At 45.1% G+C, this 57,998-nt stretch overlaps 1 protein-coding gene across 1 annotated transcript; it reads right to left on the bottom strand.

Moving 5' to 3' along the window:
- Window positions 1-10,457: 10,457 nt before the first annotated feature.
- GALNT14 (polypeptide N-acetylgalactosaminyltransferase 14) lies at window positions 10,458-57,020 on the bottom strand. The gene is made up of 14 exons (XM_026086487.1): window positions 56,920-57,020; window positions 56,540-56,638; window positions 44,512-44,579; window positions 41,696-41,761; window positions 39,168-39,289; window positions 33,376-33,463; window positions 32,582-32,666; window positions 31,014-31,117; window positions 25,545-25,671; window positions 22,669-22,761; window positions 21,243-21,326; window positions 19,524-19,668; window positions 11,223-11,342; window positions 10,458-10,616 (listed from the first exon to the last, which is right to left on the bottom strand). The coding sequence occupies exons 1-14, from the start codon at window positions 57,018-57,020 to the stop codon at window positions 10,458-10,460; spliced, it is 1,461 nt and encodes a 486-aa protein (XP_025942272.1).
- Window positions 57,021-57,998: the final 978 nt, after the last annotated feature.

Here is a 57,998-nt window from a genome sequence, read left to right on the forward strand (position 1 = left end):
CTTTTCATGTTGTAGATCCCATTATTAGCTAATTTCATTATTAATTGCTCCTAAGGCTTGGGAGGCCATTTCAAGGCATGTTCATAAGGGATCCATACAGCCAACAGCAAGAGACCCCTACACATTCATACACACCATCCTCCCAGGCTACCTAGTRCCAACTTGTAATCCATTTAGGTTATTGAGTAAGGAGCCTGCAGCCATACTTTGACTCGACCAAAATGAACCGAGTGCTCTTATTTTTTCCTTGATTTGCTGTCGAGCACTGGAGAAAGAAAGAAAAGAAAAAAAACCTATATTATCGTCAAATCTAATTATGGCCTTGATAGCTCCCAAGGATTTGGCTTTATGAAGTGGCTCGTAAGAGTCTTCCTTGTCATTGTGCCCGCTAATACCCTTTGGTCTCCTATGCCAATAAGGGCTTGTCTGAGTCATTCTACATTAGGTGATAATATGCTTACAAGCAGGCTGCAGGATGCACAAGACAGGCAATGGCCCTAGAAAGGGCAGCCTCCAAGGAGTGGCTCACTCATGCAGCTGCCTGAAAAAGCCTAGCTTCTTGTGCCATTGGGGCTGCAGTGAAGGAAAACAGGCTCCCAACGGCCCCACTGAGGTTTGCATCTGTCCCCCGGGAGCAGTTTCTTTCCCAGCTGTCACAGAAGCAGGGGATGACGTACCAAGAAGGGCAAACTCATTGGACAGAAAACAACATACTTCTACCTCCTATTCATGGCTAAAACGGACTAAGGCAGCAATGAGTACAGCCAACAGCCATTCCCTCCTCATGGCCGAGTTGCCATTCCTCCCTGCGTCGCCATTGCTGTTGGCAGCTTGAGCAGAGTCCAAGCGCTGGACAAGATGCAGAGCCGGCAGGGGAGGTGAAGTCCACGCTATTTATCAGAGCTTGAGAGGCTCCAATACCAACAGAGAAGCTGAGGTCACTGGAATTTTCCTATGATACTTAAATTATGGTCAGACAAAGGAGTTTTGATAAACAACACACCTTGAAAGCCATAGAGCAGATCTTGAAGTCTCTAAGCAAGAAAGTTCACCAAACGAGTGAAAGCTGCCTACCAGYAGGCATAGCACCACCAATGACCCTCTGCAAGCTTTTACTGTGGTCCTGAGGTCTCACAGCCACCCTGTGCCTCTGCCTAGGCCCTGGCRCTGCACTGGATGGACTGAGACTGTGCTTTGACACACAAGGTGCAACATTTTTGAAACAGCTTTTAACTCCCCATTGCCTCGTATTAAGTGAATTTAGGGATGACCTTTTAAATCACAGACTAGATAGCTCATGAAGTTTTCATTTCTCCTCTCTGTCCCTTCACAGCCASCCACCCACCCACTATGGCTGCTATTATTATTTGCTGCAAAGTTGAAGTCAGTTTAAGGATACGTTCTTTTTCTTCCTTCAATCCAGTTCTTATTTAATCCTATTGAGGTACCATAAGCTTTTCCTTCCTCTTCTGGATGCATGCACTTTCAGGCACCTTTTGACAACTACCATTAATTATCATGAAATATGAACATGGGCCCATTAATTTCCACAGCTACATACAGGCAAATCAACGCAAGACATGTTCTCCGCCACCAAAGGTAATCAGCTTGGCAGTGAATGTCATCCTGTCCCCTGCAGGGTGACCAGTGCCTACCCCAGGCCAGGTCAGATGGGGTCTTTTTCCTAGTTATCTCAGGGACAGCCTGGGGCATCTATTCAGATGGCATGCATTGCCAGAAGTCCCTCTGCTCCTGTCTAAGTACTCATGAGCCAACCACTTCAGCCCAGCCCTGACACTCTTGCCAAGGGCAAAATGCATGCAGGACCCCACAAAACGTATCTGGTCTTACCACACCTAGGACTGGCAGTGCTGTGCAGAGGGAAGAAAGGGGATGACTCCACACAGGGGTTGTGCTGCAAATGCGCCCATATCTCTGTTACACAAGTAACGTACCAAGCCCTGATACCTCTTAGATACCCTCAAAATTAGATATTGGCAGACTCCAGGAATGCCATCTATGGAAGACCAAGAAGGCTAGGAGGGGGGTGGATGTAGTAATTTTCTTTGCCACCGCTTTTCTCTTTAAAGCATGCTCTCTGTTTTGTCATTCACTATAAGTTAGCTGCCAGAGTACCTAAACAGCCAGCCACCTGCCTTGATTTGAGGGCCAGACTGGAAGGACAGAATAGGCTCTAAGGATAGAAATATAGAGGGACTGCAATAATTGGGGAGAAGACAGATAGAAGAAATTGAATATATTCAGAGAGAAAAGCAGGTGCATGCGTGACCCTCCAGAGCCACCACTTACCATCCAGCAGCCCAGGTGGACCAACTTGTCTCCCCTGAAGGCAAACAGAAGCATTCTAGCATCTTACTAGYGAGTCAAGGCCCTAAAAGTAGACTGAGCTGACTTGCTTGCCCTGGTAACATGCTCTGGGTTACAACATCAGGCCTTAGGAGTCTCTGTAATGTGATTAGGAAATATGATACACCAGGTCTGAATCAGAGTAGATAAGCTCATCTCATTTCAGAGCCAACTCACAGATAGGTAGAGATCAGATCGGCTGTAAGAAATTTATTGTGAAACTTGTTATTCACGCTAGGGTGAAAATGGCTTCAAAGGTGATCCCATGCAGTCTGAGGGATATCTTCTTATATCTAATGTACTTTATACAAACCAAATTGGTTTTTGCTTCAAATATCTCTCTGCAGAGGAAAGTCAATTTCAGGTTGCAATGACTGTGATCTTTCAAGCCAAAGATCTACTGCAAATGTACTAAGTGCTTGGCAATGCAAATGTGCAGAGACAAGACAAGTAATACACACGTTCACATATGTGCCATGTCCAAATCAAGGTTTCACTTCCAATACACTTAATAACCCACTGCAACTCTAACAACAGTTTCACTCACAGAAGCCAAAATGTGTTGTGACCAGATAAACAAAGTTGTTTTAACCCTTACAGCATTCTGGGGCAGCCATTTCAAGCCACTAAATCAGTTACCAGTCAAAATAAAAAAACCCTCAGGATGCAGGGTGCTGACCCAACACAGGCTCTTCCCATGCCATGAAGCAGGCAGTCCCATACTCAGGTGATCTGTAACATACCCACTTACTTCCCAGGCTCACCTGACTTGCTGCAGCAACTTCCTCACAACTTCTTCTGCATCTTGTAAACTCACCCTGCTTGCATTCTGAGAACTCTTGGGTCAGTAAGACTAATTACCAGTGCTTCCTACCAGTGCTAATCAGCCATCAAAACTCCCCTCCATATCAAGTAATACATAACCCTCCCCAGCTACACTTTTCAAAGATTAAGAAGGTGGGAGAGCAACCTCCAGATGAGGCTTCAGAGGGCTTCCTCTTAATCACAGAATCACAGAATCACAGAATCGCTGAGGTTGGAAGGGACCTCTGGAGATCATCTAGTCCAACCCCCCTGCTCAAGCAGGGTCACCTAGAGCACATTGCACAGGATTGCATCCAGGCGSGTTTTGAATATCTCCAGAGAAGGAGACTCCACCACCTCTCGGGGCAACCTGTTCCAGTGCTCTGTCACCCTCACAGTGAAAAAGTTTTTCCTCATGTTAAGATGGAAGTGTCTGTGTTTCAGTTTGTGCCCATTGCCTCACGTCCTGTCGCTGGGCACCACTGAAAAGAGTCTGGTCCCATCCTCTCGACATCCTCCCTTCAGATACTTGTACACGCTGATAAGATCTCCTCTCAGCCTTCTCTTCTCCAAGCTAAACAGGCCCAGCTCTCTCAGCCTTTCCTCATAAGAGAGATGCTCCAGTCCCCTAATCATCTTTGTGGCCCTTCACTGCACTTGCTCCAGTAGTGCCACATCCCTCTTGTACTGGGGAGCCCAGAACTGGACGCAGTACTCCAGATGTGGCCTCACCAGGGCTGAGTAGAGGGGGAGAATCACCTCCCTCACCTGCTGGCAACACTCTTCCTGATGCACCCCAGGATACCATTGGCCTTCTTGGCCACAAGGGCACATTGCTGCYTCATGCTTAACTTGGTGTCCACCAGCACTCCCAGGTCCTTCTCCGCAGAGCTGCTTTCCAGCAGGTCAACCCCCAACCTGTACTGGTGCATGGCGTTATTCCTCCCTAGGTACAGGACCCTGCACTTGCCTTTGTTGAACTTCATGAGGTTCCCCTCTGCCCAGCTCTCCAGCCTGTCCAAGTCTCTTTGAATGGCAGCACAGCCCTCTGGCGTATCAGCCACTCCTCCCAGTTTTGTATCATCAGCAAACTTGCTGAGGGTGCACTCTGTGCCTGCATGCTCTTAATACTGCATGCTCTTCAACTTTGCATGAACCAGTCATGGCTGTGCATCCTCCTTCAGCTGATCAGAGCTGTGTCCTTGTCTTCAACAGCTGTGGACAGCTAAAGTCTAGTAAGGCTTGTAAGAGCTCTCTAAATTGTGCTGGTTTAGCTCAAAAGTCAGAGGTATTACTAATGTTGCTAATTACTAATGTGAGTAATACCCTTGGATCAAGTCATGACTGCACACAATCTTTGGGTCTGGCTCTKCATTTAAAAAAAAATAAAAGAAAAAGAAAACCTCTGAAAGAGGAAATAGGCTAGATGTCCACCTGTGTGATCCAGGAATTGCAGGAAGAAACAGAAGTCAGGAAAACTACTTGAAGTGCTTCTAACACAGATTCATCTAAAAGCATTATGAAGGCAAGAACAGTATTATGATACTAGAATGCTGACCTCAAATAAAATAGGCTTGGACAACTTATACATAGCTAAGAGGAGGAGGGAGAAAGGCCTTAGACATTTCTCCTGCAGAGACATGCAATTAGATTTGTGTATTGTTACATGCCTCCATGGCCAGAGCTAGTTTGGAGCATGTAGTGTGTGTTCAATATCCAATAAAAACACAGCAGCTCTGAAAGACCACAGAAGCACTGCAAAGTCACTTGATCTTTTCAGTAAGAAAATCGAGAATCGAGTGGACTTTGCTCTTGTGCCCAGGAGTGGTGGAGCAGCCCTGGTCACGGGGGTGGATCTGCAGCTCACTCGAACAGAGCACAGCAACTCTAGCCCACAGCCAGGAGGATACGTTGCCTGTTTGCAGAGGGTCCTGCTGCAGCATTAAGGTGCCTCTTATGCTCCGAATGTCCTGGCAGAGGAGTCCCTGCTGTAACAGAGAAAGCTGCTACCTACAGGAAAAGCAACCATCTCCCTCTCACAGAGTGAAAAGAGGAAGAGTTTAAAACTAGGAAGACTTGTCTCAAATTGACCTTTAGATGGGAGCTTGCTTCTTCCCACTTCTCTCAGTTCAAGCAGTGGGAACAGGTTAGCCAGGACACTGATCTGTAATCAGCTTTTAAACCAAGGTTGGAAAGTTTGGGCTGCAGAAACTGCAGGGAATAGTATGTTTAGAATCATTAAATTCGTTCACAGTGAAGATCTCTTTTCTCCTCCTTTATTTTAAAAAGGTCCCTATATCCTTTTCTACTAACTTACAGATTCCAACAGCTTTCAGCGTAGGAACAGTCCTGATCTAGTAATATCCTTTTATTACATGTTTCAGGTTACATACAAGCTGCCAATGCTTTGGGGTTTTTTTCCCCCTTTTTTTTCTCCTTGGTAGGTAGGTAGGTTGGTCAGTCGGTTGGTTGGTTTTACAGCTAGATTTAACCCTGATCAGTAGCAATGTTTTGGCTGGAATCTTCTTTCAGATAAACCACTGGAAACTGAGAGACATCAGTCATTGTGGAGGACAGTTGATAGAGCATTCCTGGAAGGGTGCTTATGCAAAACCCAACTTTGAAACTCAAGTCATGTTTTCTTTTGTACATTACACAGATCCAACCTAGATTTCCTTAGTGCCTGAGTAAGACAAGAGAAAACAAAGCACCCCTACATCACAAAACCAGCATTCTTACCTGCAAATTTACAAGTTGCTCATAATCAACTCTAAGCTAAGATGCAGCTGAACTCGAATCTTAATTAGATTCCATTAGAGAGGAGGTGCAAATATATGTTTGTAACATTTTTTTATTCTTACAGGGTTCTTAGGGACTTCCAGTGAGTAACAGAACAGTGGACATATGGAAGACATCCTTAAATCTAGAATAATTCCACTAGATTTCACCCTTTGAATCTCTGTGTAAGCTAGACACACATACCAGGCTTCCTTAACCTCTTCAGCCATGTAAAGCAACCAGGTAATATTAAAACTAGGGCTGGACCGATCATTCAAAAAGAATTAATTTAGCCAGAAAATTAATGAACTACAGTTTCTTCTGCTGCTTGTGCACTGATCATTAGCAGCTTATGATCTGCTTGATTTTGCTTCCTTTACCACTTCTACAAATAATTCTAGCCCATAGGTTTTCACCAAAACATTTAAGATCTGAAATTTGAGCAGTGCAGGCCCTATTGCACTGTTGTGATCAGTGTCCGAGTAATGAAAAATACAAGCCTGCTACACTACAGCCACTGGTTTGTTTAGGGCAGGTAATAAAGATCTATGTCACTAACTCTGGAGACTGCCTGTCCATCTTTTGGTGTGTGGACTGCTGGTACTACATATAATAAAAACTAATGCTTAGATTTCTCCCTGTTCAAAACATTCAGTTACTTTTAATTCAGCCTCACGGCACCTTTGTGAGAACAGTCTTACTATTGTCATCCTCAGTCTTCACTAAAAGTTGGGGAAACTGAGGCAGGGAAATGAACTAAGCTATCCTAGATCACTTCTACAAGCAGTGGAAGGAATCAGCACTCAGCACTCTGGTGCCTGTCTTGAACCACAGTCTCCCAGTCCTCATCCATCAGCCTCCTTTTTCTTATTGCCTCACTGGATGATCAAAGATCTTTGAACTCACTTTCCTTCTCTTCACTACTGAATTACTGCAACAGTGTATCATAAGCTGACATTCCAAGCATTAATGCTTTGTGCTGTTATGGTACTGCACTGGAACAGACAGAAGATGAACACAAAATATCTGGAAAGTGGATAAGCAACAAGATAGGGACTATAAGACTGCACCTGGCCCAACTAAAACCTTCTATATTTGTTCTCATTAGAACATGGATCTCCTTCAGGTTTTTCTTGTTGGGATGAGTTTTGTTGTTGTTGTTGTTGTTGTCATTTTTGCATAGCCTAGATTGAATCCTTTCAAAGGCAGTAGAGGCTCCAGCCCAGAGTTTCCTGCTCTGGATCTAATTTTTCCATGGGTTTTCAGTAAGGCACAAGAAGCAACTTATCTGAAGGTCATAAAACCCATCAAAAAGCCCAACAACCAGAATTAGAACCATAGTTGCTACTTTATCTTCTATTCCTTCAAGTCAATGCAAAATGTTACCAAAGGCCTAAGTACCAAATGGCATTAGGGATTCAGATGTATAGGCATAGGAGCCCATCTAGATATGCCTATCAAAGGGCACATGGATCAGTTCACAGCATGATTATAAATGTTTAGGGAAGTAACAAATATAAAACAAAAAAAAGTTTATCTTTATCTAGTGTATTTTTAATAAGTAAAATAAATCCAAAGGAGTAACTTGGATTTCAGCAGCAGTCACCTTTCCACTGACACAATGCAAGGTCTTTTTGCAGGGACAGTGAAAGAAGATTCACTAAGTGCCATATTGTTGCATGCCTGCTTATATTAAGCTTCCCAGGAGTCATGCTCACACCCTCAGGCTTCTCTGAAAACCCTGCTAATCCATAGGGCTAATCTCATTTCCTGGACCAGGAAGCATGCTGTAGTCTAAGGGTTATGGCTGATGGATGCATGAGGCACAATCATCAGTTTGCTGAGTGGCTGCTGCTTCCCAGAACTTTTAGGTACTTGGTAGTTTTGGGGCTTGCAAGAGATTTAGCTGAGTGATGGAGCTCCCGTGTAGGGGATGCTGTGCCTGATGTCATGTTCCCCACCTCCTGTCTCCAGCTACCCCAAGGCAGGTTCACAGTGATCACTCTCATGTGCATCTTGGAATAGGAAGGGTTGTATATAGTACTCAGATTCAGTCCTTCACAAAAGGCAAGAGAGCTGAAGAGTTGTACAAACAACTTATTCCTAGAATACATCTATGCAGGTCCCATATATACATGTGCTCAAGTCCACATATGTGCAGTGAGGTAGCTGTTTCTACTAAGGCAAAGAAGAGTATTACCTGTTTAGAGAGCTTTGGCTGTCAGCAGAACAGATGTTTCAGGCCCAGGTAGAAAATAGTAAGCTATATGTGTCTGAGTTCTAGGTCAGAGTGTACCGGCGGATGCTGGACTTCAAACTGAAGCCAAGTTGTTCAGCTAATGGGTGCAAGGCAGCAGCATTTTCTCTCTTTAAGTTTTAAGAATCAGATCAACTCCGCTGTCCCAGGCTGCAAGCATGGCACAGGTGTGACCACGTTAAGCTGCAAGCTCTTGGAAGCTGCTTTCCCTTGTGAGCACTGACTAGGAAATTATTACAACTTGCCTGTCATCTGCAGTGAGAAAAGCAGGTATGACATTTCCTGGTTCAATTAAATATAAGGACCACAAGGCCACTAACCTTCTTTGTGAAATGGTCCATTACATTTTGAATATTTCCCTTTGTTTCCTTTGGAAAGTGGTGACATGAAAACAATGTAATCCACCACCATGAAATGAGAGCTTACTCCAGCCCTTCCGTAATAGAAGTCCTTCAGGTTTGCACCAGGGGAGCTTCGTTAGATTAGTAATCACTACAGCACATGGAAAAGCATTTATATTCTGTGACCTTTTATAGATAGAGTTATACTGGTTTTGCCACTAAAGCCAAGGAGATTTACACATATGGCTTTCTCCTAGCACTGAGGGAGGAGAAACTGAGGCAGTAAAATCCTGAAAGCTAGCACATTATTCAAGAAGGGATGCTGAGAGAGCTTGAAGGCTCAAAGCTTATGGTATTCTCTCTGTAGTTTGCAGCAAAGGGACAAAAAGATGGGATTTCCATTAGAGCCTAGGGCTTTTAGAGGCACAAACTGTATTTGCTTTCAAGTCACATTTAGAGTTTTATGAAAACTCTCCTCAAGAGTTGTTATTACACAAGAGCTGTTTATGCAGCTCTTGGTGATTCACTGCCTGTTATCTGTTGCCATAGTGGGATCTGCTCTGAAGGGTAGGCTGGAAAGGGCCCTTCATTTTTCTCTGTAACTTCCTCTTCTGAGGTCTTCTATCCTTTTCTCCTTTGGCAGGAGAAGTATAACTCCCACGTAGCTTTAGCACCTTGACATGACCTCTGGTTAACGCCATATCTCCAAAACCTGAGGAAATCTGCCTACRCTAAAAGATGTCAGGAGAGGAGTACATTGTGACCCAGGGTTCAGGGCTCAGAGCTATAACAAAGGGAGTCCCAAACCATTTCTTCCTTAATTCACATCTTGGGCTACGAGATACTTGAGAAGCAAAMCCAGGTAATTCCTTTACCTATTCCTTTTCCTTTCCCACAGTCTCTAGTTTTGATTACCTCCTTTGTTCCTTTTGTAGTCAGGAAATTGGGAAACACAAATATGACACAATTACCTTCAATTACCAAAAATATTACTTTTATGGAATAGAGTGAAAAATTGACTTATTCCAGATCTGAAGTAGTGAGAGACATATATTGAGATTATAAGGGAGTTTTTAGTGGCTGAGGCTCACCCATGGCCTTCAGAGACTTGAAATAATCATGTTACTGCTTCTCCTTCCAGCGTCACAGCGGTTTGTATCCTTTAATCTCACACAGTGAATCCTCTGTTTGCTTGGACTTTGGAGATTCAAGAACACCCATGGGTAGTTTGCACAAAACAGGACTCCTCCATTACCTGCTGGTTTGATCCTGGCTGCACTCCTAAATGACAGCACTGCCTCTCTGTATACACAACACATACATGGATCACACACAAACTAAAACGTGCAAAACAGCTCAGCCCATGCTGTCTTCAGAAGACAAATTCAACCGCTACAACGAAAAGTGCAAAGACTACTCAGTGTTTTCCACTTGACCCCAGATTTTGTTTCTTAGCATCCCTTGGCAAGTCCTCTCCTTGTGCACTTGCCTCACCCCTTACAAAGCTACTGAGATGCTTGTTTTGCTGAGTCCAAGTCTCCTCTTGGTCTCCAAGGCTCTTCAAACTGTGTTTCCAGTGAGATTAATAAATACCGTACACACTGAACTTCAGTAGGGCCCATCCCAGGAGCCTCAGTGTCACTTTAAGACATTTCAAGATTGGTTTCTTGCCATCCCTTCTCTTTGAATGTATGACTGCCAACAAGCCAATAATGGCTACATGTCCTGCAGTCAACATTTGTTGTTCAACCTAGAACATCATGTCCTTATTTTTATTTGAATGATTCTTCTCCTGCCCGATAATACCCAAGGACCCCCAATGGTTTTGCATTTGAGCTCCATTTGGTGCATATTGCTTGCATGTAGCAAAGTCTYGGTGCCTGGCCCAGCTAGGTAAGTCCTCAAGCAGGTCAAGACATCACCATGTCCCAGCGCTGACTCATGGCTGTGCTTTCACAAGGGTTGATGACAAACTCTTTGGTACTCTCATTCGTGTCCCCAATCGTCTCAGTGTCCAAACAGAAGCGCGAAGCTATGTGCTCAATGTGCGACCCGACTTTACCCCATCGCTGTGGAGAGACACACACGGGATAAGAAACACGGGTAAACAAGCCTCCTCCTCATCAGGCTTTTAATATACTGTCCCAGTATCAAAAAGAAAGTCATCACTAAGTCTTCCTGGCTTGATTCTGGCAATAACAGAGCACCCCCAGCCCATGCTGAGCAGGTTGCATGCTGAGCATTTCTCCTGTCAGAGGTACACTAGACTCATTAGAACTCAGCCTCTGCCCGGCCTGCAGCCTTCAGATAGATAATATATCACTAACAGCTTTTCCCCAGGTCACTGGTTCAAATGCCAGCTAGATGATTAACTTCTGAGAAACACTAGCATCTGCTGGCTGACTGGCAGCCTGTGTGAACTAAATTGCCAGTTTCTGTGGCTAAGTATCCAGATCACCACCCGCACTAACAGACATCCTCATCAACACACTCATTTGAGAGGCAAAGGGCTGAACAGGCCAGAGTCTGTACTCTCAGACAAACCGTGCTTTCTAGATGAAGTTAGAGTACACTGCTGATTTGATGTTCAGTAATATCTCATTGCTCTTGCTGGAAAGAAAGGGAACTTAAAAAAAATGATCCAAGGAAAATGGGAGATCAATAAAAAGGCTCACCTGCTTGTTGTCACCTTCTTTGCAAGGTGACAGCAGCACCTGGGAACCTGGGAAAAGGGTGTACACAGACAAGCACAGCTGCTGCTGGCGGACTTGATGGTTGTATGTGTATGTCCATTCCTGCAAAGAGGAAGAAAAGGAAGAAAGGAGGTTAGAAATCAGGGTTCATTCTTGGCATTCCTCTACCTGGAAAGCAAACATTTTGGCTTAACTCCTGCCCCCACTGAAACCAAGGCAAACCTCACTGACATCAAAGGGCACAAGGACAAGTCACTAAGATGTTTCAAACCTGCCCAAATCTGCAGCTGTCACTGGAGGACTGTATGAACCACAGGAAAATGTCTGCAAAAGCTTCTGGGAGAAAATGGTTCACAAGGAAAGGATTTAATGGCCAAAAATAGACTGGGGTTGGGAAATGGTAGAGGTGTGGAAAGACAGCAAAAAAGAGGCAGAAGTAATACTAACTGCACAACGTACCATATTCTCTTTCTGAGGAAGAGCAGCAGAAATGCTTTGTGGCTTGCAGCAGGAGAGAGGAGGTGATATGTACCAAGTATCTGCAGTTCCCCGGGATTCTGTTCCCACTTTCACAAAATTCAGGGGTAAAGCTCCCCTCAACATTAAAGAAGCAGGACCAGCCTCCAAATGCCTGCTGTACTGGTTCGGTAGGACCACTTCCTTTGCACCTGTGTTGTCTTGGAGTTTTCTCAGGCTGCTTTTTTGGTTCACCTGCTCTTTATCATCTTAGCCCAAGAAATCTTTGGAGCAGCATGGACACTCTTTGTCTCTGTAAAGCTTACCATACATCAGGGTCTCTCTGGGATTATCCTTTTTTTTGCCCAGGAATGTTTTCCTTGGGAGAAAAAGAGGAGTGGCGGACAATTTGACCAGGATTTTCAAATGTGCTGGATAAAGGATCATGTTTGTACAGATACACCACTTGGCCCAGGAATATTTCACAGAGGTTTCTTCCAATGTTTATTTCAGTTGAACATTGTCCATCATTTATCTGTGTACATATTACCCAAGAACACCTCCTGTGGATCTCAGATTCTCCCGGCAGGGATGTATCAGTGCTATTTTTGTGTGTATCTAAGTAGATAAGAGCTCCTTTGGCTTAAGAGAACTGCAAATCATACTGTTACACAAACTTGGAGAGTAACTTCTTGAACAGTTTTTTTTTTTTTTTTCCTTATAACTTTGTGAAGGCACTAACTTAAAATCAGAAGGAGAAGGGGTTTCCAAGGCCCTCTAGCCTGGGTGCAAAGCAGAATCAACTCCTGCTGTATAAACCACTCTGAGATGGAAGTAAGACAAGCAGCAGTGGGAGCAACTGGAAAACAGCTTGTCGAGCCATGGCAGGGGTGACTGAGCAGGTCTGGAGGCTGAACAGCAGACTGGCGTCACCAGCAGGGGCTGAAATAATCAGGCTAGTCRGAGCAGGCCAGAGAGCCAGGGAGGCAGAGGGTCAGGGCAGTGGGCCACAATTGCCAAGGCAGGTGCCAGGGTATAGGCTGTGAGAAGTGGGAGAGCCACTGGGAACAAAGGTGCAGAGGAAAAAGCAAAACAACCGCGAGCTCAGATATGGAGGAGCCAGAGCTGTGAAGCGACCCCGATGGGAGTGAAGGGAGCAAGGTGTTTGCAAGGGAGGGGAAGGCAGTGCTCAGCATATGGGCTTTCAGGCTGGGTCTGGAAAACCAAAGAGTAGAAAATGCTTCTGGGAGACTGCAACACTTTCTTAGTGCCAAAAGGAGACACAAAGAATGAATGGCCTGATTTCCAGAGCTCTGGGGCACCTGTGACTCCCACTGACTTTGAACTGTGGAGGTTTTGGGTTACATTAGCAAAAGTTATTAAAGCAAGGAAACACTTCCACCCCTTTGCTGTTTGTCACAGTCAGCAGTTCTAACCCCTCTCCCCAACTTTAAAATAAACAGCTACAGGCATTTAGTCCTTGGGAACATAAATTCCACTTCATTCAGGTTCTTAGCCACCTGGAGGGGAAAACATGTTTTTGTAGAACAGACTCAGATCCACAAGGACTTCACACTGTGCCTCTCACATCCCCTGATTCTTAGCCCCATATTCCCCATCATCTAATAGAAATCAAACCTGGCTATTTGAACAGCCTGCTTACAGGCTTCTCAGTGAGAGCTGCTCAGAGTTTCCACATATAACAAGCATGYATTTTCAGAGCCGTAGTCTGCACCCAAATAGCCATCTGGCAACTATATCTTCTTTATCAGATTGTGCAGAGTTCACCTGATCCTACAGTGAATGAGTTCCAGACATCCCAACCATRCACGCTGTCAGCTGCTGTGTAAACTACTAGCCTGGGAAATCATGTGCCAAATTAGTCCTGCATCTGTGAAGAATCAAGCCCTAAGGGGCAAGCTCCAACACCTGTTCTTGGAGCCTGCACCGCCTACAAGCTGCTTGGAAAACCTGCTTTACATTTTTAACCAATTCTTCTTCATTTTAACTCCAGACAGGGCTTGAGCTGCACCAAGGCTACAAGGCTCCTAAACAACATGAAGTTAATTCTGCAGCTCGYGTATATGTTAGATTCCCCAACTAAGTCAGAGAGTGGGACTTCTTGACCTATATAAGCTCCTTGYTTCGCTGAGGCACTTCATGGAGTACTGCTCCTCCCAGAGGTTCTCCGTATTTTTTTCCAGGCCAGGCTCTGTTCAAGCCTTCCTGATACTCACATGCTCTCGAGGCAGTACCATCCTCTCATTCAGCAAAGTGCTATGGGACAGAAGGGTTATGGTAACCATGTATCCTAAGCTGTTATTCATTGTAAGAAGTGAGGCCTATATGGCTCAGATTTATGTGTCAGTTGGGTAACTGACATTGGATCCTCCCTCTCTTGCCCCCAGGCTGTCCTCCTACAGTCTTTATCTAAACTGATAGATTTTCACAAGGCTCTTCTATTTTGACAGAATGACTTTTTGTGGAAGCTAGTCCTGTTGAAAATGTTTTGTCCAGTTTTAATTACATCTCTTCCCTTTTCAGCCCTAGATGAAACCCAGAAAAAATGATGCAGAAAATGAAGATTGAGAAAATAAAGTCACTTGAACACCACTGAATCCATGAAAAGCTTTGAGTTAAAATACAGGCAAATGGCCATGTGAATTTTTAAATTTACCCCATATCTACTCTTATTTGTATCAGTCCAGATGAAAATTCCTGCTTCTTTCCCATGAGAAACTACTTTATCTTCCTCTAAACCCCAGCACACTCAGCACTCATGTGACCAGCACAGCAGTAACAACAGCAGAGGTTTGCAGCACAGGCTTTGTGGTGAAAAGGGCAGCTCAGGGTGCACCTAAGCAGAGAGACCTTCAGAGAGCTAACACAACCCAAGGGCTGCAGATTGGCCAGAAGAGATGTCAACTGGGCCGAGATCTGACGCCTGACATGAAGTAAAAACAGACACAAAAGATGAAACACAAATCAAGGATTCCTGGCTTTTCAAAGACAAGGCAGTTTCTTGTTAAGTGTTGGTGGCACTATGGACAGCAAGGAAGAAAGATTGGAAGAGCAGAGGCATGAGCCACACACAGCAACCAGCAATCCCCCACATACTAGCTGCTCTCCTCTGAAGTCCTGGATAACACTTCCCCCCCCATCTGAGGCTTGAGACTATTTTTCAAGGCTTTAGCATCATTTGAGGAGGCACTTGTCACTGCTACTCAGCATTGTTCTGAACTGAAGAAATTATTTTAAAATGTGACCTYGGGCTTAGCATAGCTTGGCTGGCAGAGGGAAAAAGGAGCCCCTCAGCCTGTCACGCAGCCGGCCACTGGGAGCCCAGCGTTACATGGCGGAGCCGCATGAACTCTGCTGCTGACCTCTCTGAGCTCAGCAGCACCCTAAAGCTGGAGTAGCAGCCAGAGAAAAACATTTATGACGAAGCCAGGGCTAACCTCAGCCCTCATTTATTATCTTACCATCATAAGAAGGAACTTTCCAAGACTTAGTACTCGACTGCATTGGTCATCTTAGGATAACAAAGTGCTTCACTCATCAAGGCCCCGTGACGTAACTGGCACTTATGTACTTCTCAGGAATGAGAAAGCAAAGCGCAAAGGGTGCCCGTGCCAGTGCTGGGTGCAGAGCTGACCTGACTGACAGCCTGCTCTCCGCTCCCACTGCACCAGACAGCCTGCTGGGGCCAAAGGGCTCGGCTGGCCACACTGGAGACAGCTCTGTGGGATCCTAAACCTTCACTTTGCCAGCCACAGCAACAGCCCTGGAAGCACTGTCTTTCATTCCCAGTGGCCCCAAAAGTGGGGCAGGTATAAAAATGCCAATAGGCCCACTAAAGTCAGACTAAAGGGAGAGTGCCAAAGTCAAGGAGGGAAAATTCTTCCCAACACAATCCCCAGAGAATGAGTCTTTTTCTTGCTAGCCACCTGTCATCCCTTCAGTATCCATTTTGCCACACAAGCCACCATGGATGGCCACTGGTTTATTAATGTGCCTCACCGCTGGGCTGTCCTGCTGGGCCACATAGAAACCTCTTTTCTGTGACTACTCTGCCACTTACAGGGAAGTAGCCAAGTTGGCCTCACTGGTCTTCAGGCATAAATGTTTTCCCAGGGAGTGTGTGACATGACAGCCCCTTTGTTTCTGTGTCAGGTCACACATGAGGAGTAACTCATGCAAAGCAGAGCAAAAGAGAGACAAGTGGGGAGATCTGTGACCTCCTAGCAATATATCTGAGCATCCTCACAGTTCTCCAACCTAGGTGGCATCCCACCAGCATCTCTGCTCCCCATTAAAGGCACAGATCAGAGCCAGGGCCCTTGCTCTTCACAGGGACATTCAAATACTTGTCTGAGAAACTCTGTGATGACAGAGCCTCTGAGGAAAAAGTGATCTTGGAGGGCAAAAAATGGAAAATGAAAGGATCTTATCAAGTGACTGTGCTGACTGAGGAGGTAGAGATTGCTGAAGAGATGGGGAGGAGAAGAACAAAGCCTTTGGAGGCAGGGAAGGTCAAAAGAGTCATTTATTATGGTTGAGATGTATTGCAGGGAATGTCAGGTTAGCTTGGATAGATGCTAACTGTTCTCCAAAGAAGTACAGGTCTGTTCAACCTGCAGAGGCCTTCTAGCCAACTGGGGTAAGCTTCAGGGCCATGTCAGACAGAATATCATGTTGCATTTCTGTCACAGTGACAGTCAAGGACATGCCATCCAAACACAACGGCAGCCACTCAGCTCCAAGCCCCCAGATATTTTGAGGTGCAGTCCAGGGAAATGGACACTGCAACTTTCCCACTATTTCTTCTTTTCTCTTGGAGATGACTAACTTCTGACTGCTTGTGTACACTCAGCTTGCGCCTACTGCTTACATGTGCATGAGAATCCAGACCGAAACAGCTTCTGCTTTTTGTTCTGATGCATGTCAGGCTTCCTGGAACTGCTAGAGATTAATGGGTTATTAAATAAATCCCAGAGTTTGAAATCTATTCCAAATTGGTATAGACTAATATCAACCGACACTTAGTTCGAAAAGAAAACCAACGCACAAACCATCCAGTGACATCTTCATTAGATGAACCAGGACAAAATTATGATCAATTATTTTCTCTCAGATGCATTTCTCTTGTGAAAAGCTAAATCAATCAGTTCATTTAGTAAATAAGACATAACAAGACATACAGTACCAAGCCTCTGATGGGCAGTAGGGCAGACAGAGCATGCTGTGCCCTGGGGAGAGGGCAGCACTGCACAAAGCTCTCTGCTAGTCACTACCTCCAGGGCAGGTCCCTTGGAGAGCCACCTCACAGGAAACAGCCTGTCCTGGCTATTCCAAGACCTTACAGAGAGGGAAGAGCCAGGTTGTATTCTGGGTGTGAGAAGACAGAGCTCTCCTACAGAGTGTCAAAGATGATGGGTCTCCTTGTGCCTCAACGTCCCTTTTTGTAATTCAGAAYGGATACCAAACACCATCAGGGAGGGTTTGTGAGATCTGCTCGGGTTTCATTGCAGTCAGAGTATTATTTTCAATTTGCCCAAACTATAGATCTGGCCAGAGGGCTCACAGTATCCTTCCCATGTACTGAAGATAGAAAAAGCCAAAATAACAAAGAATTGATTGCCATCTGATCRTTCATGTTCCTCTCCCCTCAAACTATTGTGATGTATGACAGCTTAGGTCTCCTCACACACTGACCCAGGACTTCATGCATTTAGTGCTGCTAAAGAACTTAGGGAGCCCACCAGGGAAAGAACTACAGGAAGGGAATCAAGCAATCAAATTAATGCTACTAGCCTTGATAATAAAGGATCTGGACAGACAGGATTTTTCCATTGTACTTGCTGAATGTCAGGAAAGCACAGCTTTGTTTTAGCTAAACATATTTTTGAAATAATCAAGCTTAGGGCAAGCAAGATGTGACTTCAATTTTTTAAAAGTGAAGATTACTATTTGATTGTTACACCTGTATATGTAATTAAGGAGCATTTGGAACTGCTGCGTAATTTATACTACATAGTCTGGTGACTAAAACTCCCACCTCATGGATAAGTTCAGGGGGTCTTGTAACAATTGAGTGATTAAAATATACACTTCTGTCCACGATGACAATTTTAAAATCCTACTTTTATCTGAAATGTTCTCTGTGGGTTACAAGTAACAGATCACTACTCTAGAGAGGGAAAGAAGAATAAAAGGGAAAAGATTTTTCTCTCTTCCTGTCTGTTTATTGAGTGTAGCCATTCAGTGATTTCTTTGTAGTACATTCTACTGTTCCCCTGCAGAGTTAGTCCTAGACAGGCACAAGAAATTGAGTTGCAGTCCAGTGGGAAACATTTGACCTATTGCAAACAGCTGCAGAATCAGAATGGGAAGATGAAAAGTTTATGGCATGAAAAATTCTGAAAATTTTCTCCTCAGAAATGTCAAAACAAAATGTGTTTGATATGAATGAAACAATCCAACTTGCTGACATGACACTTCTCATTTTAAAATATCACATCAAAATGATATTTCAGAAAGACCAATGCCATTTCATTTTGAAACGCTGGCTTGAAGTAAACGTTTCCCCTTTGATTTTTCACAACCAGATTTTTTAAAAAACATCCAGCTTATTGAGAGTTGCAATTTTCACTAAAATATATTTTTTTTTCTTCAGAAATGTTGTTTCTGCAAAACATGATGACCTGCTCTCATTAGCTCACTTCTCTTACTGTTTATGTAAAAAGTCAATAAAACAGTGGAGGAAAGAAAAAAAAAATTTTAAACCTGGAAACCAGTTAAACTATAAAAATTGTAACCGCGTGGTATTTGCAGTTACATTCACTGTATTTTCTGAACTGACTAAAATTCAAGTAGGCATTGTTAATTTTACCAGACTGTGAAGCAGATATTATTTTACTGACTAAATGCAGGCATGCAATTGCATGCATAAGAGATGCACATAATGACATGCTTCATTTGCACAAACAAATTAAGGAAGTTTTCAGCAGCATCCCCAGGCTGGGCCTTTTATATGCATAGCTACCTGTTTTGAATGTGTAACCATGAGGGTTAAGGATATACAGTCAAGTGGAAGCAAGTACACCATTGCCTATTAATTTATTTCATGGCATCCCCAAAGAAACAAGTGACTGTTATCCTCCCTGTTTTATAGATGGGAACACTGAGAGAACTTACAAACATGCCCCAAATCACAAAGGGAGCCTGAAGCAAAGGCAAGTATTGAACCGACGTTTTTAGAGTCCTGCTYCAGTGACTCCGCTGCAAGGTGCACGTGACTGCTCTTTGCTCTAATGTTTCCTAGACTATACTTCAGAGAACACACACTGGTTGATATAAATTTTTTTCATCTCAGTGAGATTAAAAAAATGAGATCATCCTCATTAAATTCTCACTAGTTTAATGGGCAGTTTAACATTGAAAGAATGCAGACTATGAAGTTATAAATACCAGTGCGATTCAGTGCATTTTGAAAGAAATAAGGCTGAAAAATGAGAGGAAATTATAGTTCTCTTTGTCTTCCTCTGTTCTCTGCATATGAATGATGCATGGCRTTCCTGGCCAGCAACAGGGAGCGCTCAGCGCAGGCTCGCCCAGAGAAAAGCAGTCCACCCYGTTCTGGAGCTGCCTGGCTACTGCACCAGTTCCTGCTGCTGCCCAGGGCCCCCGCCAAGGCAAGTAGGACTTACCAGGCTTTAACTACATCTCAGTCTTCCAGCAGAGCTTTAGCAAACTTAAAAAATCACCTTGAAGCTGCACCAAGCCTTTTCTTCAGCCTGCATTATGGGGATAGGCACTATACCTTACCTGTGCCGTTGCTGCCGTGCCTTTGCTGCTGATGCAAGGATTTAAGCTCAAGACTGGGAACTCTTGGCCTTCGGACCTGTGTGATTCCAGGCAGCTTTGCCTTTGCCTGATAATCCCAGACTGGTAGAGTGATTCCTCAGGAATCCTGCGGGAACAGCAGAAAATAACATCTCCTCTCCCCTAGACACACAGGATATTCAAAGGGAGGGTAAGGAGGATGTCATCTGCACCTCAGAGTTCACCTTCAGAAAATGAGAGTGACAAAACTGTCTCAGGACTGAACCACTGTGAGCAGTAGAGGGACACAGAAACTGCGGAAGCAGCATTCAGAAATGGATGGCTGGCTTTTATAAGAGGGAAAAATAAATAATATTGCACAAGGCAAACAGAGGAGCAAGAAATACACTGTGAGCAGGTAGAAGGTCAGTCTTCAGCTTGCAGGGGTGGGGAAACTTTATAAGAAACTGCCACACAGCCCTGTCATTCTTGGTGAATGCTGCTGTGGTGAAAAAGCAAGAAAACAGCTACAAATCATTTTCACACTGTGATTCTACACTCAGCAAATGCACCAGGAGGTTGCTGGAGGTATCTCCAAAACTTTTATGCCATTTCTGAGGATAGCTCCTGGTAGTGACTGAGGGAATGGATGCAACAGATTCTGGAGTATTTTTGGTGCCAGAAAGGGATCTGTGCAAAAGCAGCTGAGAAAGTTCATATTAACCAAAGCATTAGGCTAGGAGTAAGACAGAGTCTCCTGAATAAATGTTATAAACTCTTACAGTGGAGTTTGATAACAGAAAAGACTTCAGTATCACAGAAAAGCACCACAAATTTAAAGGGCAGGAGTGTGAGAGGACTGGAAATAAGGTGCTTTTTTTGTAAACAAGAGTCACTAAGTACCAAAAAAACCACACCAAAGGCTATGATGGATTTTCCACCCTGCAATACTTCCCTATAACATCTATCATGTCGCATGGGCAGGGAGATGCCTGAGGAAGCCTTAAGAGCTGTCTTACCCAAGCCCCAAGCAGCGCGTGCCCCTGGGCACCGCAGGCAGTGCCCCGGCTGCACCCAGCTGTCCTTGACACTGCTCTGCTGCCCGCGCTGGGCCGTGAACAGCTACCCCCAGATGGTCTCTGCTAAAGAAAATAACCAGTGTTGTGAACCTCACCAGCACTGGAAACCCTGCAGCAAAGAGCCATGGAGCAGCCTGGCTACTACTACTAATTGAAAGCAGGATCACAAACGAACTATGTCACACTGTGACCGAACTATGTTTAAAAACAGCAAAACATTCATCATGCCTTTCTGTGAGGCCTGAGCAAGGAGGTCTTTGTGCCTGTTCCTCCCTCTCAGCTCTCTGAGGCAGGAGGAAGCTAGAGGGAAGGACCATAGGGCTGGGAGGAAGTGAGGAATGAGGGTCCAAGGTTGAACCAGAAGAATAAGGGGGTCACACAGACTGCTGCTGGAAAGTGGTGGGACAGGGATATAACGGGGAGAAGAGGACCCACTGGTGGATGCCATTGGCCACTGAGTGATTTCTGGATGGCCTGACTGGGTGGTGCTGGGGTGAAGGGGCTGAGATGCTGAGGGGGCCTGGAGTGACAGTCAGAGGGAGGTGTGGGTGGCTGGAAGGGCAGGGGAAAGCTCACCGGGGGCAGGAAGGACTGGAAGTCCCACTAGARTGCTAGAAACCAGACTGAGATCATTGATCTGTACCTAAGTTCAGGATAAACGTTTTCCAGGTACCACTTGAAGCTGTGGCATTTCAGCCTCTTCCGCAGGTCCACTCTGCTCTGGACACTGTGGGGAGAAAATATTGAGGAGATGGAATGGAAATCATGAGGGCTAGACTCAGGCATCAAAAGGGAGGATGAGAGAAACCAAACAAATGTACAGAGAGCAAACAGCAGAGTATCAGGGGCTCAATTTCCTGCCACCTGCTGCATGATCTTCATCTGTCATTTTAACCTCTGTCTCTTCGGGGGTTTCACTCGGTAAAAACGGGGTGATAACTGCCACTTTAAAAAGGAGCTTGGAGTTTGATGGATGAAAAGGCACGTAGAAAAGTACAGTCATTTAAAAATGATTAGTAACAAATATATTCTAACTACTACATACAATAAGCACTAATTTAATATAGTAATGTACTAGGAAATGAATATATACTATTACAAGTTACTATTAGTTTAYAGGACTACAGAAGGCCTTGATTCACAAGAGCACTGAAACACATCTTTAAGTCCTATTGAACTCAGCAGAACTTAATCACATGGTGAAATCCTTCCTTCTTTCATTAACTAGGACCTGAATTTCTGCTGAGGGATCATGTTGTATACAGTGACATTTTCCAGGCTCCATTCTTCTTTGGGTCAGCTTCTACCCATGGAGCTGTTGTGGGCTGGCACTTATGTGGCAGTAGGAAACTTAACAGTACCTTCCCTTTCCATAGTCTGTCTTCCCTACATCCTTGTTTACTCAGACAGACAGAGCTATTACTTCATCGCATGCTAACAGATGGGAAGAGGATGTGAATTCAGTCGAAATAAGTTGGTCTCCAGGATTTTAATGTGTTTTCCCTGGAAATTGAAAGGTAGCCAGAAGGAATTTGTTTCTGGATTTGGAAACTTTCTAAGGAAATAAAGAGCATGTGAAAATGAGAAATTAATACAAATATGTACACTCCTGAAAAGGAAAGGTGTCTGACTATCCAGGAGTGGCAAATATTCTGAATATAAAACACTTGCTCCTTTCCAATAAAGCCTTTCTGCATTCAGAATTTGCCAATTTTCCTGGCCCCCAGCTGCCAGTGAGACCTCTAAACTCTCACCCCAAACTCTACCCTAGGCCTAGAATCAGTTGAACATAATGTCAAGGACAGGACATGGGCTGAGGGGGGTCTTCCCTCACCATGGTTTGGTTCACTCCCTGAGATGAACTAGCATAGCATATAAACTGGCTGTTTATATGTTTCGTTGCTGTGCTTGTAGCATCTGCCTACCATTAGCATTTAATTGAGTGCTACTACAGAAACAACACAGGCAGGTTTCCGCAGCAAGGCAACATCGCGATGAACACCCACTGCAGCAGGCAGCTGTGCTGGGTGCAGGTGGGGGCCTGCTGGCCACCAGAGAAAGACACTTACTTTCCATAAGGCCTTCCTTGCGCTGCAGGACGAGCTGCGTAGTAATACTGTTTGAATTCATCCATCCACACCTCTGCTGTGCGCTTAGTGTTTCTAAGGGAAGCGATGAAAGACAGGTGAAACCAAGGAAGCCTTTGAGGTGAGATCCACATTTTCTAAAGGCAGGCCCTGATACACTGACTATTCCACCCCACTCTGCTCCCATCTTTGACTTGGGCTTGGACCAAACTGTCTTTGAGCCAACTCACTCCTCAGTACCAGAGAAGATATTCCTCCTCCCTGTCACTCGAGGCACCAAGCACAAAACAGGCCACAGCTCAGGCAAGGAATTCACCATCTCAATCTCTGCTAGATGCTTTGTATCCATCAGACTCACAAGTGTGGCTTCTCTTCCTTAAGTGTCATCTCCCAGGCAGGCATACGCTGGCTTTTATTTAGCAGCTGGGATGGAGCTCTGAAAAGTGGTGCAAAGTTTGCCAAACACTGAAGCCAAATATTTTCTTCGTGTCAATCCTGTATGGACTCTCCTGCTCTGTGCACCCCTGGATCTCCCTGGGGCTAATYTCAGCAGTCAAAACTCAAGAGAAACCACTCCAGCTAAAGTGCTTTAGCAAAAATGTCATTTTTCCATGTCTGACAGGTGCCCGGAGAAGGTTTACGATCCTCAGGAAGCCTTCTGGTGGCTTGAGATGGCTTCAGGTTTCTTTGCAAATGGCTTTGTTACTCCATATCTATCCTCTCATCTCTCTGGGGCCAGGGGAATCCTTTTCCAGTCAGTGCTTCCAAGCTGTCACTACCACACCACCAGGCTGTGGGCATCACAGGGCAGGCTCTGATTCTAGCTGYGAGTCCTGTGTGGCATGGAACAAGTGATAACTCTCATGTGAGCCCAGCATGATGCTGGAGTCTGAGCTGCCTCTCACACAGCTGTGCAAGAAGAGGCTGTGTGGAAAAAAAAAAAATCAATATCTGGCAGAAATGCAGAGATATTTTTTGTTAACATCTCTGTTTAAACAGAGGTACTTGAAGGTACACAGAGCATCAGGTTGCCAGAATCTGCTCCTCCTTTCAGTCTATATACTACTATGTTAAGTTTAAGGCAGATAGATACCATAGGGTGAATCGAAACCCAGCTTCTAATGCCTATGGACACGTATCTCTAGTCTGCTTTCAAATCCCTTGCTGATTCATGGTGCTTCTTATTCTCTCTCTAATGTCACTGCATTAGTCTAAATGCTCTTGTTGAAGAAACATCTAAATTACAACATCTACATGTGTATCTAACCTTCCTCAAAGTTCAGGGTATATTTTTCTGGCTTCCTGATCTCATTTTGGTTTRTAGGAAACATGGGAACAAATGTCAAGGCTTACATCTAGGTGTTGAGTCAAATCTCCCCAAAGTCCAGTGGTGCCTGGGGTATCAGCCAGAAAGAGTCAGCCCATTTAAGTTCCCCTTGCTACTCCTGCAGGTGGTATAATGTTAGACGCTGAGTCCACAATGGTTTTCAGTGACTTGAACAGGGGAGCTTTGGCCACATCCCAGCCTTTAATGCAGGGGTCTTATTTCCTTACAGAAAGCAAGAGCCCCCATGGTGTTCTCAAATTTGTGCCCTCCCTGTCACTTCAGCAACACCCTTCTCTCCTCACTGCCATCTTTTTGAAGCAAGGTGATACAGAGCCACCTCTGGTTACCCATTTGAAAAGTGCCTTTCCTGCCCCACATGCTGTGAAGCTGGAAATCAGGTATTAGGTATAACTGAGATGTGTAATTTGCATTCATCATCACATGCAAAACTTAGAGAAGATGTAGAGATAACAGGTTAGTGGTAACCCTGCTACAGGCAACTGGGTATTCACAAATGTTGTCAACTCTTTTCATAATACTAGGAAACCCACACAAAAAGGAATCCCTGGTGTGTAAACACATACAAATGCAGTTTATCTGAGAAACAATCCTGTATTAAGCATAAGTGCAGCCAGTGTTTGTTATCTACTTAATAGACAACCTTCAGCCTAGAGCTCTGAAAAGAAGAGGAARTCCCTTCCTGACTTCACTAGTTGTTCCCATTATCTCTCCCCAACTGCCTTCCACTTCTGGACTGCCTCCTTCCTTGGCCATCTGTCTCCAGGGACTTGGCCCATCTTAGCTGGCCATTGCAAAACTTGTTTCTGCCTCTGTTTCTGTGTGTGAAAAGCTTCTGCTGGGACTCCCCAGCTGCTSTCTCAGGATCCCAGGGCCCGGGCTCATCACCCACAGGCCAGGTATCCAGCAGCCAGCAAGCATGCAGCTGATCRCTCCCCATCTCACAGTGCCAAGCAACTTGGGCTCTGCTCAAGAGGCGGCATCAGCTCGGAGACAAAACTGCTTCCCAACTGGTTCAGTCTAACACGCTGCTCCGCTTCTCTCTCCAGTACTTGTCCTTTCTGAGTGGCATCTGGAACCAAATGTTCTGGCTTAGTTGACCCATGGTCAGCCCTAAGCTAGGGTCTCCAGGGACTGACAGACATTGACGATAGTCTAATTTCAGGTCATTATTAAGTGACTTCTAATGACCTCAGACCTCCAAACCATTTGCTGTTCTGATAGCTAGGGCTCATGGAGCTGCTGGGGCTGCCTCTCCATTTCAGTGGTCATGAAAAATAACATTAGAGCGTCCTATTTCTGTCATGCTCTTGACTCTGTGGAAATCCTAAGGGAGACAGTCATAGTGGCTTTCATTTGCTTTGGCCCAGGAGAGTCCCACTCATGGATATTTCCAAATGTTTCAGCCAAACTTTCTCCCATCTTCTCTGCTCACCTTCTAACATACAACCCCTTCTCACAAGTCAGCATTTTATTCCACTTCACAAAAGCAAGGCAAGTGCAAAATACCTACTTAATGTATGTGTTGGCATTTCCCTCTGGAAAGACGTATGGATGTTTCTTCCGGAAGACATGTCCAACGCGGCTGCAGGGGATAATTTCAAGGCTCCCTCCACACATCCACACACGGAAAGAGATTTCTACAAAAAAAGCAGCTTCAGCATTTTATCTTTSTATCCTAAAGCAGGGTGGATCCTGATGTTATCTCTCATTTCATCTTCTGCCACATTAAACTGGGGTAAATCRATTACCAGAGGGGCTTTCCTAAGCACAACTCTCTTAAAAGTGCATTTCAAAGCTTCTTACAATTTGTTTGAAGTTAGCGGACTTGAAATCTGCCTATTGCACAGCAGGTGCTATCACAATGGGAAGAACTAGATGGTAAGTAGGTCCCTTTATATGCAGCACAGCTTACATCTCAGAATCATCTTGCTATTTTGTGCTCCTGTAATTACTTCTGCACTACATATTTCAGAAGCACTTTCCTGCGAGGGGCTGTCAAGTCCACCAGGAGGGGCCATGAGTTCTGTTTATTAATGACTGTAATGATCATTATCTTTATGAATCCAGGCCTGATTCTGCAAAGTGAGCATCCATCACCTGTGCATCCATCACCTGTCCCAAAATAGACAGGCGCTTACCCTGGCCAGCATGTACTCAGGTGAGCTAAGCCTGGGCCCTGAGTGCCAGCATTGCATACCAACAAGGCACGTACATTAGCACAAACAAAAGTCAGCGCTAGGTGGGACTATTTCAAAAATCTGGATAACTTGTCACTACAGGACATGTCTCCTGGTTGCCCCAAGCCATTTTCTGACTGTTCCACTGGGTCCTTCTGGAGGAAAAAGTCTGTGGCACAACTGACATCATGAGTTATTGGGCTTTTGGCAGGTAACTGTCAGGGTAATATGGGTAAGCAGAATGGCTGATCTAACGGGTCCATTTGGTCTTAATGTCTATGAAACTATGAATCTGCAGCTATATTGCCAGACAGTCATGCTTAGACAGAACCAGCATGGTAAAGAAATGAAATAAAAAGAAATTACTTTTGCAGTTCTTTGCATCCTGTTTTACAATCTGCTGACAGTATGGACCTATATTTAGCATATATATACTCCAAAACTTTTCACTTCCCCCCCATATTTAATTACAGAAGTCAGACAGGAGGATACCCATCAGCTTTGCCAGCTCGTGCTCCCTGCAGTCCCTTTACATATGCTAGCACTACAGTGACTCTTCCCCAGGTTGGATCCAATGGCAAGACAAGCCCCCAGCCAGGAAGGCTCTTCAGGCACTGCTGGCAGGCAGGCTAACTCCTAGTCCTCTGACGGCAGGCAGTGTCTACCTGCCAASTGCCCTGGCACAAAGCTGTCATTCCTCAGAAAATGATTCACAGCTTCGAGTATCTCACTTGAGGTATTTGGCCTGAAACTTGGTGTTTTTACTTCCCTCCATTAGTCTTACTTAAGGTCACAGTGCAGCACTCGCAACTCCTCACCATTGCTTAGCACACTGTGTGTTTATGAAGTGTCAYATCACCGTCTCCTCTGCCTGGGCCAAGCACTCAGTCTTCAGCTTATCACTATTTCCCTCGTAAACRAGTCTTGGGTCATGCACCGGTTTTGCAGCACCCTGCAGCACTCCCTCCCAGGAGCTGCAGAAGCACATGGAGAAGTGATGATGCAAGTGCCAGGCAAAGGCATCCAACTCTCACAGGCCCTCTGCTCCCAGCACACCCTGCTGCTCCAGAGGTGATGGAAACTGGAGACCGACATGGCCACAGAGCCTTATCACCTTAATTCTTGGGTCCAAAGTTCAAAGCTTGAGACCATTGCTAACAGCCAACACTGGCAGAAGATGCCAGCAAAGGCTGGGGTAGGAAAGCACAGCAGGGAGGAGAAGGGAACAGTGTTTCTTTATAGAAATACCTTCCTCTTTCCTTCAGTGCTGTGTTTACAGACAAGAGCTGCAAAAACAGCTGGAGCCTCACAACTTTCCCAAGCACTAGGTATTAACAGGCCAATAAAACATGCCCTTGTGTCATGTCCTAGTGCTATGTTGGGAGCAACCTTAATCATAGCTGCAGGGAAATGCAGGATTCAACCACTCTAAGCTGTCGCACTCAGTTCTCCTCACATGTGGCTGTTGCTCCTTATTTGCATGTCTCAGTGCTGACCACACCCTGAGTATTGCTGAGCAAATTAGAACGGTGCACTGATAAAAGAGTACAATTAGCTGAGCAGCTGTGAAGCGCTATGCAGATATTGCATCAAGCCTTCCCCTCTTCTGGTCCTTCTGTTCAACCTCTAGCTCTCCAAAATGCTATGACAAAAAGGCTTGCACAGTTCAGTCCTTGCCTGCTCATAATTTAAGGCATAATGAAGAGGCAGACTGAGGTGAACTCTGTGCACTACCATTTGGAATGAAAACATAGTCTTTAGAGACTGGAGATGGTGAAGAGTCAAAGCTCTCTGCTTCGGAAAGTTTGTACTCTGCAGACCCTGCTCTAATCCCAGCAGAGGCAATTAAAGCACAGTTTTCTGTAAGTAGAAATGACCCACAGACCCATTCCTGGCAACTAACGAACAAGGTTCGCAGACAGCCAAGAGCTAAATGCCTTCGGAAGAGGTAAAACCAAGGCATCAGCAAAGTTATGGCAAGAGRCAAATTCATATAAGTCAGGATATCAGGAATGTGCTTTATCTGATCAGGCAGGGATGTCTCCAGTGTAGACGGCCCCTCTGAGCTAGTCTCCTTTGTACTTTGAGGAGAGATACAGATAGTGTGAGTGTGCAGCTTTCCTGGTCTCTCTGAGATGGCTCTTTTAGGATGCAGCAAGGTCTTGAAATTTGAGTTTTGCCGGTGCCACTGTGAGACTCGCCCATATTCTGTCAAAGGCCTTTCAGAGAGCTGCTACAAAGCAAGGAGCTCTGCAGCATCTCTCTGTGGTAACTTGGCCATGCAAGGTCTCCTGCCATGACAGARCAGTCCTGGGTGAGGAGCCACCTCTGTTTATCCCAATGCCATGCAGCTGCAAGTATCACTAACTGCATCCCACAGGACACCAAGCTGTGCAGTGTGCGAGGCAGGTTAAGAGGGGCAGACAAATGGAGATGTCTGGTAGCAATGGCAATAAACCCAAGAGACTTCCCCCATCAGCTCTTCTGACATTGCTGTTAGACAAAGATTGCTCATTGGCTAACAAGGGGTGAGCTGGTGACTCTTCCTCTCATGAAGACCTACATATGCCACAGCTGGCATCCACAGCAAGGAACATGGCTGGGCCAAAAGACCTAACCCAGCCCTTCGCCTGTACACAGCGGGGTGTGCTGGACTTGGCCTTAGCTTGGCCAAATAGCTTCCACACTTCTGGCTGACCTGCAAGTCCTTCTACCAGCAGTAACCAATTCCCCTAAATGGGATTAAATAACTTTGAGAGGTAAAGCGCCTAAAATGTCCTTCCTCTATTTCCAAACACATTTGCTTTTGTTTTGCCCGAAGCCTCCAAACCCCTCTAGCTATAGAGTTAATAACATTAAAAGGAAAAGTGATGCTCCTCTATGGGTTGGAGTCCTGCATCCACTCAGAAGGACTAACCTGCAGGAAAACGCACATTTCACTGCAAGTACCCAAAATGAGCAGCCGTTCGGTCAGCTCCTGTCCTGTCACCTGCCCAGAACTGACAGGGGACAGCAGGGTCAGGGCAAGGTCTTGCTCATTTGTGGAGGAGATTGGGACACCATGGGAGTGGTGTCCTGGACTGTTAAAGCTGCAGGAGGTGCAGTTTTGAGCCAGACATGCTTCTGCTCTCAGGTAGATGCTGAAGAGGGAGCTGAGGACAGGATCTGATCTCAAGGATGTGCTGCCATGCAGGCTAAGACTTTTTTGTTCCAGTATTAATCTGCCTTGTCTTTTCCCTTTCTCACACGGGAGCTGAGGTCAGTTTGCGAGTGGGTCGGAGCTCCGAGGTAGCATTATGCTGTGCAGCACAGACAGTGCCTTTTTGGTTAGGTCCAGTCTTGAGGGGAATAGTGCCAGTAATGAAACATCGTGCTACATAAGATAGGCAATAACCATGTACGAGGAGTGCAATGCCTCCGAGTGCAGGGCATCAGACAAGCCCTGACAGATGCTGGGAATGAACTTCCCTGGAGGGCAGGATGTTCTGTAATTGTTCATTTCAGGTCCTTTCCCAGAAGCAGCTCACGTTGGTTGCTGTCAGAGACAAGCAATGAGGAGACATGGACAGTAGGTCAGATGCAGTGTGGCAGGACCTGTCTTTCTGTCTAATTCCCTTCCTGAATGCATTGTTTGGGCCATTGATCCACCAGGGGAGGTGGGAGGACTGCTTTTCTCTCCTAGATTTCCTTAGATCCATGCTGTTCAGAAGAGCAGATGCTTTGGGTCAGACCAGTGGCAAGACACCCACCCACAGAGAGAAAGCATGAGGGAGAGAGATCCTACTGTGCAGCGAGATATAAATAAATAAAATATGTTAGAGGAAAAAGGCATGTGAAGCAAACAACAGTGCCAGGCAGTAGATGGGTTACTGCAAGGCAACAGCATCTGTTCCTTTGGATGACTGACAGTGTTGCTATATGTGTTAAGACAYAAGATTTTTTTCTTCCTTGCTAGCCACACTCCCCAGAGGTGGCAGCTATTAAAGCCAGATTCCGATCTGTCTCCCTGACATCGGGTGCCTCTTTCTTCTTTCATAGATTCAGTCTATAGCTCTGATTCRCAGCATCATTACACCTTCAAAGAGAGAACAGCCCAGCCTGATCCAGCTCTGTTTGACATGGGGGAAAAGGGACAGGCCATTACCTCCTTGATCAGTTCTGTCAAGTCAGCATGCAGGAGATTTCTTAATGCCCACCTACCCCCATGAAAATGGGGCAAAGGTAGATTTAGGTGACTTAATTTAGCTAGGTCCCTAAAATTTTTCCTCCAGGGAAAATCATGTTGTTATGAAGAGCCTGGCAGCCCTCACCCGTCTAGCAATATTGGAATGGATAGGCAGAAGTGGTACCTTGCCACCAGTTTGCAACTTGCTGATGGAGCTACCATTACAGGCACTCTGCAGATTCAGAGAGGCACTGATGCCTTAGTTCATAGCTTTGAAATGCTATCTTCAAACATCAGAATACCTTTGCTTTATTAATGAGAAAATAAGATCAGGAAGGAAAGGGAGGGTACATGTGGTGCTTTCTAACATGTTGACAATACTAAAACTGAAAACTCTGTGGTATTTCTCTATAGAAAATCAAAACAATGTGGAAGGCAGGGAGTATTAGGATCTAGTAATTGCTCATTTCCCATCATTCATGGTCATGGATCCCTTACTTACCGAGACTATAACCTATGAATGTAAGTGAGGGAAGCCACACGGAGCATTAAAAGAGACTGACCTTGTATCCATCTCACATGACTCAAGAAGAAGAATCAATACCACAAGTGCGTACGAGGAAGAAGAGTGACTCACCGAAGTTCTCCCCACCCCAGATGTCCATGGCACTGTCATACTTCCCCAGGTGGTTGAACCAGGCTTTGTCAATCACAAACAGCCCCCCGGCAATGATGGGAGTCCTGCAGAATTGGGAAGGAAAAAGGGGACACTCAAACACTGCTGCAGCATCTACACGCACAGAAGCCCTTCCCTTTGCCTCCTGTTCCATCCTCAGAACATTACCTATGTATCTCCCTCTTACCAAAAACACCTTGAAAAAGCATCAGTGTCTTTCTTTCAGCTGCCTTGGTATTTTGCTGTCAATCATAAATTGCCTGGCACTTAATGATTGCCTAATGCACTCATCAGCACAACTCCTACAAGCCCAAAGTTCACAGCCCTGATTGTAGGCTTGAGCATCAGAAATGCACTTAGCGCTTGGGGAGTTATTCACATGACATTACTCAGATGGGCTTTTTGCCTGGAGCTAGCCTATTAAGAGCACCATTCCACTGGGGAGGGGGAAGGCAGAGCCAATTCAGAAGGGCTTTTTAAAAGCCATCACTAGCTGTTTGATCTTTATTTCAAAACAGTGTTTTTCATTCTTTGGATTAGCTGAGAAAAGCAGCATAGAGAAGGTATGCGGAGGAGGGGAGGGCAGACCCAGAAGATAGCTTTAGGAGACTTGCCATTTGCTCGGACAAGTCCTGATTCCATGAGCCCATCTAATGGATTGCAATTGTAAATAACGAGAATGCCTTAGTGTAGTCTCAGGAGGAGCTGGCATGGACTCCCTGCACCCTGATGAGTCTCCACAGTGCTCTACATGGCAGGATGATTAGGAATGTGAGATGAGCCTTTGGGAGGTGAATGAGAGCTCTTGTTAACAACAGCATCATAAGAAGAAACAAAGCTTTGTTCCTTTGCAATGAGGACCTCCTGCAAGCTTTCTGGCACTCTGAGCTCCCTGCAACACCTCATCTCTTCTATGCTGCACACCCTAGCAGCCTCACGGCTGGTCAGAAGGATCACTGGGATGCCAATCACCAGCACTCAGCTCACTACATGGARAGATTTTCAGCAGGAGAAACTCCCTCCATTCCAAGGGATGTAGAAAGATGTTATCTTTCCTTTTCAGTTTTGCTATCCCCCCTGCACATCCTGACTTTCTAAACAGCCTTCRGCCAGGTCCTGAAGAGCAGTGTTCACCTGGAAAGGCTGGACTAGACCCAAGTTTTTATTAAGCTGACTGAGAACACTGCCTTATTATTAAGTGGTAGCTGAATTGTGAGAAGTAGGAATAAAGATCATTGGGCTTTTCCCCTAATCAGATTCAGGCCCCTTAGTGCTACCAAAACACAAGTAACCATAAATATACCCTATCTTTGCAACACAACACTACAACACCCTCAGGCTTCACTGTCAGGAAGTGAAACTGTACTGTAAAATCCAAGCTGGCTGGGAACTCGCAATATATACAGAAAGTTCAGAGTCGTCCTGGAAGGAGCGTCAGTCTTATGCTACAAGGTGACATGTACGAAGTCAAACAAGACACTCATCCTACCCCATGTCCCACAGTTTCCCCCCTCCCCCTCTCAACTTACTTAATGGGTTCGGTGGGATCGAGTCGTTTCGCTTTCTGCTCTGGGGAAAGCTGCTCCCATCTGAAATGTAGACTCCAGTCAAAACCTAAAAACAAAGCAAAGGAGAACCATGGGGAAATGGATTAGGAAGTGATTCCATTTTTCAGACTGGAGAAAATGTGTTTCATGAAGTTATTTTCTCCATTTTTAAATAACTCGAGCCATGGAGATGCAGCTCTTGGGAGATGAGTTCAATGACTAACGTATTTTACTACTGCATATGAAAGAAAAACAACACATTGCATTACAATTGCAAAATCAAGCACTCCAAGGACTGGAAGAGTCAGAATTAAAGCTGCTGATGAAACCTTACTTTGTACCCTTGTGCATATAGATACATGCTCTGATGGATATTGCATGCTACAAATAGCACAGACATACTAATAAGTGCTACATTTACATCCTCCATTTATTGTCTAGACATCCCCCAATTCTTCTCTTCAGCAACCCACTTTCAGCACTGCAAAGGGTAGCTTTGACATGACACTTCTATCCTGCTTGACTGCCTTATCTACTGTAGCAAACACCATTCCTCATGTCATGCTCACCTATCTCTAAACTAGCATGAAAACTGTCAGAGGGGAGCACTGAATAGGGCTAACGCACTTTTTGCAAGATACCTGGAGGCAGTGGCGCAGTCTAGGGAGCAGCAAGATCATGCTCAGCAACCCCGGGTCTCCTCTGGCTGAGGGCTGCTGCATGCTGTGCACTGCAAGATGGGCACCCAGCAGGGCACGAGCCCTGCTCAGACTCACCTCCTCTGAGATCTGAGGAAGCCGCCACATAGGCAAAAGTGTCCAAGTTGATTATGTCAATAACAGGACTGACCACCCGGGTGGGATCCTGGAAAGCAGAGACAAAACAACCCATGACTTCAGATCATATCTTGTAATAAAACATGAACAGAAACTAGAGAGGGGATGGACTCTGGCTGTGTTAGGCAGCTGGAAATCTTGGTGACCGGTTTCTTGCAGAGAAGTGTCCATCGCAGTCTCCCCCTTCTCAGTAGTCACATCAGTTCAGCCAAGGAATTAATGGGAGCATCCACTAAATGGCACTAAATTCCTGGGAGCCCAGGGGGAGGGCACGCTGCCAAGACAATGGCTGGGAAGGTGCGTACTTTCTCTTCCAGGAAAGGAGGACTGCATGCTGCTGGGTCGCTGAGCTAGCATCTTTCATTAGCTTTTACTTTACCCACAGACTCTCCCTCCACAGGCTGTGTGCCTGTATTCAGTACTGAACTTGGCTGATAAATCCTCAGCTGAATGCAAAGCTCTGTCTTTCACAGATTCATCAATGTGTTCTCCTTTTACCTCTCTTAAATTCTTTTTATTGAATTTCAAAAGTCAAGCGACAAACAGGCAATTAAAATAACGGGAAAAACACAGCCAGTCAGACCTTTTAAACACAGACATTCTTTTAAATGTACAATTACAGGAATACAGTTATAGTTTTGCTGAAGGTGTGAAGGGGTTAAAAAAAAGACCAAAGTTATTTTAAGCAGTTGTTGGTGATTTAATTAGCATCTTGTTATGGGCAAAGAGATTATACAAACAGTTATGAATAAAAATATCTATAGGAGGAAGAGACTTTGACAGCTTTGACTGGTCTCTTATCTCCCTTTTTCTTTTCAAAAATCCCAAACTCCAATTATAGCTCAAACTTCAAGCTTTTACCCTCACCAGATCAAATCACTTTTCACAGACATGCAAAGGAAGCATCGCAGCACTCATGGGCTTGCTCTSTCGCTCAGAAAATACTTTGTTTTAGAAATTAGTCCTAACAAAGAAGTATTCTAATACCATTGTAGGATTGTTGTAAAGCAACTGAATGCCAAAAGCTGTGCTGGGGAGTTTGACTTGAGCTCAAGTTTTACAAATGAGCGTGACAAATATCCGGTATTTGCAAAACAACTTCTAGTCAGGAACCTTAAAACGACTATGYGCGAATCAAACAACCCACTGAAATCAGCAAGGTCTGTGGGAAAGCTCAAGCACGGAGGGGAGCCAGTCCTGCTGTGCTGCCACCAGGAGGGCGGTGGAGGCTGCACTCATGAGCTGCCAGTCCTGGGCTGCTCCCCCGAGCTTTGTGAATCGCCTGTCCCTCAAACAGCTCTCCGTCTGGGGGATGGCTTTTCTATTTCCTCTCTTCCAAGCCTGATGAGCCTTTAAAAGCATTTTGAAGTCCTCCGTATATGAATCCACCAACACAGATACGTTGTCCATAAGGGTGTTCACTGCTATGAGATAAAGAACAAACCTGCCCATCTTGCTGGTGTCCAGCAACAAGCTGCTGAGCAGAAAACCCATCAGAACTGCTTTTTAGTGACCCAGGAACTGTCACTGCTCAGTATACACAAGCATCTTTTTAGTTGGGTGAGTCAGGGGGGAAAGGTTTTAAGCAAAGAGGCTGCCATGAAAACAGTAACTACTGAGGGCCAAACACAGTGCAGGCAAATGATCATATCTGGTCATTTAATAACTGGACCTGGAACAGCTTACTGGTGAGCACTTCTAACAGYCCAAACTCATCCCCAGTCTATATTCCACTCCTGTGCATTACACAGCACAGCTTCTTACAGGAAAATCCCTTTTACTTCTTGGCTGACTGAAATACTGCAGAGGGTTTAACTTCAGCCATATGACCACCTCTGTACCWCAATTTCCCTGCTGTACAATGAGGACATTTATATTTACTCAGCTTTCATAACTGTCTGTCTGACCCTCAAAAGAAAAGCATTGGATGTTCAAGAGCATAGCTCTCYTGCTGTTACTTATGTTAGGCTGAACGTCAGGTTTTATTATAAGTAGTTTCGCCTTTCTGATTTTCACATGCTGTATAATTTGGGATGCACTCATGCCCGGGTGTATTTACGTTTACAACACCCAAATCTTCAACTTTCTTTCACACGAAATTTTCAAAAACATGAGAATGCATTTCTCCAATATACTTCTCAAACAAACTAAATTATGAAACTAAATCAACAAGACAAAACTCTAAGCCCAAGAGGTAAGTTTCAACAGAAAAGGAACTTGACTCCAGCTTGCTACAGGCTGCCGGCCTCTACATCAACTGCCCGTTAGTCGTAATGGTCAACAAAAAAAGGCAATGGTTGCACCTCTGTCTCCATGTGATTCAGGCGAGATGAGAGCAAAGGTTGCCCCTCACCTGCCTCCCCTCATCCAGGGGAGAGCACCAAACTGATGGGGGCTTGAGCTGGAAGCAGAAGGTTGCCAGCCACTAGTTCAGCATAGTAGCACTAGCAAAAGCCAGTTTAGGGGTGAGCTGATGGATTTATACTACAAAAATGCCTCAGGCTTGATAATCACATTTTTAGAAATGTTATTCCATCAAAATGCACTGTTAATGGTTTTAGATGTATTTGTTCCATAAGTAAAAACAAAAAAAGCGTGTGCCCATGCATTTATAGTCATATGCTCATAAACAAGTTTGCAAAACACCCTCAGTCACTCACGCTCCTGCATACGTGCGCACTCCCGGGCACAGGCCTCGGCCTCCTGGCCCTCTCCAGAGTGAGCGTTCAGCTACGTGCAGCCCTGCGGACGAGCACGCATATCTCTTCCTTAGATACCCATCACACACTCTCAGACCTCCTTTCAAGGGCTGTTCATCTCAAAAAAAAAAAAAAAAAAAAAGTCACATGCCAGGCAAGTGCTGCCCACATGCAAAAGGGAGTGCCACTGCATGTCTCAGAGCGGAGTATAAACAGCCGTCAGGAAAGCTAGACGTGGGTTTGGAGGCGCATCCCCCATGGCCATTTGTCACCTGTGTACCACGGATGTGCCAGCACACAGTCACACACAAGGGCTCCGGTGTTTGTCAGCCACGGAAACCTGCAGGAATAGCTGCTATGCCCGAGGAAAAAAATGAGAAGTGACGCGCAAGGTGGATGGGTGTTGGGGAGAGCACCAGGTTTATTTTGTGGCAGTCACYACTTATTTGCTTGAAACTTAAATCATTAGAACAAAGCAGACTATTCCTGCTAGTAACACAGAAAGAAAATGTTCTTTATATAATGCTAATCTCACTGCAATATTATCTTGGGGAACCTGTCTTTTTAGCACAGCCTGAAGGTGGCAGCAGTAACATTTCATACAGTTCACTGATCAATATTTTAACCCTGATGGAAAGGATGGGTACAGTGGGCCTAGGAAAAAGGAAACTGAGGGATTCAGGGCAATGACCTCCTGTCCTTATCCTACAGTATTTGTAAACAATTAAAAAGCAAACAAGTGGGACTAAAAGGAAGTAAAGTGTATTTTCAGACATACTCTCCATGCTGGCCTGCTTTCCTGGCTCTGCACACAGCTCTCACATACATCCCTCGGTCTGTCATAAAACTTCTTACTCTTCCCTTTTGGGCAGCTAGATACTTTCCTTCAGAGGTATTTCAAAATCCTCCGAGGCTCTTCCCAGACAGCTCAGCCCCAGCCTCAGCCCTGACCCACAGTCCTCACTGCTCTTCCGCCTCTGCTCCCCCACGACCATTGCGCTTGCTGGCCCTGCTGGCAGTTTGACATGCTGGGCAAACTCCCACGAGGGACTACCAYGAACCCCACTATGCTGCCTCTGTCTCCTAAACCAGGACTTTAAAGCAGAGCCCCACAACTGACCTTACAGGGGACTGAGCCACTGAGCCTTTTTTTAAACTCTTCAAAGGTCTGTTTTTCAGTGTCCTCACTTGGTTTGAAAGTCCCGCAACACTCTTCATAATAAGTCCCCCAGGCGCCTTTTGACTGGGCTGCAAGATACTGGGCATGGTAAATACAGCAGGAGCAACAGCGCAAGCTGAACACGGAGCTAGCTCTTACTTCCAGCTGGAGAAAGTTTAACACAGAAGAGCAAATAAAAGGAAGTTCACAGAGATGACACTTGATTTTAATGCTACATTCAGACCATGATGCCACTGTTGCTGCCACTATGCAATAAGCCTTGTTATGGCATTGCTGCACATGGGATCCACATTCATCCACCACACCAATGCTCTGAGGGAAACCCTGCTCTGCCCACCTCCTCCTTCCTCCTGCCACCATTGCCTTTCTCCTGCCATAACACATCAAAAGCTTTGCCTGGGAAAGAGGCAATTGCTCTTCATATTCCCCACTGAAATACAGCAGAGTGCCAGCAGAGAACAAGGAGAGCTTTCAGGAGGAATGCCTGTCTTAGAAAAAAGCTCAAAAAAAACAATCGATGCAATAAACTTTAGTGGTGAATCCCACCCTTGGGCAGGCCAGCTATGAGACTTGAGTGGAATTTCATAGCACATGTTCTCATATTTCCACAGGAGCTGCAATCAATAATATGAAAAGGCCATTTTCATTATATTACCATTTATCAGCAGCGCTGTGGTCCCGCCTGCAAGCCAAGGTTGGGAGCTCTATAGTGCTGGATGTGCTACGAGTGCAAACAGCACTGCCTGCCCTCACCCACAGCTGAAGGGCTTAATCTGGTCCTGTCTCCCTCCTTCCCCCTCTTCCTTAACTGCTCTGCACAGGCAAAGGCACAGCCCACCCAGGACAGGCATCACAGTAACAAGGTGTAGAGAGCAGGATGACTTGGCAAGGGGTACTGTGGACACCAGCTGAGCCGGTTTCTCTATAACCCAGGATCATATGTACCTTGTTTCACCTCTTTGCTCCTCAGCTGCCCCTATTTCAACATAATTCAATAATTTTAAAATTACTGAGTAACAAATAGTAGCAGTCAAGAGCTTTCACCCATCAGCCATAGAAATGGCGATGAAAGGGGTTATCCCTGCTGGCCCATAGTGATAGGGCAAGGAAGAACCAAGGGACAGAGTGGAAAAAAAGTCAAAGCATGGATGCCCTTGATAACAGTGAGTGTTTCTATGGCCCCAGCCCTCATCAACATGCCAGCAAAGCTGCATGCACAGGCCTCAGCCCCAGACATCTGTGAGTATTTTTTAATGTCTGCTTTATGGAGAGAGAGTGAGGCACAGTGAAGGAAAGGTTCATGAATGTAAGTTGGAGCTGAAGGCTTCCTCACCAGGAYAGAGATCCTTTTGCCTGGAGTGACAAGATGCCAAGTGCCTCTGTGTGCACGTCTGGTGAGAGAGTTGCCTCCAGAGAAAGGGGAATGTCATTGTCTGCTGTGAAATCAGCAGAATTTAAATCCTATTAAATCAATTTATTAGCACTTAATTTGCATGAAATTAAATTCGGCCCCTATTCAAGGAGCCGTCACTCCCCTAAATCATCAGCACTGAGCATTTTCCATGAGCCTAATTAAAAAGTCTGCTGGAGCAATGCCCACCTATTCCCCTTTCAACACTCAACCTGTGCTTCCTGGTTATTGCCTGACTGCCCCAGGACGCACCTACTCTGACCTATCCACACACACTCTCTCCGTTCTCCCAGGAGAAAACCCTGCCTACCTCTTGAAAGCCTGGGTGAAGGGGTGTTCATGCTTGTATAGAGGGGGAAGGGGGGGAAGAGTTGGAGAGAAGAGGGGACAGACCTCAGTAGCACTTATGCTAAGGGGGCCCTGGTCTCATAGGAGCACTTACCTCTTTAATCCTCTGCAGCAGAGGGAGCAACCAGTCCTTATTCACCTCACAGTGACTGTCTAGGAAGGTCAGGACTCCTGCTTGTGCTACATCTGCCCCTCGGATCCGGGACCGGATCAGACCTGTTCAGGAACATCCCAAGTCAGCTCCCACCCAGATGGCTGGGGAAATTGCAGCGTTTCAGGCAACTCCTTCAGCACTGTCTTGCTGCACTTACACATCCCTCAGTTGTTGACCCATCTAAATCCCATTTGGGTAAAACATGGTTCTGGTTCATTGCCCCATTCCCAGCGCTGCGAGGCACAGCAACCATTTCTTAAGGTCACCAGAGTAAATAAGTAGCTCCACCTAGGTTAATGATTTATGGCATTTGTGCCAATTCTTAATTTGTGTAATTATTTCTGCTGTCACCTTCTGGGGCAAAACAGAACTTGAAATGCTTCCATAACCCCCTGCAGGTAATATAATCTAATGTAAACACAAGTCAGCTGGGAATGGGACAGGACTAGCAGTCACAAATTCTCCAGAAGACATAAGGGAATCTAAACAGATCTTCTATTACTTTCCTGTCAGCACCACATGTTCTCACATACAGTCAGGCAAATTCCTTAGTAAGCTCATAGTTTTGAGTACCCCCATATCTGTGAGTGAAATCCCAATGGCTGTCAGTGGGAAGCAGATGGTRGGGTGCTTAGTGTCTGAATTACCTCCCTCTTAGACTAAAGACTTTCCACTGATATGCCCACTTCTGTGTCCTAACGAAACATCCCCCYGCATCTCTCTCCTACCCTTGGGCATTGCTGATTTGCAGGTCAATGGGAATGCATTTTCTGTCAAGGAATAAGGCGAGTTTTTAAGGTGCTAAAAGCCTGCTCAGTTCATCAGCATCCCTGATGGTGAACTTAAATTCCTTAGGAGTTTGCAGATGCTGGCAATGGATTTCTATGCGACTTTGTGAGAGAGAAAAATGGGCAAGGAAGGAGGTTATAGAAAATACTTGGACACATGGATTTCAGACTGGATTCTTTAGCAAGCTTGCCCCCTCTTAAAGTTTAAAAGAAAGCCCTTCTTCCAACCATTGCACAGCTCCCTGTATTGCTGTATGGGACAACAGTTATTTATATAGGAGTCACCTGGCTTTTCATCACTCGTCCCACTTGTAGCCAATTCTCAAGGGAACTTCAGTTTACCTAAGGAGATGGGCCCTTAGCTAATAGCAGAAGCCATGTGTTGTTGAAGGGGAGCTAAGCTTCTTGATGAAGGTGAAACAGTGGTAATATGAAGGGAGATAAGGGCAAATAGAGAGAGAAGTGCTCCAAGGAGAAGCCGCACCTGTGGGCCATGCAGGAGGAGGTCACTGACTTTGATATTAAAAATCCCTAGAGGAAAGGGGCCAAGGGACAGTATCTGAGCAGAAGGGAGAGGGACAGACAGAACAAAACTTGGAGCAATACAGCATTTGCTGAGGTAACCTCTTGCAACACAGTTTGTCACCATGTTACTCTCTGCAACCTCTACCGCAGCTCCAAGATCTCGTGGGCAGTCAGGGTCTGCTGTATCTGTCCCACCCCTCAGCAAATCCTGGGAGGCCCTGAGGAAGATGGATTTAGAGATATACTAAGTGAGGCAAGTCCTCCAGGCTGGATTTCCAAATCCTGAATGCTTTATGAAGTATCACTACCTCTAGGTCCCTCCAGTGCTGGAGGACAGCATATATGCCTATTAGCATGTATCCCAGCTGGACAGGAGAGAAAAGCAGGAATGAGGTGCAGACCTATGGAGACATCCCCCACCCTCCTGCCGACCCAGGTAACTCCTCTGTGTCAACAGGCTGACTCCACATCGACACCAGACCTGCAGAATTGAAACCCTCTGGAGAAAGAATACACTGAAAACTCCCTCCATTCTTCGTACTCCCCCAACCTATACATCCTTATTCATGCCTTTGATTTTCAGTATGAAAAAACTTTGTTTTTATTTTCCTAATACTGCAAAGCAGGACTTGAAAATACCCATTCATACTGTGGGGTGGAGTGGGAAAATGTCTCAAGAGGTTGCCAGCAGTAGCCCACTAAGGCATACATTCATCCTCCATATAGACCTTCTTAATCTTTCAAATATAATTAATTACACTTTTTTAAATTCCCACAGAAGCAGCAGGAGCAGATCTCATCTGTTTCATTAGAACAAACATTTTGAAAAAGAAGACCCGGGGCTTTGTTTTGGCTGTTCTAATTTTCTGGCTAATAAGCTACAGCTGAGCCTCATTGGATATCTTAATAGTCCCATCTTTTTAAAGAGGTTGAGGGGGTGRTGGTGAAACAGATTCCAGTCCTCAGCCCTTTATCAGGTCTTCTTTTACCTGTGCTCTGTCCTTTCAGACCCCAAGGGTCCCTGTTCACAGGGGCCAGCTGACCTCCCTTGTCACCTGCTCCACAGAGGTTCAGTGTCCCCCCCTCCATCACTCCCATACCTCAAGAATCCACGTTTCCCACCATTCATCCCAGTCTTGGCCAGCAAAATCTTACCTTCTCGTTGTCCATTACGTAAGCATTTCACCTTAGGTAACTTGCCCAATAAGCGGCAGTCATCAGCTTTGGAAACACAAAGGGAGGCATGTAACTTAGCAGCATTCAGATTTTAGCTTTTGCAGCACAAATGGTCTTCTGAGGGAAATTAGGAGCAGGGAGAAGACCACATCATGGTCTGACTGATTGGTTTTTAGGGTGATGGCACTTCTAGTGCCCAATGATTTTACTTCTCAGCTCACACAGTATAAATCAGGACTGATGCAGCAGCAGTCCAGTTATAAAACTAGTGTTAACCTGACAGATTTACATAGACTGACTATAGTTGAAATATGTTATCAAGTCAATGTGAAAGAAGAGTAGTGACTGAGGTCAGATTCAGATCTTTTGCACATTAAATGTAAATGACTGTTTCTGGTAGCTGCAGAGCAACACTTAAGCCATTTGATCTAGGTCTGCATGGCAGGGCAGGAGAACCATGAGGTGGCCTGTAAGCCTTGGCCAAGGAGAAAGAGATGGTCAAAGAGAGCACTGGGTGCCCCGTCCATGGCAGAGGTGGGCAGGCCCTGGGGGCTCCTGCGGCTGGGGCCATTCTCATACCCTGAGTGAGCATCTCTGTGAGGACACTGTGCCCCAGGAGAGAGGCCCCATGGCCACCCATGCCAGAGGTACAGGAGACTTGCGGTCCTGTCTGCCATTGCTGCCATTGCTCTTGTGCGTGCTCTGGTCCTGCATACCGCTCTGGTACCACCTGCTAGCCAGGGAGGACTCCTTCTAGCAAGAGGTGGGGAAGAGGATGGAGCAGGAACCAAGCTAGGTCGCCATGCAGTTACACTTGGTGTGACCCTCTTTATCCTTGCACGTCCACGCCATGACCGCCGCAAACCCTTCACACATTTTACCCCTCTGCCTCTGCTTCCTCAGCCCTATAAATGCACATGCTTATGCCCTGTTCCCTCCTTCCATCCTCTGTATGTGTATACACCTCCAAACACTTTCATCCTGCTCCAGCAATCTTTGCTTACAGATACATCATTGTACTGGTATCCCCTGTAACATATACAAAACTGAGGTTACCTGCAAGAGGAGCAAAAGTGGCTGAAGTTTGCTAGGTATATAAGACTGAAGTTTCCAGGTTTATTGGGAATGTGTGTGCACATGCCTGTATGTTTGTTGTCTTCATGCAGAACAACTGCATCTGAGTGAATAAAAGGTCAATGAACTGACAGAGGTGAGAAATGAGATGCAATTGGGCACAAGATAAAAGCACTAATTGCTTGGAGTGGGTTGTAGGGGAAAACTGACCATGTGTCTATATCATATTATGCAAATACATGTATTTTATGTAAATATATGCATAATATATGCCAGGAGGCTCAGACTATCACAGGAAAGAAGGGGACAGATGTAAGACATCTGAGAAGTAGTGATTTCAAGGAGCCAAGAGGCTGCTCTAAGTTATGCGGGAAACAGACCGCCCTTTGGTGTTGTGGGAACCTCTGCTCCTTCTCCCCAGCTCATGCCATCTGGCATGATGGTACAGGGAAGATGTATTCCTACAAGTCTTCCTCTTTCAGGAAGGCAAGTGCTTTGTACATTTAACCAAATAACTGTTATTTATTTTCTCCACCCTTTCAAAAAGCCTGTTCTGCTTGAATTCCAGGGCAACTCAAGCCTTTGCACCTGCTCCTTTTCTCCATAAGAGCTGCTCTGCTCATTTCTAGATTTGTCCAGTCCAGCCTCCAGTGCACTGGAGTCCCTCCAAAGCTCACTGCAATCACTGGAAAACTCTTCACTGGCTTCAGTGACTTCTGAGTGAGACCTCTATGCTGGAGACAGACAGATGAGAAGTGGCTCTGCTGTGAAATCTGTCCCTAATGTTCTCTGACGCAGTGCCTATTTATAACATCCAAGAGCAAAATGTGGATACAGTTTTTTCCTTTTTTTTAAATCCTCTCTGTTTTTGTTTCCCTGTTTCCTAGTAAATGGCTATATTTTGCAGCTCCTTGAAATGTAAGTGCCATGGACCACTCAACTTAGGCATATTTTATTATCCTTTTATGCCTAAGGCAGTTTTTTTAGACACTTACTCTCTGCAGCCTCGATCTCCCACTTCTTCATCTCACTGGGCAAGGTCTTTAGCTGTGGACAGTCAGGGCAGTTCCCTAGAAGCCTCTGGGGCTTCAACCATGGACACTTCCTGCAGATACGACCTATTGATTTCACACTGTTAACAGGGGGAAAACAGCAGGAAGATTTGGGCTGTCTGTCACACAGAGCACCATTTCTGATGCATTTTAGATATAGGCAACTTATCCAAGAAATCCTGTTCCACTCCTCTCTGCACCAGTGAAAGYCAATCAAAGATTGCTGGCCAATTACATAAATGTACACAGAGTAAATATCAGGAGGCTCAGACTATCACAGAGAAGAAGGGGCCACATGTAAGACCTCCTGTGTAGTTACAAGTGGTATAAACCCAGAACTGCTCCTGGCTGCAGTTGACAGCCTGATCAAACATACAAGAATTGCAGCAGGATAAAATCGAGTAAGGAATGGAATCATGTCTTCTGGTCAAAGAAAAGATTTGTGATGTGCTTTTCTTGTATCATTTTCATTAGAACAGGTTTATCATTTGGGATTTGAATTTGCCAGGTGCTGAGGCAAACCTGGCTTAGCAAGGTTTTCTCTCCACACCCACAGAACTTTAACTTTCCTTTCACTTCAACATACTCTTCCCCTTCTCCATGTAAATCCCAACATCTCAGTCTCTTTTGGTTTGCCCCTTTGCTTTTAACACACAAAGAATCACTTACGATCATCGCTGAAGTCATCCACTAGTATGATTTCATGGACGAGATGCACCGGGGTGCGGTTCAGCACACTAAAGAATTAAGAGAGAAAATCCATGACAGGGCATGACCAACACAACAAACCAGTAAACAGGGAAGAAAAGACTAGGAATCAATCTTTGCCAAAGCACAAAAGATTTGTATTCCTGGTAAGAATATACTAGGGAAGACCCAGAACCCCCTGCCATAATCTAGAGTCCCCAGGTATCAGATACTTTTAGTCTGATCTAAGAGCAAAGCACCCAATATTCMTCAGAAATAGATGAGATTCACCCTTACCATCTCTGTGAGCAAAAGCAGAGACCACAACAGGCAAGGAGAAATGGGCTTCAGGTATATTCTTACTGCACAAAGTAAGTTTCATAAAGGGACTTACGCCACTGCTGCCATCACTCTTTCACCTCTTCTTGAGCTAATGATAACTTACTGATAGCAGGACCAACACAGCAAAATTACTCTCTTGAAAAATTACCATCTTTAAAAAGCTCACAGCCATGGCAGGACAACTTCCATTTCATTCATGAGCTGACTGTATTTCAAAGACTTCAGAGAGCATAAGAGCAGGGTTTTAGCCTGCCTATTTAATGAAAGAGACTGGAAGAAGTGGTTCAAAGCCTCCTCCAGGAGGAGAGTTATTGTGAAACGTGGCTGAAAGCTACAATCTTCCCTTAGTTATACCACCAAGTTTTTATTATTACTAAAAAGGCTGGACCTGCTCTTCCCCTTTCTCACACAACAGAGAAGTCAGTAGAATTACAAGAGTGTAAAATCCTCCCCCAGCAAAGGGTCAAGGATGACTTCRTGAAAGGAAAACATTTGCTGATACAAACAAGTACAGTGGAGGCAGAGAGTGCATGGTTATTAGTGTGAAGGTCTTACACTAATGTGTGTGTTCAGGCCTCTTCAAAACATCTGGCCCATAGGGAGTGTAAAAACCTTCAGTTACCATATTACAATAGAGTTAGCCCTGACTTAGCTTGTGACTTCTGACACTTGAGACTTTGGCACAGAGACATCTCAGGTCCCATCCCTGCCACACAGCATCATCATGCTTTAATAGTCTGCAGAAGCTGGGAGAGCAAATTACTGTACTGAGTGCCACTGCTGCAGGGTATGAGGGAAGAATTTGAACTCTAAGGTTGCGATTTTGTAATAGGAAGATGAAATCTCAGTGCATGCCACAGTGGTTGATTTGGACTCTTAAAGTCAGTTCAGTTCTATGATTCATTCCAGAATTTAAACTTCTTTGCCTTCATCTCAAGTAAAATTCCTTTTTCAGGCAGGATTTAAAAGCCCTCCAAATTTCACAGCCACATCTTAGTTTGCCTTCTAGTCTAGGTTAGAAAACTCTCTCAAATCTACCACTGGCATAAGGGGACAGATGCCCTATCAGCTAACAACATYGAAGCCACTGACAAGTCCAGAACCTTATCAACAGGTTTTCCAGCCTCTCAGGCTCCCAACTCTGTGGCAAAAAAAAAAAAAAAGGAAGTCCTAGAAACTGTGTCCCTAACCCAGACACCAATAAAGAGGGCTCAGAAAGCCAGGATCCTCTGGAGACCCAGGTGCCCAGCAGCCACCAGCCAAGCTGGCAGGAAACTGGAAGGGTCTCACAAAGTCATCCTGAGATGTGGCAACTCCCCCTGCGTGACTCTGCTTATGGTCCCCAAAGCACAACCTGGAGACAGCTCCACTGAAGCTTGTCGTTGTACCAACCAAGTGGAGAGCAGATGCGTACCTTGCGCATTYGCTCTTGACAAGAGCTGCCGTTCCTCTCTGCTTCTTTCCTTGCTGAGAACATCCCTCCATTGTTACTCTTCCCACCAGCCTTTTCTTCTCTCTTCATGTGGTGTTTTTTCCCCAGAAACCTTTGTCCCACTCCTTGCTGGTCTTTTRTAACAACATCTGTTATCTGATTATCTGCAAGCCCATCCCATTTAGGAGGGCTTGGAATATGGCTATTGCTAGGTGCCCAAACATTGGCAGTGCTAGTGTACCCTTACCCCATCAGGTCCTGGAACTATATCAGCGTAAAAACTCCCCCAGAAAGAGAAAGCATTGAACCTGAATCTTTTGGAAGGAGAATGGTTCCTTTCCATTTTTTTCAGTAGAAATCCTGAAAAAACATGGCTTTACCTCAGAGAAGAGTGGGTAAGGCTGGAAGGTTCAAAATCACTTCCAAGACCTGAATTACTGCTCCTACAGCGATCCTGGAAACACAGTCCCAGTCACAGACAAAACATGGAATCCTGAGCATTTTTAGTGGCCTAGTGTGCCCTTAGTTCATCATTAGAGCATTTAGTACACCGTCAAGCATGCAGCACGGCTAGCAGTCAGGGAACTGCAGAGCTCTCTGTGCTCACAACACCTTGCAATGGCTTTTGAAAGGCTGGACAGACTTAGTCATGGCGTGAAATCCTGAGTTCAAGCAGCTGCAGTGACTGCCACAGAATGACACCAGCTGATGACCGAGCCTACCATTTCTGGACAATGGTAACATTGCCATCTCTAATTTCAGGATGCTGGCAAAAGCCATGACTTTCCCTCATTTTGGATGTTTCACATGTTAAGGTTGGTGATGGGGGAAGAAAGGGAGAAAAAAAGCTTTTGCCCCCTAAGCATGACTGCAAGAGCAACTCTGCCAGCAAGAGTGACAGCAGGAGCCTTAACAGTGACAAGCTGCTGTGCCCACTAGCCTCTTAATCACAGCCATACATAGCTTTACTCTGAGCAGGGCTAGACAACACAGCCTTGGAAATGCCAGCAACCAGCACAGAGTATTAGAAAAAGTGGTTGATTGTCCCTCCTCCCGCTGGGGCATGCAGAGCAATTTAGATGTACTGTTCCCACCTGTCAAGTGTTCTTTAATTATTAATAGGTTTGTTACTTTCAAAAAAATCCCCATATTTGAGAGCTGAGTTCAGCAAATTATCGCAGCTGAGAGTCAGTACAGAGAGACAGGAGAGCAATATCATGCTCGGTGGAATATTTAACAAGCACTGATTGCCTGGAAACCTAACTTGGTGAAACCTGCAGGAAAAAAGCAGACTTGTAAAAAACCCAGTAAAATAAATAAATAACCCACTGACAGCAGGCAGGAAGACACTGGGCAACTTGAATATTCAGAGCCTGCCTCCACCCAGTCTCCTGTACAGATTCAGCTGACAGAAGTGCAATGCAGGTCTTAACTCTATAGGAAAGCGGTTGCAGAGGGGCTAATTCTGCTCTTGCTTGTACTAGCAGGAATAACTCCACTGAAACCACTGCACTGGGCTGTATTCTCAGATTTGGGTTGTAAGTGGTACTTCCTGCCTCAGATAAATTCCCCTCAGAGCATTGCTTGCAGAAGAAAAAGCAAGGGACAGTATTCAAGGCACTGGTCTAGGGCTAGGGAGATGTACCATCAAGTCCCTCCTCAGTTATGGACTCCCACTGTCTCCCACTGACAAGCCATTTATTACAAACTCTGTGCCTCAGTTTGCCACTCCATAAATCACAGATGGTCTCCCCTAAATGCTTGAGATGGTCACGTACCACATCAGCTGTGTCCCAGCTGGGCATCTCTGGACTTGGTGTGTGTTGGGGCTCCCTCCTTGAAATGGGGGCTGCACAGCTGCCTGTAGGGCCCACTAATGATCTTGCATCAGCAACAGAAGTTAGTACGATCTGGGAGCACATCTGAGTCTTGTTGGGCACAGAGCTGGCTCTTGGGATCCTGAAGGGAACTGGAACCAGGAGAGTTATAGTACATTTGGGCACAGTAAGGACCACTCAACACAAGCATGAAGAGTTCTGCAGGAAAGACTTACTGTAATATCGCTAGCATAACTCACTTACTTCCCAATGGAGCTGAGAGTAAATGTGCTGGTTCTTCAGCAAGGCTGAATTCACATCTCCAACACATTTTCTACCTGTGCTCTGTTAATCACATGGTAATACACCAAGACCACTGGAAACACAGCAGATTATGTATGCCTTTACTGTAACATTCTTCAGGAATAACTGGAAACAGAGACACTGAATCCTTTAGCTTTTTGGCATTATGGGGATTTTTTCAGATAAGGCACTCTTAAAAATTCAAAGCCAGATTTTCTGTTACTTGGATCTTTGCTCAGTTTTGATTTTTAATTCTTTATTTTTCTTTCTTTATGTGTGTGAATGGCTTTTTTCCTTTTGTATTTATATGGTCAAAAAACCCCAAGACAATTAATATTACAGTACTTTGAAGTCCTTCTGTTATTTATAGACTTCTTTTTTTCCTGAAATCAAACAGGCAGATATACTGCAATGATGAACATATTTTAACAAATCAACACAACTTTTAAATTCTATTGAGCCAGAGACCACAATACTTTCTCTCTTAAATCACAGAAAGACCTGTTGCCATCAGAATGAAAACTCATGGGTTCTAGTCCTGAAAATGCTTAATCTTATTCAACTGAATATGATCAGATTCTCTGCTGAATTACCTTGAAAAGACAATGGTGAATTTTGTTTGTTCAATGGATTTAGCAGTCACCATGCATATGTGACCATGTAGAATTTCACCCTACATTTTCATCATAAGACCAGGTCCTTCTTTTGTTCTCAACATTTTGCTGGGATTCTTTTTAATATACCCAGCAGTAAGTATAAAATCTAATAATTCCATCTCTAAATAATTACCAGTGTAAAATTCATCCTGACATATGTAAAATGCAGAAAATGTTTGCAGAGGGGAGTTCAGGCCTTCTGTTTGTCAGTATTTTTTGGTCATCACCCGGAACACAAGTTTTTTTAGAGGTGACTGTGGACATTGATCTGTTTTTATGAACCCGTAATTCTCTCCATGGCAACATATTGGGACTTGCAAGGAAAAAAAGAGAAGTCTTTGGGAGCATAATAAAGTGTCGAAGGGACCAGGGGTCACAATTAGCAAAATCAGAACGAGAGTGAGAAGAGAAAATGCCCGCCAAAATGAACTGCTTCAACAACCCAAAATGGCTAATTATGTAGGAAGAGAGACATCACACTAAGAATAACTATAATGAGCTTTGATTACACCGCGGCTTTTGCATTTTATTCCTTCAAATACCCACCAGCTCTTTGAAATTCAAGAGTTCTCTTATGTTAACATCAAAAGGTAAAAGCGCATGTAAGGCTGTATACTTAGTCACTGAGAGAGATGATTAGCAAATTAGAAAAAAGTCCAGGGTTTAAGAAAAAAGCAAAAAAAAAAGAAAGAAAGAAAAAATAGTCAGCACAAAGTGCTAATTACACAGTTTCTGAGCAACACCTGGCTTGTTTTGGCTCCTTTAATCAGACTCATTTCAGTTATGGCACAGACTCTATAAGGGTGCCTACATACTGCCTAAGGAACTAGGTACATGGCTTTATTATTTCCTTTTTTCAGAAGTGTCTGCATACACATAAGGCAATGTCACATGGGGAAGGTGTGAGTTGCTGACTGTCCAGGACATCACTTCTTGTACTTACTGGAAAATGAAAGGCATGATATTCTACCCACTAATTAAGTATCTAAATATTTGATGTGGTATTCACAGCACTTGTATCAGGACTTTTGCCAAAGGTTGTTTTTTGGTTTGTCAGCAAGAGGTAAATAATTAAATCTCCTTATTCCTGCTATGAAGTCCCCAGCTGCAAATTTGAAGAATAAATAAATAAAGACCACTCAGCAGAGTAAACTGGATTGTCTCACCACCTAAGGGGCCTGTGCTGAAAGGGCTTCCTGACAGCATTTCTCAGTGACATTAACGGCTAACAGGTGACGACTCTTAAATCACCACAGTCTGGCTCAGAAAGAGAAAGGAAAGCATGCTGGAGGCTCAGCATTTAAGTTAAAAGGGAACAACAGTGTTATGCAGTGTGGAGACATGGAGTTAAAAGCAGATCTTAGCTACTCTCTCTCCAATCCCACTGCCACCAGGATTCAAGTGTCTAAAGCCATATTGCAACCAGCCTCCCCAAGACGTATCACAGATGAGAAAAGAGTAAGAGGGTGGCTTATTGTGGGTGTAGTGTAAAAGGGGCAGAAGGATGGACTGCAAACCTTTATGTGACAGTAGCTCTTGTGTCATGTGCCATGGAAAATCTGCTTTAAAGCCTGCCCTCTGCAGCACAGCCAGTACTGTAGGGAAAACCCTCACATGCCTGCTGGATGGTGGGAGGGATGAGAAGRAGGTACCACTAGATGCTGTGGGCAAGCTGCCATTCCGTGTCTTTGCAGGTTCACATGCAGCCTCATATTGGCACCTTGCACTCAGGGATCTACCACAACCACTGACACAGGGGGCATAAGGAGGGGACATGGCCTCAGCATGGTCCTTCACCTGAGCTTAACCCAGCTCTTCTGGGAAGCTCTCCTGCCCTCTTTTGACCCTCGTAGCTTCAATGCGACATACTATTTCTCCTTTTTGTCATGGTGGCCAAAACAGGCATACTGCTGCCACAACCGCACAAGGACCATAGTGCCTTTCTACTGCTGCTAGGGCAGAACCCAAAACCATTCCCACAAACAGCAATACTGAGTAAGAACATCTGAAGTAATGACAACTGTGCAAGAGATAAGCATGCTCAGGTAAGTGTTCACTAGTGGAAATTAGGAAGGCACGCTCCCATGGGCAACATGGATGAATAAAATGCAGCATGCAAGTTGAAGGCAGGGCAGGGCTGAAGGGAGGGTGTCTGCGTAGCTCATCCAGCAGTGGGGAACATGGCCCCATGAAAACTGTCTGCTCTGGGAAGCCTGGATGGAGGGAGACAGGGAGCTGGCAGGAGTCCCAATACAGCACTCCCACCATTCCTAATTTAGGGTTCTGATGCTTATTTGTGGCCTTCTGAGCCTTTGCCTTGTTTCCCTTTGCTGCCATCAGCCTCCTGGGGGTAACTGGCCTCAGAACTCCAAGGGAGCTCAGGCATGCACTTGGACAACCAAACACTGACACTCCTCTCTGCCAGCAGGCCGCCAGGCAGGACAGCCTTGCACACTCCTCTCCTGTCGAGCCTTTGTGAGTGCTGACTGGCCATAAAGCTTCCAAAACTGCCCCTGACCCTTTGGAGAAAGCCATAACACAAAAGACCTGATGATCTGGGAATGAAGCATTAACCCAGGTCTTTTGCATCTCTGTCTCCCTCCAACCCTGCTCCTTGCTTCAAGGGGAGGCAGAGTTTTTCTTCCCTCCTGGTCCCCAGGGATGGGTGCTCACACCAAGGCTTGCTCTCTGCTGACTTCAAGATGATGCCACATCAGATCAAGCCCTTAAAGCACAATTTCCACACAGTGGTGGCTGCTTCTCTACATGTGAGTGTGCTGATGCCTGCAGAGGAGAGATGGCAAAAGAAAGGGGCGATACTCTCACAAGCAAGTCACACAGTGTGTGAAGGTGTCGTGATCCTCCTAACTACAATGTGTTTCATGATGGTGAGGCACTATTACTCATCACGTTGAGAGCCCTAACATTCAGTGTGACCCTAGACGATAATGAGTCCAGCTCCTTTGCTGGCCTCACTGTTCTTTCCCCTCCAGTGACTGCTATGCCCTCCTGGATGTCCTTCAGCTCCCCCTGTGGAAGAGCCAGGCAGCTAGAGCTGGGGACTGAGATGGATTTTCTTCTTAAATTCAGGCTAGCACAGGACAGAAAGAGAGGGAAGGAGAAGAAGAAAATAAAGGTTTCAGAAAAACAGGCTGTGTGTTCTTTATTCTCTTCTTCACTCCTGCCTTCTCTCCTTGGGTTTATTCGTATGGTCCCACTCCCATACTGTTGGAGCATCTTACCATCTTTAATGTACTGAGCCTCAGAACATGAAATGCATGAAACCGAACCACAGTGAGATAAGAAACTTGCCCAAGGTCATTCCAAAAGCAGATGGCGTAAACAAGAATCCAACGACAGTCTCTTAACTGCCAGTGCAGTAAAAATTTTCTCAAAAGCCACTTTTCCATTCACCCTCTCCTTTCTGGCCTCTGCTCCCCTTCTCTATTTCCCCTTTTTCATGACACCCAGCCCCTACTACCTGGACACTTTTACTTATTCACATAGTTACATAGACATTTATAAATGCTGACTACATCATTTGCAGAGATTTGGGCATTCAACAAATTTAGCTTTTTTTTCCTCCCCCCTCTTTTCTTCCAGCTGGCAAATGGTCAGAGAAAAGATCACGAAACTCTTTAATTAATTCATTATTCAACACAGTCCACTAGCTTTTCCCAGTAGTTCTGATGATGCAAATTGTTCATAAATGAACCGTCACAAACATTCACAATGTGGCTTGTGTAAYGGGTGCTGCACAGGCCAACAGCAGAAGCCACATGTTGGCATCTTTACTTTATGGGCCACAGCACTTGCATCCACACCAAGAGCCAAATGCAACATACTGAGTCTGCAATACAGCTCAGCCTTAGCACTCAGTTAAAATTAAAGTACTCAGGCAAAATCTTGTAAAGCTTTCAAGTGCCTATGGAAAGGTACAGGAATAATAACATCTCCTGCTCATCACATATGTGGTTCATTCTCTAAGAGCTGATTTGCCGAGTTGGGACAATGTGACATGGACCAGCTTCATTCCTTTCCCTTCTAGAGTGTGCCTTCACTTGCATTTCCCTCTGCCATCCCTTCATGTTTACTACACCCACTAATCTGCGTGAAGAGTACTTCAAAGGAGGCTCAAGATTATTGCTACTGTCAGGCAACCTAAGGCTATATCACATCTGCCCTTAGCTATGGGCAAATGCCCACAAAAAGTAGTCCATGGAAGGTGGAAGATGAACAGTTGGATGGTGAAGCAGTTGCTGTGTGAGAAGTGTTCCCTTTGGGGGATTAGTGCTCTGTCTCCCCATTGGTTTGGACAAGCCAAGCAATTTTTTCCCTGTTTTCTGGTTCCTATAATGGAGGTTAATAGACAACATTCACTTTGCAGTGGGATTGGAAAACTTAATTAAACTGGAACTCAGGAAACTGGGTTTGTAACCCAAAATCTTCTGCCATTCATGGACAAGTCACTTCACCTCTCTTTCTCAGTCTGTCCATCTGTCACCTGGGTTATACTGAAACCAAGAGCACACTGCTCTCTGCACACAGAGATGTACTGATGAAAATAGGGTAGAAGAGGTGGCTATTTTCATCACCRCTATGTTCAACATACCTTCCAAAAAGCAGAAAGCAGTGTCAGAATGACAGGGTTTATTTTGGCTGGCACATGGAAAATGATCCATGTTGTTAAAGCTACCATGGGATAGAGATATCTGGGAGATCTAATTAAACTAAGCATTTGCTGAGTGAGGGAAAGAAAAAAAAGGCAGATCAGTCAGAAGGCACAGCAAATTAACCTACAAAGTCTGAAGAGGCAGATGGGCTCCGAGCTGAGTCCAAAAACAGGCAGGAAAATGTCAGTGTGTGCACAATCAGGGCCAGTGAAGGGCAAGGCAGGAACCATGTCATCAGCACTGCTGGCCACCAAGGGCTGGTACCCTTAGGACCTAACCTTGAGCCAGGCAGTCAGATCAAAAGCAAACTTGTAAGTGCTGCATTCAGAAGGAAGAAAAAGGAGAATCCTGATGCCAGGAGGCCTTCTCTAAACCACATGGAACACAAAAAGGAGGTCCATTTCCTAGTGGTTAGTCAGGAGAGCTYAGGATCTCATCCAAGTGAGTGAGAGGCAGGGGAGACAAGGACTGAAGCTTTCAGTCTTGTAGCATGTTCTCACTGCCTGGGTTTGTCCCACCTGTAGTCCAATCCAAGCCACACTCTGCAATGTTGTACTGGAGGATGCTCCACAGAGCCCTGGCACCATTTTGAAATCATCCTCCGGGAAACTGAGCTCTCACTGGGACCCACTGCTGGGGAATACCGTCCCACAGACAAACACAAGACAAAACACAAGAGCTGGAATCAACAGGGGCCTGTGAGTGGGGAGGAGTGGCATGCAGGACAGAAGCTRTGAGTGAAATCACAAGCAACAGGGTAAGAAAGTCAGTATAGCCACCTAATCAAGTCAAACAAACACAAGGAACAAGAAAGGAAGCCACTTTCCATGTAGAAATCAAGAACTTCAGAGGACAATATCCCAGAGGAAGAGGGAAGAATTCTAGCTATCTATATTTCTAACTGTGCCATCATTGCAATGGACTGATCACATCTCTCTAATGAAGCCCGATATGGGGAATCTAGGCATAATGGGCATGTCACGGGTCTAGCATCTCTCATGTGGCAACATCACTCGTGGCCATGTCTGCCAGGCCAGTCAGGTACTCAGTTATGGAGGAGAGAAGAGATTTAAGATCATCATTGCACCTTACATGTGTTATAAACATTCTACATCTCAGGAGGACTGTGCTTGGCTTTGCCTTTGGATCTCCATTACAATGGATTTTGGAGGATGGTAAACTCACCCAAGGTATTGTAAATATAACAGAGAGAGTCCAGGATCAAGGAGGTGGTACACAACATAAAGTGTCAGTGCTATGCATGTCTGAAATCCATACACACTAAACAGAGAAAGCAAGGACAGATTATAAAGTAAGAAGTGAAGGAGATCAGATTAGGGGTGAAACCATAAAGCAAAGCAAGAATTCGATTCCAGAACTGTCAAGCTCACTTGTAGCAATGAAAAAATTCACCTGAGAAAGGATACTGTTCTCAGAAAAGAGTCCATCGAGCTCACAAAAGGAATGGGGCACAGATGAAGTCCTCACCAGCAAAAATAAATCTACCCCCAGGCAGCAACCCCATCTGATCAGGACTGACGATGGCAAGGGCCCCCTGGAGAAGTCATGGTTTAACTGACTAGGTTTTCAGCAGGGTGCACCTGGGCTGCAATTGGACCTACATTAACACAGCTGAGGGATTTCCAGCGAGATTGTACTGGTTTTCCTCACCTAATCAGACAGCTTGAGGAAAGGTGCCTGCATGTGTCCCCCACTCTACAGAGGTTTGTCCATATCATGCAGCCAAAATCCTGCTTGGCAACAAGCACCCGGAACTGATACAACAAAAAGCAACAGGATCAAGGGCCTCACTGTCCTTCAGGCAAACAAAGATGGTTCTAGTGTGCTCCTGTGGCTAGACTGCTCCCGCATTGTGGCTAGCTCTTTTTTTTCCTGAAGAGCAAATAGGAACTGGCCATGGGCAGGTACAGGATCTTGGAGCCTATTGCCTGACTCACTGCTAGCAAAGTCTTAACTACATGGGCATGAAACACACCTGCAAAGCACTTAATATTGACACATAATAGAGCTGACCCAAGCTTGCTAAGCAGTATCCCACCAGCCAAGACACAGACAGACAGACCTTTCTAAAGGTATGGAGGATACACCTTATAAAATCTTTCCACAATAGAGCTTGTAGATTCAAGGCACATATTGGCAATAAACTCTAATTTAAAAAAAAAACCTGCAGTGAAAAGGAAACATTTACTGTATCTACTATGGCAAAATGTAGCCAAGAACAAACCAACAAATGAAAGAATGGCCACATGCCCAGAGCTCTCCACAGTGTATCCAGAAGACCATAGAAACTGTCCTTGAAAATCTAGTTTGCGTGTGCACCATCAGAACTCTCAATTATCAAGCCTTCCTGGCATTTGATGGGTCACTGGAGAAGCTCAAATAGCAATACTAGAGCAGACATCTGCAGAATAATAGTTGTCCTTAGACAACTGGGACAGAATACAGCTGAGCTCTGATACCCAGCTGAATTTAAAAAACATTATCCCAGACTCTGTCTAATCTTACATCTTTCCAACAAGAGTGTCCAGTACTAGACCCTGCATAGGGAGCACACTTATTCACTTTCCTGAGCATTTCACTGTAAAATACTACCTCTTACAGACTTGTTTTCTTGCTAGTTTCCACTTGGCAGTTGTTAGGCCCAGTCATTTCACTGGGGTGAGTGTATAGAGATTCTACCTTTATTCATGAAAATCTCTAGCCCACTCACCCTTTAAGAAAAAAAAAAAGTTTACAAATATATTCCAAAGAACTGAGAGCTCTTACCTTCGAATTGTTCTTAGCAAGGTAGACCTGGCCTCATTGTGGAAGGTAATGATAACGCTGGTTGGCGGGAGATCTGGACGATAGTGCAAAGTCATACACCTGAGGAGGGAGAAAGATGAAAAGGTCATTCAAGTGCTGAAATTAAAAATGGGATCTCATTTCATTAACAAAAGCCTTAGAGGTAGGTGGTCCTCCAGCCACTATTAAGGGTGAGTTTTTCCTGCATGAATCCTATCTGATGGAAACCAGAAACCCAAGAGTAAGTCACTGAGGATTAAAGCAGAGAAAGAGCTTAACTGTCATTATTAGGAAGGGATGGGAATGTAGGTGCCCTCTTGCAATCCTTTTCTCTAACCACATTAGCTTCCCAGTTAGCATACTCTGTTGGAGTCATCAGCTTCCCACATCCATAGGAAGTGGGAAGAGAAAGGCGTTCCCTCATCACCATCATCCACCAGCGAATGGTTGTCACCAGTGCCATGTGGTGACGTGACCCAACTTACAAATATCTGGTTCCCTTAAACTGTTAGATGTTGTAAACTTAGAGTTAAGAAAACTACAGCTCCTCTTTAGAAAAGCAGAGTTCAATCAGCTGTGATTTTCCAGACTGGGTGTCAAGAAACTTGTCCTCTTCTCCTGACCCCATGGCTGACCCTGGCATGACCACGGGCAAGACAGCTCACCTCTCTGTGCCTATTTCTCCACTATGTTGTATTTCATCTGTTCGAACTAAAGTCTCTTCAAAGCAGCATCTCCCTTTCATAAATGTTTACACAGCACTTGGCACAATGGGAACCCGTTGTCAAGGCACCAGGGATTCTGGGTACTACCATAAAATAACAAACAACTCATACTACGCCGTTTCCACTCCTTAACCCCTCAGGATTTTATGTTAAAAATGGTGTAAAACCAGAAGGTGAAGAAATGTTCTGCAAATTTGTAAAGGTGATGGACTGAACAGTCTCCAAGTCCACCATGGGGTAACAGCCTTCTCCCCTTCACCCCACACTGTGAAGTATAAATTCCACTAGTACCACACGAGGCCTGCAGGACCTTTCTACTGAGATACCTAAGATTCTCCCTTTCATTCCACCAAGGCTTAATATAAAAAAAATGAAAAGTAATGGATCTCAAAAAAGAGGAATAGTCTTTAAAAGGCACTTTTAATAGCTTATATCGGATATTGCGCCTTTGAAATTGAGAGCAAAATCTAATCAGCTTTATACAAGATAGGGCATGCTCTCCTTCAGTAAAGATACTTGGCACTGACAAGAGCATAAATGAAATAAGATATGGGACTTTGAGTAACTGATGAATAGCAAGGGTTCTTGCAGCTGTAATTTGAAGTACAATCTTAGGGTGAGGGTTGAAAGAAGGAATAAGCGAAGAGGCGCCATGGGCATGGGTCGCAAAAGGGGCTGCCAAAGGAAGGTGTTTGCTGCCAAGAGACCCCTCCTGC

Source organism: Apteryx rowi, unplaced genomic scaffold (assembly GCF_003343035.1).
Source record: "Apteryx rowi isolate R43461 unplaced genomic scaffold, aptRow1 scaffold_696, whole genome shotgun sequence".
NCBI lineage: Eukaryota > Metazoa > Chordata > Aves > Apterygiformes > Apterygidae > Apteryx > Apteryx rowi.

Bases quoted from the DNA above. Each gene is read 5' to 3' on its own strand.
- GALNT14 (XM_026086487.1), bottom strand. From the start codon at position 57,020: ATGGCACTGGTGACAACCATTCGCTGGTGGATGATGGTGATGAGGGAA. The intron at 56,639-56,919 runs GTATGCTAACTG...CTCCCTCCTCAG, and splicing joins AAGCTGATGACTCCAACAGA to GTGTATGACTTTGCACTATC. The intron at 33,464-39,167 runs GTAAGTGCTCCT...TCTGCTTTCCAG, and splicing joins TGCTGCAGAGGATTAAAGAG to GATCCCACCCGGGTGGTCAG.